Raw genomic sequence first — 72,089 nt, 5'->3', positions numbered from 1 at the left:
GATGGGGAGTGGAGTAGGGAACTGGGAATGAGAATATAAAAATGAGAAAGTGGACCTATAACTACCCAGAGATACAGGTATGGATTTAAATACCACAAACAAAATGATCAGAAAGTGGGATTTAGATAAAATATTGCTTGGACTGAGCTATCTCAGGTAAAACTACCTATGTGATGAATACATCTATAACATTCCCTTAGTAATGTTCAAGCAAGTAAAAAACTGTGTTTGAATACATAAAGAAAATAGTAACTGGATTGTGCAGTAAATCTAGATTGATTAAAGAAAAGTAGTTGATACCCTTTAATGAGAGAGCCAGTTTAGATATTAGGGAATGGCCGCCTATGTTGGATGGGTACACAGCACTATCCCGCATCATGTTATGCCTTTACACCGAAAGGGCACAAATTACATAAAGAGAAACCAAGTGGTCTCACAAAATTATTAAGGAATCCTTCCAAAGGGAGGTTTTAATTTTAAATTATGAGGGTCAATGCAAGATACAGTTTTACAGTCTTTTCAGCCATGTGACACTAATTCAGCTACTACACTCTGGAAGAGTTCGTGAAGCAATGAGGGGTTCAGAAGAGACTGTGGGTAGGACAAGTGGTCAGTCCATGGAGTTTTCTTGATCCAGTGGAAAGGGAGGCTAAACGAATCCTCTTATGAGCATGTTGGTTTTGGTTTCCTATTTGCTTTGGAGATTGAGAAGAGCTGTGTGGGATGAAAGGGGTTGACCTCCTTTGTGATGAGTTAGAGCTGTGTGGATCATCCACAAGGCGTAGATCCTGTAATACTCGTTGTAATTCTTCTGAGGATCCGCAGGTAAACTTTGAGCCCTGGTATGTAAACCAGATGGAAAACTGATATCCCCATTGATAAGTGATACAATGACTTTGTAGCACTGTCAGTTGAGGTTTCATTGAGCGACGTTTAGAGATAGTCAATTGGAATAAGTCAGTAAATAACTGATAATCATGACCTTGGAATGTTAGATTACTTTTATCCCTGGTTGCAGCCAGAAGTTGGTCTTTCGTGCGATAATAGTGGAGTTTTGCGATAATATCGCGTGGAGGGCCATCTGTTTTCCTGGGCATGAGGACACGGTGGACTTTTTCCATTTCCAAGCATTCTATAGGTAGGGCCGGTTGGAATTCTTGGAATAAGGCCGTTATGGTTGAATGAAAATCAATCACAAAATCAGGGATACCTCTGATGTGGAGGTTGGAACGTCTGGCTCTGTTCTCATAGTCTTCCAGCTTAGATTGTAGTATTAAATTTTCCTCATTAAGATTTTCTATTTCTGACATGTTATTTTGTGCTGAAATTTCCAACCCATTCACTCTAATTTCTAATGCTGCTGTACGAGCTCCAATGTCTCTTATTTCTTTTGTAAGGCTACTTGTAATATGCTCTGAAGTTTGTTTCAGTGCTTTTTGCAGCATACGTTCAAATTGCTTTAACGGTACTGGGGAAGCAGCAAGTTCATGTGGAGAGTTTTGTGAGGGAAATAATTCAGTATCTGACTCACTAGAAGATTGTGCTTGTAACCGTTTCTGCTTCTGTGTATGGGGGCTCGCTGAGGTGCTGTGTGAGGCAGGTGTCGGTGCCATTTTAGCTGCAGATAGCACATGTGACTTCTTTGTGGAGGTTTTAAACTTAGTGCGATTACCTCCTAATACCATATTGAGGGTCCCCAATGGAGCTCCGGGTTCACTGGTGGGAGCAGGATAATCTGGAGTACTTTGTGATGGCTGGTATGCTTTAAATTTCATTTTTTTTCTCTGTCACGGGGCAAAGCTCTAGCAGTGTATAACTGCTCTGTCAGACTCCGCAGATGTGCTGTCCTTTGGATGATTTCTCATTCCTTGTCAAAGTAGCAAACAAAGCAGACATTTACCCACAAACAGTGAATGTTATGATTCTTTCTTTATTATTGGCAATATATATATATATATATATATATATATACAGGATGCTGGGACTGTGACACCATAATAGGCGGGGACATCATCCGGGGATGTCCCCATATAAGTCGCAGCGTATCGCGTCGGAGCCATTGTGAGCGAAGGATGCGACGAGTCAACATCTGAAGAGAAGAACAGAAGGCCAGAAGGCGGCGGCGGCGACGACAGCGGTCGACAGAAGACCGGGCCGGACCGGGCCACCTGTAAAAGAGCTATAAGAAGGCACGGTGGCCCGGCAGAAGAACCGAAGAGGGGGACAAGACCCCAGAAGAGGGGGACAAGACCCCCGAAGTCGGAAGAAGAGGCCGACGGCGAGGAAGAAATCCGGGCTCCTCCGCTAGCAAAAGAGCTAGCAGAAGATAGCGGAGGAGTCCGTCGAGAAGACCCCCAAAGACGGAAGACCCCCGGAGCTGTGCAATAAACTATTTTTACCCTGTGTTGTGTTTTTTTTGTACTTTTTTTGTCACAGATGAATGGGTAGGGGTACATTGTACCCCATACTCATTCACATAGGGTGGGGGGCCGGTATCCGGGGGCCCCCTTATTAAAGGGGGCTCCTGGATTCCGATAAGCCCCCCGCCCGCAGACCCCGACAACCAACGGCCAGGGTTGTCGGGAAGAGGCCCTTGTCCTCATCAACATGGGGACAAGGTGCTTTGGGGTGGGGGGGCCGCGAGGCCCCCCTTCCCCAAGGCACCCCCCATGTTGAGGGCCCGTGGCCTGGTATGACTCAGGAGGGGGGGGCGCTCGCTCGTCCCCCCCCTTTCCTTGCTGGCCGGGTAGCGTGCTCTGACAAGGGTCTGATGTGGACCTGGGGGGAACCCCCACGCCGATTTTTTCGGCGTTGAGGTTTCCCTTTAAGTCCATACCAGGTGGCGGGGCCAGCGACGTCTCCTTCGCGGGCCCCGCCTACCTGGAGACCCGCTCAAAATGAGCGGACTTTCCTCCGCGTGTGTGGGTGAGTCCGTTCATTTCAAAAGTAGGGCGGATAGTACGGCGGACTTAGTACGCTGTATTAGTCTGCTGAAAAAGTGACGTGTGTGGGCAAGTAGCTCGTTCGGAAAGTCGGACGGACAGTCTGGCGGGAAGTCCGCCAGACTAAGTCCATCAGATTGGCCGCTACATGTGTACGCGGCATTAGGTAAATATAATTTACAATGTAACTCATGGAGGACTCAATAGAATTCATGAAGGGTGTCATAGACTCTTTATAAAAGTCCGTCACTACTCCATGCAGTGTGGGAGACAGAATAATTTAGACCTCGTTCATGTGGGTGTACTTAACCCCTTCCTGATGGGAATTTTAACTCCAATCATGAAACCAATGTGATTGGCAGTCACAGCAGTCACATGATTGGAAATCTCCCGATCACTGTACTTTTTAGCACCCGCTTGTTACTGACTAGCATTGTGTAGGGAGTTCACTCTCAGCACAAGATAGTGTTTACCTAGGGATACATATATGTGGCTGCTTGGCATTAAAGCCCACCTGCCGAGAGGCCCCATATTTGAACCAGGTGGGCGGGAAGAGGTTTAGTATATACCCCTATGAGGACTGTGTTTTGCCTTGCACGGGATGCATAGATGTTCCATACATCCAAGTGAAGGAAGTCCCATTCATGTCATTTGTGATGTGGCTACATGGACACAACCGCAGCTCCCAATCTGACAGCCTTGTGGGTGCAAGTCTTCAAAGTCATACTGTCTGCGTTCGCCGACATGCACCCACATCCATACGGATGCCAAAGTGTGAGCAGCTGCTGTGTCTCAATTGACATGAATGGGACGGCCTGCATGGTGATGCACAAATCAGGAGCCTCACACATATGTACTGCAGACACTCCTTCCTCAGAACATGTCCAGCCTCCTAATAACTAGGACACTGTTAGCTCTACAGCTGACAGCATCATAGCAACCAGTGATTCATACCTGGCCCCAATTCAGTTTCCGGCTGAGAAATTCCGGCCATGCCAGCAGCTGAAAGTAAAAAAATAGGTGGGGTACTGACTGATACCATGCTCCAAATATTTGGGTAATGACATTAGCCAACTTTATTTACGTTCAGCTGTTGGCAGGGGAATCTCCCAGCTGGCAGCTAAATAGGGCTGAGGATGAATATATATATATAGATATATATATATATATATACAGTGGTATGAAAAAGTGTTTGCCCCCTTCCTCATTTCCTGTTCCTTTGCATGTTTGTCACACTTAAGTGTTTCGGAACATCAAACCAATTTAAACAATAGTCAAGGACAACACAAGTAAACACAAAATGCAATTTGTAAATGAAGGTGTTTATTATTAAAGGTGAAAAAAAATCCAAACCATCATGGCCCTGTGTGAAAAAGTGATTGCCCCCTAAACCTAATAACTGGTTGGGCCACCCTTAGCAGCAACAACTGCAACCAAGCGTTTGCGATAACGTGCAATGAGGCTTTTACAGCGTCCTGGAGGAATTTTGGCCCACTCATCTTTGCAGAATTGTCCTAATTCAGTTACATTAGAGGGTTTTCGAGCATGAACGGCCTTTTTAAGGTCATACCACAACATCTTAATAGGATTCAGGTCAGGACTTTGGCTAGGCCACTCCAAAGTCTTCATTTTGTTTTTCTTCAGCCATTCGGTGGTGGACTTGCTGGTGTGTTTAGGATCATTGTCCTGCTGCAGAACCCAAGTTCGTTTCAGCTTGAGTACACGAACAGATGGTCGGACATTCTCCTTCAGGATCTCTTGGTAGACAGCAGAATTCATAGTTCCTTTTATCACGGCAAGTCTTCCAGGTCCTGAAGCAGCAAAACAGCCCCAGACCATCACACTACCACCACCATATTTTACTGTTGGTATAATGTTCTTTTTATGAAATGCAGTGTTCCTTCTACGCCAGATATACTTGGACACACACCTTCCAAAGAGTTCCACTTTTGTCTCATCGGTCCACAGAATGTTGTCCCAAAAGTCTTGGGGATCATCAAGATGTGTTGTGGAGAAATTGAGACGAGCTTTGATGTTCTTTTTGCTCAGCAGTGGTTTTCTCCTTGGAACTCTGCCATGCAGGCCATTTTTGCCCAGTCTTTTCCTGATGGTGGAGGCATGAACGCTGACCTTAACTGAGGCAAGTGAGGCCTGCAGTTCCTTGGACGTTGTTGTGGGGTCTTTTGTGACCTCTTGGATGAGTCGTCGTTGCGCTCTTGGGGTAATTTTGGGCGGCCGGCCACTCCTGGGAAGGTTCACCACTGTTCCATGTCTTCGCCATTTGTGGATAATGGCTCTCACTGTGGTTCGCTGGATTCCCAAAGCTTTGGAAATGGCTTTATAACCCTTTCCAGACTGATAGATCTCAATTACTTTCTTTCTCAATTGTTCCTGAATTTCTTTGGGTCTCGGCATGATATGTAGCTTTTAAGGATCTTCTGGTGGACCTTACTGTGTCAAGCAGCTCCTATTTAAGTGATGCCTTGATTGTGAACAGGTGTGGCAATAATCAGGCCTGGGTGTGGCTAGAGAAATTGAACTCAGGTGTGGACAACCACAGTTATAGTATGTTTTAACAAGGGGGGCAATCACTTTTTCACACAGGGCCATGATGGTTTGGATTTTTTTTCACCTTTAATAATAAACACCTTCATTTACAAATTGCATTTTGTGTTTACTTTTGTTGTCCTTGACTATTGTTTAAATTGGTTTGATGTTCCGAAACACTTAAGTGTGACAAACATGCAAAGGAACAGGAAATGAGGAAGGGGGCAAACACTTTTTCACACCACTGTATATATATATATATATATATATATATATATATATATATATATATATATATATATATATATATTGCGTGAAGGAGGTAATACCCCCTTTTTTAGTGAGGGAGTAATAATACCCCTATTTTTTTTGTGAAGGAGGAGTGATAATACCCCCTTTTTTTTGGTGAAGGAGGAGTGATAATACCTCTTTTTTATTGGTGGAGGAGGTGTGATAATACCCCTATTTTTTTATTTTATTTTTTTTGATGAAGGGGGAGTGAAAATACCCCTTTTTTTTAGTGAGGGAGTGATAATACCCCCCTTTTTTTAGTGAAGGAGGAGTGATAATACCCCCTTTTTTTGGTGAAGGAGCAGTGATAATACCTCTTTTTTTTTATTTATGGTGAAGGAGGAGTGATAATACCAGTATTTTTTTTTGGGGGGGGGGGGGGGAGGAGCGTAGGAGTAATATACCTTTTTTTTTAGTGAGGGAGTGATAATACCCCTATTTTTTTTTTTGGTGAATGAGGAGTGATAATACCCCTTTTTTATTGGTAAAGAAGATGTGATAATACCCCTATTTTTTTGATGAAGGGGGAGTGATAATACCCCCCCCCTTTAATTTTGAAGGAGGAGGAGGAGTGATAATACCCCTTTTTTATTGGTGAAGGAGATGTGATAATACCCCTATTTTATTTTTATTTTTTTAGTGAAGGAGGAGTGATAATATCCTTTTTTGTTTTGTTTTTTTGTGAAGGAGTAATACTAACCCTTGTTTTTTTTTTTTTTTTTTGAGGATGTGAAGGAGGAGGGATAATACCCATAATAATGCTGCTATCGCAAGAAATTTTATACAGCATGTGGCAGGTGGTACTGCCACCAAATACACTCCTTTCAAGGTAATGGGACTACAGTACAACTTCATTCAATGCATGCAGTTGCTGTGTGGTGGGATTTATCCCAAAAAACAGAAGTCCATGGGGAGGCATATCACCTCCCAGCCACCAGTCAACAATCTCTGAAAAGCGATCTTCTGCAGATTGCTTTTCAGAGCTGTCACATAAACAGCCACTGTTGTGTTGTGTTAATGTGGTGACTGGCGGTTTTCCACACTGAATAAATGCCAGTCAACGCAAGGGACATAGAAATAGTTTTCTTTGTGCCCTGTTCACACCACAGCTAAGATCGCGTGACGCCACTGCGCATGGAGGTCGGCCATTTTGAGGGTTGGAAACATTCTACTTTTATCATTATTGTACATGCAAGTTTTCTTCTCACACATGGTGAGTGTGCATTTTGGATTTGGCTTTTAACCACTTCCCACCCAGCCAATGTACATATACAGCCGGGTGGTAGCTCTCTACTTCTGAGAGGACGTTCAGGAACGTCCTTCAGAAGGAGGGGGATCACGTGACCGCCCTGCGGCGCGATCCCGATGTGCTCGTGTCACCTGGACACGGCGCATCTCGGATCGGCAGGAGGGCTCTGTGATTGGCCCTCCTCATCACATGACAGCCGTGTCCAATCACAGCTGTCATGTGATGTAAACAAACAGCCGGTTACTAGGCAATCGGCTCCTCCTCTCCTCACACAGAAGTCATCACTGAGGAGAGGAGAGCAGATCGCTGCAGCCAGCTGGTGATCAGTGAGTATGAGCTGTTTTTACAGCTTTTTACTAACTGATCACCAGTCTAGTGTAAACACACATGTCACCACAATACACATGTCACCACACATGTCCCCAAATAGTAAAAAGACATGTCGCCAAATAAAAAAACACATGTCTCCCACATATGTCCCACTAAATTCACATGTTCCAATGATTACCTGCACACATATGTACGTGATCACCTGCACACATCTGTACATGATCATTTGCGTACATATGTCCGTGATCACACAAACCAATTATTATACACTTAACGGAATTTTTTTTACCAAAAACATGTAGCAGAATACATTTTGACTTAAATTTATGACAAAATTTGATTTCATTGGATTTCTTTTAAAATAGAAAAAATAAAATATTGTTTTTTTTCCCCAAATTTCCGCTTTTTTTGCGCTTATATCGCAAAAAATAAAAAACGGAGTCGTGAATAAATACCACCAAAATAAAGCTCTATTTGTGTGAACAAAATGATAAAAATTTCATTTGGGTACAGTGTAGCATGACCGCGCAATTGTCATTGAAAGTGCAAGAGCAATGAAAGCTGAAAATTGGGCTGGGAAGGAAGGGGGCGAAAGTGCCCTGTATTGTTGTGGTTAATAAACCCTTTTTTTACTGGATTTACTGTAGCATGAGATGTTTCTCAACTTTGTTGGCATATTATACCTGGCGGAGCCCCTGTAAAGCAGGATCTATCTGATGTGGAAGGGGGGGGAGGGGGGGTTATTTACGAAAGGCAAATCCACTTTGCACTACAAGTGCACTGAAAGTGCACTTGGAAGTGCAGTCACTGTAGATCTGAGGGGAAGATCTGAAATGAGAAGCTTTGCTGATTTTATCATCCAATCATGTGCAAGCTAAAATGCTGTTTTTTATTTTCTTTGCATGTCCCCCTTGGATCTACAGCGACTTTACTTCCTTTACTTGTAGTGCAAAGTGGATTTGCCTTTCGTAAATAACCCCCAATGTGTGTTTATCCGTTGGTGGAAGACTTCTCACAAGATTGCTTTATCAACATCTTCTTTGTTAATACTTGAGGATAGCACTTACATACAAATATGATACCCTCACAAAATGGGCATGTAAAACATCAAAATATAGTAACAAAATACTGATAAGCCATAAGACTCCCAGCTCCAAATAAAAAAATATAAATATAACCATCTCAAATGTGTAACCCCTGTCCATATGTAAATATCACACTTTGAATGTATCATTTAAAAAGTGTTATGATTTTGTTGGATGTATCAAGTGCACTATTATTTTTGTTACTTTTGTTACATTTGATATATTAGTTTGCATTTTGGATGTTTTAACAACATTGCTGTATTTAAGCAGGGTACACTTCTGTATGAATATTCTATTATTTTTATTATACAGAATTTATATAGAATTTTTACAGCTTGTACAGTGCTTTACATAATAAAGGCAGACAGTACAGTTATAACACAACAAGAGTATTAGGAGGGGCCTGCTCCTGAGAGCTTACAATCTAATAGGACGGGACAAGTAGGAGATGGGCTAATAAGAGAAATAAAAGATCCAGTAGCTGGCTAAAAGCAGGATAGGCCTCTCTGAAGAGATGAGTTTTCAGGGATCGTCTAAAAGTGGACATAGTAGGAAATAGGCAGGGAGTTCCAGAGAATGGGAGAGGCTCTGGAGAAGTCCTGGAGACAAGCATGGGAGGAGAAGACAAGGGAGCTAGAGAGCAGAAGGTCTTGGGAGGAGCAGAGATGACAGTTTGTGCATCTTATTGAGACTAGATCAGTGGCGGCTGGTGCTCAAACTGGAAAATTCTGAAAAATACTGAAAAAAAAACATCAATTGCAGCCTCACTGTGCCAACAATTGCAGCCACTGTGCCCATAAAATGCAGCCACTGTGCCCCATAAAATCCAACCACTGTGCCCATCATATGCAGCACCTGTGCCCATCATACGCGGCTACTGTGCACATCATATGCAGCCTCTGTGCTCATCATATGCAGCCTGTGCCCATCATATGTAGCCTCTATGCCCATCATATGCAGCCTATGCCCATCATATGCAGCCTATGCCCATCATATGTAGCCTTTGTGCCCATCATATTCAGCCACTGTGCCCATCATATGCAGCCACTGTGCCCATCATATGCAGCCTGTGCCCATCATACAGCCTCTGTGCCCATCATATGCAGCCTCTGTGCCCATCATATGCAGCCTGTGTGCCCATAATATGCAGCCTGTGTCCATCATATACAGTCTGTGCCCATCATATGTAGCCTTTGTGCCCATCATATGCTGCATCTGTGACACCCCCCACTCTGACTGACACACATTTACCCCATCCTGGTGGCGGGTTAGGCAGAAGCAAGCTTCTGTGTCCCCCATGGTTCTCTGTCATCCCCTGTGTGTCTTCTTCTGTTCCATTAAGCATCCAATCAGGGCACCTGTGCTTTCAGCCAATCAGGTGATGCTATTAGATCCCCTCCTCCTGATTGGCTGAGAGAGTTCAGCGTTAGCAAAGCAAATATTAATTTGCTTTGCTAACACACCTGGGTGGACTGCGAGTGCAATGCTCTGTGCTCGCAGTCCACCTTTTTTTGAGGCCAATTAGAGCCTATGACTCTAATCAGGTGCTTCAAAAAAAGCCCTGACACTGGAATTCAGGTGCCCGGCATCTAAAAAGGGGCCGGGCGCCTGAATATGGGTTGGCTACAGCAGTCATGGATAAATTCATGCTATGCATGAATCTATCCATTCCACATAGAGGGGGGTGGCATGAGAGAGGGTGCGGCGCCCGTGTGCCCTTAATGGACGCACCACCACTGGACTAGATAGGTGATGTAGCATGAGGCAGAATTGTGGATGGCTTTGTATGTTGTAAGTATTTTGAACTGTATTAGTTCGGAGATCAGAAGCCAGTGGAGGAGGATTGGCAGACAGGAGTAGAGGATGCTGAATGGTTGGTAAGGTGGATGAGTCTGACAGCAGCATTCATGATAGACTGAAGAGGGGATAACCTGCGTAGAGGTATGCCTATGAGGAGGACAATATTCAAGGTGATAGATAACAATGAGTAGAATGAATAGCTTAGTGGTTTCATTGGTTAAAAAGGAATGAATTTTAGAGTTGTTATGGAGGTGAAGTCTACAAGATTTGGACAGTGATTGGATTTGGGGCTGAAAGGACAAGTCAGAGTCCAGGGTTACATCTAGTACCTTGGCACAATGGGAGGGACTATGGAATTTTTCCTAGTGATAATAGCACATTAAGCATTTGATACAGGGCACCTAGAGTGATCTAAGCACTCAAAATAGCACGGCCCTTTTTGGGCTTTTCATAAGATATTGTCGGATTTTACAGTGTTTTAAGTTTTATAACTTATAAAACTAGTTCATTATTTACCAGCGTGCTGATCATTTTTTTTACAATTTTTTTATTTTTTTTCACATTTTTTTCACAATTTGTTTCATTTTATTAATATTATTCAATTTAAGGGTATAGCGCCAAATCTATTTCCCCTCCTTTCATGCTGATATGTTCGTTAATAAGTTAGTAATGCGAGAGGAAACTACAAGAGTGAGGTGACTAGTATAGACAGAATTGGGTATAGATGGTATTGAAAGCCATGGGAGGATATCAAGTAACTGAAGGAGGGGGTGTAGATGGAGAAGAGAAGGGGTCTGAGGACAGAACCCTGCGGGACCCAACAGAAAGAGAAAGTGAGGAGGAGAAGACAGAGTTGTAGACAACATTGAAGGAACACTATGACAGGTAGGAGGAGAACCAGGAAAGAGCAAAATCTTAGAGGCCAAGCAAGTGGAGTGTTTTGAGGGGCAGCAGGTGGTCAACAGTATCAAAGGCCACAGAAAGATGAGTAGTATATGTATGGAGTAGTGGCTGTTGTTTTTTTTTTCAGTTAAAGTGGAGTTTCACCCAAAAGTGGAAGCTCTGTGTCACGTACCTGGTGGTTGAGCCCACAGATGCTGGGAGCGGCTTCTCATATTCCTCTGGCTCAAGAACTCCTGGTAGAGCAGACAGATGTTCAGGAGCACAGAAGGGGCACAAGTGCCTGGCAGGTCACAGATGCAAGGGTTGGTCTGGACTCCAAGAAGCAGACGGGTAACCGGATGCAGGCTGGAACTGGGACCAGTGGTGAGCAGCAGCAGCAGGAACACTGGATCAAGAGGAAGGTGTCTTGTAGATCAGGACACTCAGCGGATCTTCAAGCAGGCCGGGTTGGACACTGGTAGGCAGGAACAACACCAAGGCGGCAGGCAAGGCGTAGTCGTAGTCAAGCCGGGTCAAACACGGGCGGGCAGGTGAGGTACCAAGACAGCAGGCAGAAGAATAGTCAGACAAGCCGGGGTCGGAGGCAGGCAGCAAACAGGGAGTAGTCAGAGGCAGGCCGGGTAACAGGGATTGGGTAGCAAACAGGGTAGTAACAGGGGGTCTCTCAGGAACGCTGTAGACCGGACAGCAGGGAGGCAAGGTCCCTTTAAATAACCCCTTTGTCATACTGCGCGTTCGCGCGCACCCGCGCATGCCTGTGCGCACGTGAGCATACTTGTGCGCGTTCGCGCACATACATTAACTTTACCGCGCAAGCATTAGCGTGCACCGCATGCGCCCGACAGCGTCAGCGCGCACCCGACAGCGTCAGCTCGCACCCACGCGCGCCCGACAGCATCAGCGCACACCCGCCCGACAGCGTTAGCGTGCACACGCGTGCGCCCAACAGCGTTAGCGCGCACCCGACAGCGCTAGCGTGCACCCACCTGCGCCGGTTGGCTCTTCTGCTGGGAATTACGCAGGTAAGACTTCCCGGAACAGCCAGGTGATCAGAACGTCCTTCTTGACATTGCCCCCTCCCAAGGGGCAGCCTCCGGATGCCCAATTGAGCCATCTTAGTTGGGTGCGCTCTCTTGAAAGCCAAGATCAGGCTTTCAGCACGAATGTTGGATTCTGGCTCCCATGAATTATCTTCCGGGCCATACCCCTTCCACTTCACCAGGTACTGAACCTGACCACGTCTCTTCCTGCAGTCCAGAATTGATTCCACCTCAAACTCAACCTCTCCATCAATCAGAACAGGCTCGGGCGGACCAGTATTTCTGCCAATGAAGGGATCAGGGACAGTGGACTTGAGTAGAGCCATGTGGAAAACCGGGTGAATTCGGAATGACTCTGGCAACTGCAGTTCATAAGTGACCCTGTTGATCTTCCTCTTCACAGGAAAAGGACCAATGAATTTAGGGCCCAACTTCCTGGAGGGACATGCCAGCTTTAAGTTCAGAGTTGATAACCACACTTGATCTCCAGGCTCCAAGTTAAGTTCCCCTCTCCTCTTCTTGTCAAAGATTTGCTTATAGTATTCCTGGGTCCTGGACATTGTTTCCTGGAGAAGTTTATTGTTGGCACTGAAAAAGGCTAAAGTCTCTTGAGCAGCAGGTACCGAGCATTCCGGAAGGTTATTCGACAGGAACATGGGATGAAATCCATAGTTTGAAAAGAATGGAGTTTGCTTGGTGGCAGAGTGGACAGAATTATTGTACGCAAACTCAGCGAGAGGTAGGAGAGGAACCCAATCATCCTGGGAGAAAGAGGAAAAACATCGTAAGTACTGCTCCAGTGGTTGGTTCGTCCTCTCTGGCCATTAGTCTGCGGATGGTAGGCTGAAGAAAAGGAGAGGTTAATCTCCAGGGAACCACTTAACGCCCTCCAGAATTTTGAGGTAAACTGCACCCATCGATCGGAAACAATATCTACAGGGATCCCATGAAGTCTCACAATCTCCCTGATGAAGACTTTGGCCGTCTCGGCAGCAAAAGGGGTACCCTTCATAGGGAGAAAATGCGCCATCTTCGAGAGTCTGTCCACAACCACAAAGATGGTAGAGTGGTTTTCAGAAGGAGGCAACTCGACGATAAAATCCATGGAGATCATCCTCCATGGTCTTTCAGGAACGGGCAGAGGCTTCAGCAGACCCCAGGCCTTGGATCTGCTGCCCTTGTTCTGAGTGCAGACAGTGCAAGACTCCACGTAATTCTTACAGTCCTTCGCTAACCACGGCCACCAAAATGTACGCTGGAGAAGTTCAGATGTCTTGTGCACCCCGAAATGCCCAGCTAACTTGTGGTCATGGCAGGCACTGAGAACAGCAACTCGTACCTCCTGGGGTACAAAAAATGTATCCTGATGCCACAACGGATCATCCCTCGCTTGCAGTGTGACATCAGATGGAGGAGAGGCACGAACAGAAGCTCGTTTGATCTGGGCCAGCAAATCTTCCTGGAGCAAAGGGAAGTTTCCTGGAGACAGGATGGTGTCTGGAGATGAAGAGGCCTCGGACCCGCTGAACATCCTTGAGAGGGCATCAGGCTTGATGTTCTTTGACCCCGGTCTGTAAGTGATGTGAAAAGAAAATCGAGTAAAGAAGAGTGCCCACCTGGCCTGACGTGGTTTCAATCTCTTTGCGACTTTCAAATACTCGAGATTCTTGTGGTCAGTGTAGATAAGGATTGGATGTGCTGCTCCCTCTAAAAGGTACCTCCACTCCTCAAGTGCTGACTTGATGGCCAATAGTTCCCGTTCTCCCACATCGTAGTTCCTCTCAGCTTCAGATAGTTTACGGGAGAAGAACGCAACTGGGTGTAAGAGAGCCTTGGATCCCTGTCTCTGAGAAAGTACTGCCCCTACTGCAATTTCGGAAGCGTCCACTTCTAGGATGTAAGGTAATGCCGGGTCAGGATGCTTCAGGACTGATGCAGAGGTAAACAGGTTCTTGAGGGTTACAAAAGCTTTCTGGGCTCCAGATGACCAATGGAAATGGCTGCCTTGCTTCGTGAGTTCCGTAATGGGAGAGATGATAGCGGAAAATCCCTTAATAAACTTCCGGTAAAAGTTTGAGAAACCCACGAAACGCTGAATGCCCTTCTTATCTGTAGGGGCAGGCCAGTCCAAAATGGCAGAAACTTTCTGAGAGTCCATCTGGATGCCTTCCACAGAGATGATTAATCCCAGGAACTGAATGCTCTGCTGCTCGAACACACATTTTCTGGGTTTAGCATATAAGCCATGGCATTGCAGTCTTGTTAACACTTTCTTAACGTGTTCACGGTGCTCGGGTAGAGAAGGGGAGAACATCAGAATATCGTCTAGGTAAACGATAACGAACAGATCGAGGTAGTCTCTGAAAATATCGTTCACAAAGTGTTGGAACATAGCAGGGGCGTTGCACACTCCAAAGGGCATGACTAGGTACTCGAAATGCCCGAACCAGGTGCGAAAGGCAGTCTTCCACTCGTCACCACTCCGGATGTGGACTAGGTTGTAGGCCCTGCAAAGATCTAGCTTGGTGAACACTGCTGCCGTCCCCAGTCTTTGGAATAGTTCGGGTGCCAAGGGTAGAGGATACCGATTCTTGATTGTAACTTTGTTAAGCTCCCGATAATCTACACAGGGATGCAGCGAGTGGTCCTTCTTCTCTACAAAGAAGATTCCGGCTCCTGCAGGGGAGGTAGAAGGCCGGATGAAACCCTTCTCTAGGTTTTCATCAATATAGGTCCTTAGGGTCCCTAACTCCAGCTCTGTTAGGGGCAGGGGCGTAACTAGAAATCACAAGGCCCCATAACAAAATGTTGTATGGGCCCCCCCCCCCCCCACAAAAAAATAATTAACTAATGCCATTGAACAACAGACTACCACATCCATGTGGCACAGTACCCAGGCAATGGCTTATATTAATTTTTAACAACAAAGTATGCAGTATACTGTATGCAGCCCCTGAAGGGAACACATTGCTGACCTCCATGCCTTCTAACCAATTTCTTTTCTGTTATATAAAACAAAATAGTTCAACTCACCATAATGCAAAATCAGTGGGATCCCTGAGCGTGTCAGGCCGCGTACACACGCGGGGACTGTTCGTCCAACTTTGTCCGTCAAACAGTTTCGGCAAACAGTCCGCTCAAAATTAGCATGGACGGACATGGCCACACACGACGTACGAACAGTTTGCTGAAACCGTGCGCGATGACGTGAACGGCACGTACGACGGGACGAAAAATACGACGTCCTATACACTGCATTATAACTTTCGGCGTGTAAATCCTTTCTGAGCATGCGCGGAACTTAGTTTGTCGAACAAGCCTACACACGAGGGAACTGTTCGCTGAAACAAGGTTTCAGCGGACAGTTTTTCGGAAATTCCGAAAAACCTTGTTCAGCGGACTGTTCGCTGAAACTGTCCGCTGAACGCCCACACACGGGCGGACTGTCCGCCGAAACACTGTTCAGCGGACAAAGTTGGCCGAACAGTCCCCGCGTGTGTACGCGGCCTCACTTGCCATCATCGCCTGCCACCAGATGCAGATTTTAACTTGTCACACGTTGCAAAATGTCACCTGCCACATGTTGCGGATTGTCCTCTTGCCACATCCCAGATTGTCACTTGCCACGCACTATGGATTGTCACTTGCCACGTCCTGGATTGTCACTTGCCACACATTAAGGATTGTCACTTGTCACATCACCTGCCACATGTTGCGGATTGTCCACTTGCCACGTCGCCTGCCACCAGGTGCAGATTGTCACACGTTGCAGAATGTCACCTGCCACATATTGCGGATTATCCACTTGCCACGTCCTAGATTGCCACTTGCCACACATTACAGATTGTCACTTGCCACGTCCTAGATTGCCACTCGCCACACATTACGGATTGTCACTTGCCACGTCCTAGATTGCCACTCGCCACACATTATGGATTGTCACTTGCCACGTCCTAGATTGTCACTTGCCACACATTATGGATTGTCACTAACCACGTCCTAGATTGTCACTTGCCACACATTATGGATTGTCACTTGCCACATCCAGGTTGTCACTTACCACATCACCTGCCACACATTACGGATTGTCACTTGCCATGTCCCATGTTGTCACTTGCCACGTCACCTGCCACACATTATGGATTGTCACTTGCCACGTCACCTGCCACACATTATGGATTGTCACTTGCCACGTCACGGATTTTCACTTGCCACGTCACCTGCCACACGTTATGGATTGTCACTTGCCACGTTACCTGCCACACATTACAGATTGTCACTTGCCATGTCCCGGTTGTCACTTGCCACATCGCCTGCCACACATTATGGATTGTCACTTGCTCTGTCACTTTCCTGCTGTGTCACAGAGTCAGGCAGCAGATAGTCAGACAGCAGAGAGATAATGTCATCTCTCTGCTTCCTGGCTGCCTGCACAGTGAGGGGGAAACTGCACTGCAGGGATGCAGGGCGGGCGCCGGGCAGTGAGAGATGATGTCATCTCTATGGTCCCCCGCCCGTCAGCTCCCTGATTGGCCAGCCTGCTCACGCCCACTCTCTCACCCGCGGAGCCGCCCGCTCTCGCCCGCGGAGCAGCGGGCTGCCTGCTATCACCCACAGACCCGCCCGCTCTCGCCCGCAGAGCCGCGGGCCGCCCGCTATCACCCACGGAGCCGCGCCGCCTGTCCTCACCGGGCCCCACTTGACTGCGGGCCCCATAACGCCCGCATGTGTTGCTATGGCGGTAGTTCCGCCACTGGTTAGGGGGAAAATTCTCCCAAAGGGAATTTCGGCTCCAGGGAGGAGCTCAATCGGGCAGTCGTATGGCCTGTGAGGAGGGAGCGTATCCGCACCCTTCTTGTTGAAAACATCCAGGAAACCGTGATAAACTTCGGGAACAGATTGGCGGATCTTCTTGTCTGCTTCCAAGCACAACAAAGACGGGGGGCCTTCAGCAGTCTTTAACAGGCAGTGTTGATTACAGTAGGGGGAAGGGAAGCTAATTCTCCCAGTAGACCAGTCAATCTGAGGGTTATGGGCCCTTAGCCAGGGCATGCCAAGGATGATGGGAAATAAAGGGAATTCAATAATGTCCAGGCATAACAGCTCCTGATGGTTCTTGGAGATGGTGGTTAGCAGAGGCATCACTTCCTGCGTGACTGGCCCGGATTTAAGAGCAGAACCGTCGGCCAAGTGAACTGAAAGTCCCTTCGCTCTGGTGGCAAAAAGTCAAGTCCATAAAACCGCTGCAGGCTCCGGAGTCAATAATTGCGGTGACCTGGATATTCCCTCCTGGGAGCTGTAAGAGAGCGGAGACAGCCAGGTGAGAAGCATTGTCAGACAAAGCGGTAACAGGAACAGAGGTAGTGGCAAGGCACTTATGGAGCTTGGCGGGGCAGGTCCTCACATAGGGCCCGGGTTCTCCACAGTAAAGGCAAAGATTGATAGTTCTCCTGCGTTGCCACTCCTCTGGTGTGAGAGAAGGACGCAGAAGGCCTAGCTGCATAGGCTCGGAAGAGTCAGGAGTTTAAGTCACTGGAGCAGGAGAAGCCAACTGAGGGTAACTGGGTACACGGGGGAAGCATCCAGACTGGGCGAGAGGGTCCAGCGGAACGTTCTGATCTTCGTTCCCTTAGTCGCCTATCTATCTGGATGGATAGATTAATGAGGGCATCTAAAGTCTCTGGAATACCCACTCAGGCTAGCTCGTCCTTCAGGGATTCAGAAAGACCCATGCAAAATTGGTAGCGCAGGGCGCATTGTTCCAGTTGGTATCGGAACTCCAGCGTCTAAATTCTGATACATAGTCCTCCACTGGTCTGCAACCCTGCTGTAAAGAGTGCAGAGCCGCCTCCGCAGTGGCTGTCAGTTGTGGGTCTTCATAGAGCTGAGACATAGCTTGTAAAAAGAAGTCCAGATAGTTAAGTGAAGCCTGCTTCTGCTCCAGAAGGCGGTGGGCCCAAGACTGTGGTTCCCCCAGCAACAACGAGATGACAAATCCCACTTTAGTAGATTCAAGTGAAAAAGTCCGGGGCTGCAGAGCAAAGAATAGTTCACAGGCATTACTAAAAAGTCCTGAATTTACTTCGGTCCCTTGTAAACCTCTCGGGTGTGGGGACCCTTGGCTCGGGTGGTAGCATTACTACTGAGGTAGCGGTGGCAGTTCCTGATGAAGAAGGTGAAGGTACAGACAGGGCCTGAACTTGCTCCTCCAGTCGGTTGTAACCTTCTTGCAGGCTTTTCACAGCTTAGGTAAGTCCGGCAAGATGGCGGCAAAGTTCGTCCATTGGAGAGGCTCCCTGCGTGGGCTCGGACATGTGCTGTCCGGTACAGTCACGTACCTGGTGGTTGAGCCCACAAATGCTGGGAGCAGCTTCTCGTATTCCTCTGGCTCAAGAACTCCTGGTAGAGCAGACAGATGTTCAGGAGCACAGAAGGGGCACAAGTGCCTGGCAGGTCACAGATGCAAGGGTTGGTCTGGACTCCAAGAAGCAGACGGGTAACCGGATGCAGGCTGGAACTGGGACCAGTGGTGAGCAGGAGAGGAAGGAACACTGAATCAAGAGGAAGGTGTCTTGTAGATCAGGACACTCAACGCATCTTCAAGCAGGCCGGGTTGGACACTGGTAGACAGGAACAACACCAAGGCGGCAGGCAAGGCGTAGTTGTAGTCAAGCCGGATCAAACACGGGCGGGCAGGTAAGGTATCAAGACAGCAGGCAGAAGAATAGTCAGACAAGCCGGGGTCAGAGGCAGGCAGCAAACAGGGAGTTGTCAGAAGCAAGCCGGGTAACAGGAATCGGGTAGCAAACAGGGTAGTAACAAGGGGTCTCTCAGGAACGCTGTAGACCGGACAGCAGGGAGGCAAGGTGTCAGGTCCCTTTAAATAACCCCTTTGGCGCCAAGATTTGTCATACTGCGCGTTCCGCGATCTGACTTGTTTACAAGGCTCTCTGCCTAATGATCGGCAGGTGCCGACAGACACAGAGCTTGTGGTACCCGCATATCAGCTCCCGCTGTGTCTAATCACAGTGGGAGCGGGTCACCAATGGCACACCCCAGACCCAGAAGTGTAGGATCACCTACTAGGTAAGTAATCCTGCACACCAAAGCCGCCTTGCGACTATATGTGAGTTATAGCGTCAGCATGCTGATAAGCACACAACAAATTGGTAAAAAAAAATGAAAATAATGCGTCAAAACGTGTGTGCAAAATCGCAAAATGCACCATAAAAAACACTGCAGAAACAGACCAAAACTGCATAGGTGTGAACGGGTCTAATGGGGACTAGATATGGTGATTGCCATGGCAGAACCTTCTATCCCTGACATGTTGGGTTCCTGACTTTCATCTCTGACTCCATTGCCCCAGAAGATGTACCCCATGTGAGGGGGTGTGAGCTCGTACTGCCCCTTCCAGGACCAGGAGAAAAGATTCCCTATATTAAGATAAGGTCTCCGGTCAGCACACCTGTCACCTCGCAGGCGCCGTACAGAGGACGGGCAGTGCCGGGCTCCTCCTCCTCCCCCGGGCTCCTCCCCTCCTCTCCCGGGCTCCTCCCCGCTCCCTTATCCCAGCTCTGGGGGAAGTTTGTGAATAGTTCGGAGCTCCTCTCCTGTCGTCCGGGTCTCCTCTCCTGTCCTTAGGCTCTCCTCTCCGGCTCTCATGGCAGAGAACGAGTTGGCCCAGAAGCTGAACCGGCGCTTAGTGCTGGAAGACGCCGACCCCCCGGAGGAGTGCGGAGGGGTGCAGGACACCGGCGGGGAGGAGGACAAGCCGGCCACCGCCAGCGCCGACTCCGAACTCAGTGCAAAGCTCAACCGGAGGAATGACATCAATGCCGGCTCCGCTGTGCCAACCAACCGGGCCAACATCTTCAACCCCTACACCGAGTTCAAGGAGTTCTCCCGAAAGCAGATCAAGGACATGGAGAGCATGTTCAAACAGTGAGTGCCAGCAAGGGCATGACTGGCTGCATGGGGTACCCGGGCTTCTGGGGAGGGGATGTTATATACATGGGGTACCCGGGCTTCTGGGAAGGGTATCTTAACATAAACATGGGGCACCCGGGCTTCTGGGGAGGGGATGTTGTCATATACACTGGGTACCTGGGCTTCTGGGGAGGGGATGTTGTCATATACATGGGGCACCTGGGCTTCTGGGGAGGGGCTCTTGTCATGTACACGGGGCACCTGGCCTTCTGGCGAGGGGCTCTTGCCAGAAGCACGTGTATATAATAAGCCCCCCCTCGCCAGAAGCCTGGGAACCCCAAGTGTATATGATGAGGGGGGGCTTATCATATATATGGGGTACCCAGGCTTCTGGCAAGGGGAGCTTATCATATACATGGGGCACCCAGCTTCTGGAAAGGAAAGGTCCCATTCCTGATCACTAGCCCAGCCTTTAAAGGGGCACAGAGGGCAGCTGGAATGGTTGGGGCTCTTGGCAGTGGCGGCCCATCCACAGGCCCCCTATCTGTGCATCCGACCCTCTGATCTACATACAGGGTGCCAGACTATGGATTCCAACGGGGGGGGGGGGGGGGGGGGGTTTGCAGCATGTAATTGGAGCCTGAGGCTTAAAACACTGTTCTTCCTCCCAGCCAATCAGGAAGCGGGTTGTGGGACCCGTTTCCCAATTGGCAGAAAGGAAAATCGCTGTTTTTGACTAAGGGGGAGGAGATGCGCGGATGGGGGAGAATCATAAGACCAATGGACCTGCCAGTTGCCAATCTGGGGATGGCTCGCCATCCAGCACTCGTCAGCTCAGGGAGGGGATGGGCAGGACAGAGGTAAGGAGGCCGCCCGTCTCCTGCGGCAGCAGGGAGGGTTGTATATGATTGTCCCGGTGTTCATATCCTGAATTTTTGAGCACCAGCCACCACTGGTTCCTAGCACAGGCGCATTGGCTGGGGTGCAGGGCACATGTGTGATCACTGGTCTGGGCATAGGTGTGCACCCCAAATCTCAAACGTGTATGTATGTGTGTGTGTGTGTGTGTGTGTGTTGCATGGGATGATTAGTATGTACATGCCTATGGGTCTGATGATCTACAGGGGGCAACTGAAATGGTTGGGGATCCTGGCATACACGGAGTGATATACATGGGGCACAGATGACAGCTGGCTCTGGAAATGGTTGGGGACCCTGGTGGTAGGGCATGGCATACATGGGGCACCTAGACTGCCTTGGTGGGGTGACATTCCAGGTCACTGGTCTTGTGTATACAGAGGGCACCCAGACTGGCAGGGGGTAAAGGTGTGGTCTCTGGCCCCAGGATTTACATGGGACACAGATGGCAGCTGAAATGGTTGGGGACCCTGACATACGGACAGGGCACATGTGTGATCACTGGTCTTATCATATATAGGGTCACAGAGGGCAACTGACATGATTTTGAACCCTGGCATACTCTTCTATGATATAGATGGGGTACAGATGACAGCTGGATTTCAATATGTTTGGGGATCCTGGCAGCAGAGCATGGCACCTATATACATAGGGCACCAAGACTAGCGGGGTGCACAGGGCATGTCTGGTCTCTGGCCCCAGGATTTACATGGGACACAAATTGTAGCTGAAATGTTTGGCGTTCCTGACCAGAGCAAGGCATGCTGCCTGGGGTGGGGGACATTCCTGGTTACTGGTCTTCTCATGTTCATAGGTCGCTTATACTAACTGGGATGACAAGGCACCTTCCTGATAACTAGACCCAGGATTTATTTGGGACACAGAGGTCAACTGAAATGATTGGGGGACTTGGCACAGGAGCATGGCATGGGATGCCCAGACTGTCTAGGGGGGCAGGGCACATGTGTGAACACTAGTCTTATCATATACAGGAGGCACAGAGGGCAACTGAAATTATGACATTACAGTATATGGGGCACAGATGACACATGGCTCTAGAAATGATTGGGGATCGTGGCAGTAGGGCATGGCATATGTGGGTCGCCTAGATTAGGGTGTACAGGGCACCCATGCTGCTCTTGGGGCTGCCATCAAAGTGAACCTGTTGATTTGGCTCACATAGTTAAAACACTGGTTCTCTTTAAAGTAAACACATACGCCTACAATTAATTCTGTTGTATTGACATAAAAAAACCTTAAGGCAAAAGTCACCTTTTTCACTTGGACATATAAATTCCGTGCATTACGGAATAAGTGATCGGGAGTATTACTCTCCCCACATGTGCAATCTTTTTCTGTATACAAACTCTGTAGATGGGTTGAGCTCACAGGTCTGCACTTGTCTGCATATCTTAGACAGAAATGTGATTTATGTGGTCCATTAATGGTAGCCTGGAGGGGGGTCTTCAGGGTCCATCAGTAGACTAGCAGGAGGTTACTTGTGCTTTTAAGATCTCCTAAAAACTGGTTGCCAAACCCCCTTCAGAATGTGGGTTATTCTCTAACTCCTGCACTTAGATCTGTCAGACCTGCACTTTCCTCCTTTATCCGGGGTGAGCGTGGATTTCGTCACCGTCCCCTCTGGCTGATTCATAGTTCCTCTTCCTACCCCTCCTTACTTCTCCTTATGATTCACTCTGTGCTGTTTTCTGTAACTCACCTTCTGTATCACCAACCCTATTGCACTACTTATATACACACTAGATAGAGCGTTCCTCATTCCTCTACTACAAATGTATTTATTATCGGAAATGGCAGACTTTATCTTTTAAGTAGAAGAAATGTGCAAGCCCCCCCCCCCCCCCCCCTTTTTTTTTATTTTTTATTTTTTTGTCTCTTTTTAAGAAATTTGTCCTGTTTCAGCCTATTGAACATTTTATAAAACATGATCTCTACTTAACATGTGGTGAAGGTGGCATGGGTTTTTCAGCAACTTTCTGATAAAGGGGTAGTCGTAAGAGGCAGCTGCCTTGGACAGGTGGGGGGTGAAAAGGGTAGGACCTGCAACTCATGCTGCTGAAGTAGTTCACAGCTCTTGTAGTGAGGGGTGCATGTTGGAGTTCTTATCTTGGGTGCTAAAAGACCCTTGTCACTGCACTAACTGCATGTGACATCTGATCAACTATTTATGCCGATCTGACCTCTTTTGAATGAATGCATGACTTGTATAGCACTGCAAATGCAAACTGAATCTCCTCAAGGTGCTTGATCCAACCTGCGTTGACTTCCTTCTTAAAATAAGTGGGTCTTGAGTTTTTTTCCTGAAGGCCCGATGGTTTCCTTCTAGGCGGAAGTTCGTGTGTAGGGCGTTCCATAGCCGTGGTCCTTGGACTGTGAATCTTCGTACTCCCCTTGATTTGTACCGGGATTTGGGGATGAGGTGGAGGTCTTGGTTAGTTGATCGGAGGTTGCAATTGGGAGTGTAGTGTTTTATTTTTCGCATAAGTATCGGGGAGCGTTTCCTTGTGTGCATTTGTGGGTCAGGCAGAGGGTCTTGAATGTGATCCAATCCTTTACGATTAGCCAGTGTAGGATCCTCAGGGAAGGGGAGATGGATTGCCAGGTTTTTTTTTTTTTTTTTTTTTCCCCGTGACTAGCCTCATTGCCAAGTCACCTGCTTGTTACATTTGCTAGTTTGCCCTTTTTTCAACAGGGTTTCCCCAGAGGTTGCTAGAGGTTTCTTGAGAAGAGAACCATGACAGATTAATCACCTGTCTACACTGGCCACCAATGTAAGGTTGATCTCCTGGCCACACTGACCACCAATGCAAGGGGTCGCTACAATTGTCACTGTTTGTTTTCTAGCCATTATTATTTCTAATGATTAAGTAAATCCCATGTACCATCAATTGTAAACCTAATGCTTTTAAAGAAGTTAACTGAGACCTAAAACTATTTGAAGGGTTCCTCCATGGTAGAAAGGCTGTTGTAATCTATGTACAGTGCACTGTGTGTGTGTGTGTGTGTGTGTGTGTGTGTGTGTGTGTGATGGAGGCAGCGCTCTGTGTATAGGAGCTGGGTGTGTGTGGTTAAAGCTGCCAAGACTTGTCTCTAGAGTAGTTTTGTAATGACCATTCGTCAGTGGGCCTGGCACTGCTGTAGCTTTATTTTTCTGCATGTGACCTCCGCCCTGAAATGCTGGCGAGCCTAGTTTGGGGACCGCTTGCCATACTTCTGAGGCTTGACGTGCAGCTGTGTCACTGACAATCCTAGCTCTGTGCAGCTGAAGTGCTGCCGCCGGGGTCCTGAACAGCTGCTTTCACTGTCTGCTTCCTCAAATTCCCTCCCTGAACTCATGTAGTCGCTTACCAATGAACTTCTCGATCCGTCACCAATTTTATGTTTTTCCGGAGAAACGTAAATGTGAGATGGAGGTGTGTGTGTTTTTTTTTTTTTTTTTTTTTTGTTTTTTTTTTTTCCTGGTACAGAGGATGACCCAGTGATATTTAACAATTTCAATGCCGACCACTTTTATTCCTATCCTACCCAGGACAATTTTCAGCTTTTAGTGCTGCCGCACTTTGACAATTGCATGGTCGTGCAAGAATTTTTTTTCACACAACTAGAGCTTTCTTTTGGTGGTATTTAATCGCTGCTTTGTTTTATTTTTTGTTAAACAAAAAAAGACAGAACAGTTTGGAAAAACAGCACGTTTATTTTAGTCTTATTTTTCAGGATTTTATTTCTTCATAAATCTAGGTCAAAATGTATTCTGCTACATTTCTTTGGTGACAATAACCCAAATCGGTGTATCAGTTTAGTCTTTAGGAAAGTTGTAGAGTCCACAAACTATGGTTATATATCTAAAAATCTATTAATCCTGATGTACTGGCAGCCTAGCTTATTTCTTAAAGCGGGAGTCTGCCGGGAGTTCCGCCGTTTAAAAAAAATAAATTGAAAAAACCCAGCAGCTACAAATACTGCAGCTGCTGACTTTTAAAATAGTGACACTTACCCGCCCGCGATGTCGGCACCCGAAGCCGATCTCTCGATCGTCTCTCGGGTGCTGCAGCCTCCATCTTGGGTATGGGAATCAGGAAGTGGAGCCTTTCGGCTTAATTTCCCGGTTCCCTACTGCGCATGCATGAGTCGCGCTGCGCAATAAGGATGGTCCCCGCTGTCTCTGGGATCTGTGTATTTCCCAGCAGGCAGTGTGGGACTTTAGGAAAGGGGCGTACCTTCTGCAGAATCTACGCCGGAAGTGGGTGCAGATACCTGTACTGTACAGGTACCTGCACCCCCCTCCCCCCCTGAAAGGTGCCAATTGTGGCGCCGGAGGGGGGGAGGATTCCAATGAGCGGAAGGTCCACTTTAGGGTGGACCTCCGCTTTAAGGCCCGCAAATGCTAGGAAAGTACAAATAACACTCAAATGACCTCTTTTTAGAAAGTTGACAGTCCAAGGTATTTAGTGGCATGACGAGTTTAACTTACATTTTCTTTTTTTTGTCACAATTTTTTTTAATTTTTGCTGTCATTGGTCACAGCGATTACATGACAATTTTTTTTATTCAATCAAGATAAAACCCATTTTTTTTATTTATTTATTTTAAGTGGGAACATGTACAAAAATCTCCCATTCCTTCTTGAAGCAGCTTTATGCAAAATGCATCGACCTTGTGGATGTGATTGATGCAATCTTGTATAATATGACACACTTTGAGGCCCCTTTCACACAACACCGCCCATAGTGTGGGTGGTAAAACGCCGCTATTTTTAGCAGCATTTTGCCTCTGGATTTGCGGCGCGTTTTGCCCGCTAGCGGGGCGCTTCCCCCCCCCCCCCCCCCCCCCCAGCTAGCGACCGAGAAAGGGTTTAAAAAAAACTGCCGGCAATACGCCGCAATAGCGGCATTTTGCCGGCGGTATTACAGCGCTGCCCCATTGACTTCAATGGGGAGCAGCGGTGGAGGAGCGGTAAACGCACCGCTCCTTCACCGCTCCAAAGAAGCTGCTGCCAGGACTTTTCCCTGATGTCCTGCCAGCGCACTGCTGTAGTGTGAAAGACCTCGGGCTTTCACACTACAAACAATGGTGCAGCTTTTTTAGGGCGGATTGCAGGTGCTATTTCTAACGCTATAGTGCCAGCAAAACGCCCTGGTGTGAAAGGGGTCTTAGAGATGCATATTTATGGGGGATATTTGTACATAATTCCTCTTTCTCTTATAAATATGGTTTAAAGTTGATCGAATAAAAAAATGTGCATTAATATCATTGTCATCCTCTGTACCAGTAAAGCCTATTGTTGTTCGTTGGGTTTTTTTTTTTTTTTTTTTTTTTTTTTTTTTCCTTTTTTCCTTAAACTCAGAGAAGCAACGAACCATTGAAAGCTGAAGTAAACATTCATTTTACTTACTGTAAAGAATACATCATATTGTTCACATGAGTATCTGCTCCACAAGGTGCTTACAGTCCAAATATAGCGACAAACAAGTTATGGTAGTAACCTTATCCTCTTCATGATCACTGTGGTTAAACTGGTTAGCACACCTTGTTTAGTTGCTGTTGTCTTTCTTGATGAGCCGCTGCTTGAGATGCCTGGAAAGCAAAGGTAATCATTCACATTTTGGACCCCTCTGAGCTATAGACGTGTCTGTTGGTGGTCAGATTGGTCCTGCCCTGTCTAGTGTCTATTCCCACTGAAACTGAAGTCTGGGAGCTGTTTCCACTAAAGTCAGTGGGCATAGGGCTAATCATCAGTTTTGCCTAGTGTCTCCATGCAGCTGCACCTGCGATGCCTTGTTCTGCATTGTCTCTGTGTGGAGGCAGCCATCTTAATAGAGACAGGACTTTCCTTCCTCACATTGGAGCCTACAGTAAGCAGCACAGTAGTTGCATGACAAGTTCTCCTGTGACTAGCATTAAGAGGCAGCAGGGCCTTAGATCTCACTCTGCAGATATACAGCTATGAGGCTGTAGGCACAGGAGTGGCTAGGCACACTCGCATACCAGGAATGTGCTGCTATTTCTCAGGAACGATTCAAGACATACAGCAGATAGTTCAGGCTACTGCTTGGACCCAGTTACCAATTTTACATGTTCTGCAGACTTTAATTTTTGAGTTCATGTCCTCTCTTGTACAAAGAATAGTGCAGCGCTAAATATAACAATTAATACAACTCCTAATCCAATAAATCAATACATGAAAGATCTAGTTATTGGAAAGGAAAAATCATAAAAAGTTCATATAGAAATCAGGATTCCGAAAAGTAACTTCAATGTGCATCAATGAAGACTGAAAATCGGTGCCAGAAGTGTGACCTGCACCATAAGGCACTCTTTGCCGCTCCCCTCAATGATGGGACCTCTGAGTCAACAAAGAGTCAAAAAGGCTTTCCCTTGTGGGCAAAATCCTGGAGAGTGCAATAAACCTCTTCAGAGTGTAAAAGCACATGGATCACCATATCAGCTCATATACAGGGGATCGCAGCATAAGGTCATCGGTGTCCCGATATCCTAATATATGCAAATAAAACAGGAAGTATCTAGTGCTCTCTGCTGACATCTAATATGATAAAAAGAGAGAATCACACTTGCATACAAGGCACTTCCATTAAGTGTCAGCAAAAAAGCATTCTGTCACATAAAACCACATGGAGTCAGCATGGGGAGACTGCCACGAGTGATGTCAATCGGTGTGCGCTGATGAAGTCCTGCTCCTTGGGATGATACGTATGTAAGAGGAATTTACTTGATCTCCAGGTAAAAATGAAAGAAAGATTAAAAACAAATGCAACTATCACATTTAACCTCCCTGGCAGTATCGTTATTTCAGATTTTTGGTGCTGAAAGCGGTACAATTATTTTGCATGGAAATTTGGCGTTTTATATTGTAGTCCTGTAATTCTTAGGAATAACTCACTTAAATCTGTCCAAACCAGAGTCTAGTAGACATCCCGGGTATGATCTAGTTTGAAAAATGAAATCATAAATTATAATATAATAAATACACCAAATAACAATATAATAAAAATTATTCAATAATGTAATCAAATCAAAAACACAGAAATTTGCTCAGTTGCGGAATTGTCACTGTCATTACTTTTCAGTATTTAACGGATTTCGCAGGGAACAGAGCCTGGCTCCGTGGTGATTCGAGCGGAGGACGAGCCGCTCACACTGCGGGGAGACATCGCAGGATCCAGGGGACAAGGTAAGTAACTCAATACCTGGGGCAAGCTCTGTTTTCCCCTATCGAATAAAAAAGCCCAACTCCAGCTAAAACCTATTATTTTTATTTATTTTTTAAGTATTTGGATAGTTTCTAGCATGTGAAGGTTTAGAGGCCCTCTTTAGATATTTGTCCCCATATGGGAGAAGTCTTGGGCCTGGTTCACATTATTATTATTATTTTATATAAGTGCCAACAGTTTACGCAGCGCTTTACAATGTAGAAGGGGGACAGCACAATTACAGTACAATACAGATGGGCCCTGCTCGTAGAGCTTACATTCTAAAGGGAGGGGGTGGTGGTACAAAAGGTAATGGATGCGGGGAATGATTTGATGGGTTTAAGTGGGTGTGCTTCCCTAAATAAGTGAGTTTTCAGGGATCTCCTAAAGGTGGACAGGTTAGGAGTAGGGGTGCACCGAATGGGTTTTTTTGGTGCCGAAAACCGATACCGAAAATGAAAAATACACTAGGCCGATACCGAAATGGCACCGATACCGAAAATGACTGTTTTTTAAAAAATATTTTCATACAGCAGATGGTCAGAGACTGGGGACATATTACAGGAGATGGTCAGAGACTGGGGACATATTACAGGAGATGGTCAGAGACTGGGGACATATTACAGGAGATGGTCAGAGACTGGGGACATATTACAGGAGATGGTCAGAGACTGGGGACATATTACAGGAGATGGTCAGAGACTGGGGACATATTACAGGAGATGGTCAGAGACTGGGGACATATTACAGGAGATGGTCAGAGACTGGGGACATATTACAGGAGATGGTCAGAGACTGGGGACATATTACAGGAGATGGTCAGAGACTGGGGACATATTACAGGAGATGGTCAGAGACTGCGGACATATTACAGGAGCTGGTCAGAGACTGCAGGCATGGTACAGGAGCTGGTCAGAGACTGCAGGCATGGTACAGGAGATCAAAGCAGCCTCACCAGTTCCCCCTCAGATGCAGCCTGCCTGATAAAAATACATGCACAGTGTTTTCCATGTATTCCAATGGCTTTAGTTCACACCATGCAGTCAGTTTCCGGTGTGGAAACTGACTGCATGGTGTGAACTAGAGCCATTGGAATACATGGAAAACACTGTGCATGCATTTTGTGCAAAAAAAAAAAACACATGGAACTGCATCTGGTGTGAACTGGCCCCAAGCAAGCTACCTGGTTCCGTTCCAACAGACTTCTATTGGAAATGATCATATCGTTACCTTTACTAGCAATAACTTAACCCTTCCCCATTCTATCACATGGCGATAAACTAGCTGGGTCAAAATCAAGATTATTTTTTTTTTTTTTTATATGGTCAATAAAAGGAGCACAGCCTTTGTCCTGTGACCTGGTTTATATAGCATGGCTCCATTCACACAAGTGGCCAGAGGTAGATAGTCTCAGAGGCAAACAAATGACTTTTGGATGCAGCAGCACTGTGGGCACAAAAAACTTGATTTAGCTGCGGACAAAACTCTGCAATGCTTGCCCTGGGCACACTCTTTCCCCCTTATGCAGTGTCTAAATGCAGCCTCACCCATGCCCGGATCTGTGCGGTGATCTCCGTGTCACGGAGCTGTGCATTGAATTTCCTGGGCGGCTGCAGTAACAATGTCCCGCCTCCTGTAATCGCGTCACGCTGATTCAATGTCCCGCCATTGGATCAGTGTACCGTCTGTCACAGGAGGCGGGGCATTGTTACTGCAGCCGCCCGGGCAATTCAATGCACAGCTCCGTGACACACGGAGATCACCGCACTGTCGGGCGGGAGGAAAGGAGGAGGGAGGACGGAGGACAGAGGACTGGGGACGAGCCAGGAAAACACCTGTGCAATGGGCGGCACCAGGGGGCAGAGCCCTGCACAGGCCCCGCCCCCATTTTCGGCCCCATTATCGGCAAGATTTTCCTTTCGGCATTTTGCCGAAAACACAATTTTCGGCCGATATGTTTCGGCGGCCGAAATTTCGGTGCATCCCTAGTTAGGAGCTGTTCGGATATACCGGGGCAGGGAATTCCAGAGGATGGGAGAGGCTCTGGAGAAGTGCTCAACACAAGCATTAGAGGAGGTAACAAGGGAGCTAGAGAGTAGGAGGTCCTGGGTGACCTCTGCAGATGAGGTTGGTGATGTAGCTCGGGGCAATGTTGTGGATGGCCTTGTATGTTGTGGTTAGCATTCAGAATTTTATACGGTGGGTTAGGGGAAGCCAGTGAAGGGATTGGCAGAGAGGTGCGATATATATATTTTTTTTTTTATGTGACTTGAGTTGGACAAAACCGCATGACTAAGGAAATCACATTCTTTTTAATGGTGCGAGTAATGGAGTAATTTAAAAAAAGTTTCCTGTACTACTTTGGTGCAATTTTTCAGCCCATAGAAAATACAAACCTTACTAAAGTTGCATCCAAGTAGCACTACATAATTGCACTGAAAGATGGATCAAAATGATTGCAGCAGTGTGAGTTTCTAATCGGGTCCTGGCTGCACAGAATTCTATTTCCTCTACAGTGAGCTGAACTCGCCACTTCTAAATGCAGATTCTCCTCAGTGAGAATGGCACCATTGAGACATTATGAGATGCATTAATGTGTGTTCAGGAATGTCCACTAAAAAAAACCCATAGATTTGACTGAGGCTTAAGATTTCTATGCAGAATGTATCATTGAGACCTCTGTAGCTTTAATTTCTGCTATTAGTTCTCTTTTCTTTGCCTGTCTAGCTTTGCCCTTCCCCTGCAATTTCCTTATCTTGATCGAAATTTCTTGACAAGTTCCAACAGTTGCTCATACTGGGGGGAGGGCCTGGTTGTGTCATTGTCGGTGACATTCCTCTGTAGCTGTCAGACTCTGCACTGTACTAGTTTTCTGTAGAGAGACATCCATATTGTACATTTTATGTTCAGCTATTTTTATTCTATAAAACCCCACACAACTTTTTTTTTTTTTTTTCCCCCCATTGCAGGCTGGATGTTTTTTACAGCATTTCTCTTTTTAGCGGGTGTGTTTGCACATGTAGGGCACATACTTGGCTGGTGTGATTTGGATTTTCATTTTTACTTTTGTGTCTTGATGAGTTATATATGTATTCCTGACATGCTTCCACATACCATGACAGCAAAGTTTTCAGAGTGAATAGGCTTGGTGGGGTGGGTGTGACAAATTTTAAACTAATTAAAGCAAGCTAAACTTTAAGCGCTCGTTCATACATACGTTAGCCCATTCAAAAGCATTCCACTGTGGATCACTTTTCAAAGGGCAGTCAATGGACATGTTTTAACCCTGAAAAGGCCAAACCACTGCGTGACAACCAGGGGCAATGCACACAGTTTCACTGGGGTCCCATTCACTTTAATGGGTTAGGTTTGGCGGCGGTACTGTCCACTGAATGTTATGGGAGATTTGATTTTGGCTGAGAAGCAATGCATCAGGGCTGCAGAATGTGTACTGCCCTAAGCAGCTGCATGTCCCTGATTAGGTGGGTGGTAAAACTGCAGCTCATCTGTCTGCTTTTACTGCCTCCACCTGTCACAGCAGTCACATGATCGGGAGCCAGTGGGCTTCCATTCATTGGCTAAGACAACAGCTGTCTTTCATAGTCTCTGTGCTGGGAGCGCACGGTGAGCGCAGTCTCAGCACAGAAACATGCCCAGTGTCACGTATGTGCACAATGTGGGTGTTAAAGCCCACCATTTTGCTACTGCATATATGTGTTGGGCAATTGTAAGGGGGGCTTAAACGCACGTGAAAATACTGCAATGCAGTAAACTAGGCTTTCATTTTAGGAGACACAAGTGGAAAGGAGAGTATAAAAGCTCCTATTGCAGAAACCTTCCTTCTTCCCTTTACACCATACAAAAGTTTAAAACCTGAGCTCCAGTTTACATAATACAAGACAACTTGGATTGGATAGCAGATTGAACAGTAAATGGTAAAGTTTTTGTTACAGGGAATATGCATCAAGATATGCTACCCACAAAATTGGTTATGGTTATACTGCCCGATGCTGGGGAAAAAACCCCTATGAAAAAAACCCCATGGGGAAACCTCAATGTTTGTTTTTGTTTTTTATTTATTTATTTATTTATTTTTTTTGCAAGAACTGATATAACATGGATCCTAGGGAGCTCTTTGTCATTTTGTCTCACTTTTTTTTTTTTTTTTTTTTCCGGTGTTTAGAAATGTCATGCAGCCTCAGCATAATATTTTTAGCACATTCTGCAAAACATGACCACAAAATCTGTCACCCTGGAAGGGGCAGGGGGGCAAGCATAAGAATTGCAGATGTAGGTATTACATGTTGTGTTGCAGTGAAAGGCTTGATATATTATGTCAATTAAGCCTTAAGAGCTGTTTTAAGAATATAAAATTTTTATTTTCATTGTGGATTAATGAGCTTTTGCGTTGCAAATATTTCATATTTACCAATGGTAGCCAGAAGGAGGAGCACTTAGAAAATTTTATGTTTTTTTTTTTTTTTTTTTTTTGCAACTTTTGCTAACAATAGACCTTGATAAGACAACCCGCCTCCCCCCTCTTCTAGCAGAGATATTGGCCCTCAGAGCCCTCCGATTTATTGTTGTTTTTTTTTTTTTTTTTTGTCATCTGCATTTCTGTCCTGGGGTTACCAGTTACTGGAGTGGGGACTCGGACAGCAATAAAAGGGTGCTAACCCTCACACACTTTACTATGAATGTGTTCTTATTGCTGTTTGTGTCCCCTTTGGAAAGATTTTCCTCCCTTGCTGTTTTGATGGCACCTGTTATTTCAACAGGAAGTAAGGAAGCACAGTTGGCAGCACAAACCTGACAGTTCTGACCCTGTGCACACTGTTCAGGTTCTAAAGAGTCAGCCAGAAAGAAAACGCAGCTTGATAATATCTTCATAGAAATCAAGCAAACTATGCAATGAAAACCACCTGTAATACACTTTTTTTAATTCTATTATATTTTAATGGAATCTTTGTTTTATAACATTTTAATCTTTTAAAAAAAAATAAATGCTGAAATTAAATAGACCAAAGGCCATGATAGTTTCCCTTTTTTTTTTTTTAAATGCACCTTTTCATATGAGTACGTGGACTGCCATTGCGGGCCTCTTTCTGTAAATGCTAGTTCCCTGGCATAAGCTACTTAAAGTGAATCTGTGCTTTAACTTTAGTAACAAGTGCACTTTAATGCAGACCACCATAGGCCCACACTACCCACTCTCTCTGGGAGTGAATTGAAAGCCCCGTGTAAACGGCAGCAGAGTCATGGCTTACACAGGACTATGAACCCCCTTGCAATATTGCCGATTGGCCAGTGCTGTCACGTGGGCCAGTCGGCCATAGGCCGCTTAATAGACAAAGCACAGGTTTTCTTTTCAGTGCTATGTAAACACTAACCATGCACTTTTCCTATTGGGTTCTTTTTCAATATTCTGCTGAAAGCATTTTTTATATTCATTTAATAAGCACAAAAAAAAAATACTTGTTGATCCGGCCAAAAATATTGGCTGCTAACCTACTATGCTCTGTACCTGTCCTCACACCCACCCTTTATTATAGAGCAAAGAGGCTGTTCCATAGTCCTGTTCTAGGATGACAACACTACCTTGCCATAGATGCAGTATGGTGAGAAAGAGTTGTCACCCTAGGACAGGGGTGGGTTTCTGGCAGGATCAGCAAGTGACAAAAGGGGGGAAAAAAGAGGGCCACTTCCAAGGACCCTTATTTTATGTAAAAAAAAAAAAATAAAAAAAAAAAATCTGTTGCTGGCGGCACTCTTGGGCCCCTTTCATACAACTGTTCTGATCGCCTGTCCATTTTTCAGGCAGACCTGATTGGAAGGTTTATTCACCCCTATGGACAGGCAGGTGTAAACCGACATGTGTCCATTTTTTACATCCACCCACCTCCATTCGAATCCAGTCCGCTAAAAACAAACTGAAGGAGATCTGTTGTCCTCTGTGCGGTCAGATCAGATTGGAGGGTAGTCGAGGTAAACTGACAGCTTAGTTTACACCTGGCCCGCAGGCTCTATCCATGTCCGCTCTGTATAAATTGAGTGGAAGCAGACCTGTCATCCGCCTGCTCTACTTGGAACACCAGAGGATCCTTGAGCAGACCCACCATGTGAATGGGGCCTTAGACTGGCCATAGAAGGTTCCCACATCCATTCCTGCAAGGGGAATGGAGAAATCTTCCCCACTGTGCTACTGTATTCTGATAGCGGGATTCCTCCGCTGTCAATATACACTAATCAGCATTTGCACAATCGACTTCTGTCGAATGGGAATGGCCGTAGATGAATCAAAATTTGGCTAGTCCCTTCTGAACCGGCCAAATTTTGATCCACTTACAGGCAGCCTTAGTTGACATCTTCTATCCTCTGCCCCTGGTGGGATCTGCTTTCAGAATACAATGTCCTGGCCGTGGGATTCCTCCATCCATCTCATTTTCATGGAGGAATCTGTTTCTTTTTTATGTTTAATGTTACTTTTTATGATTTAGTTGCACAATAACATGACAAGAAAGATCTATGTAAAGCGCTAGAGTATACGTCTGCAAACGCTGAAGTGTACATTACCAGATATAGTGTAAAAAAAGAAAATAAAGAAAAAAGCTGGTCAACATCTAAACAAGAAATTTACATCAAGATAAATTGTGGCACTATCCTATGTAAGCTGTGCTGACTTAAAAGAGAAGTGTTTGTGTGGGGGGGGGGGGGGGGGGTTTCTTCTTCTTCTTTTTTTTTTTTTTTTTTTTTTTTTCTTATTAATCATACTGGCCCAAGTGGATGCAGAATCTGGCGCCTCTAAGACTGAGACCAATCAAATGCCACAGATCGCTTGGTTCTCAGAGCTCCCTGAGCAGAGAGTTGGTGACTGTCAGTCTTTAGCTGTCTGCTATGCCATCCCAACACCCTGCACTCATTGGAGCACTTGACTGTGGAGGGGGCGGGAGCGGCCAGCCAGTCGTTCGCTGAGAGCCTGAGCTGGGTGCTGGTCCAGGCAAGTGGGCGGATCCTGACTACATTGTTGCGATTTTGCTTGAGCCTGGACTAGCTCTGTGACATCAGCCAGCTTTAGTCCACTGTCTGCTGAAAACGGGTCACAGGAGCGCAGAACGAACTGCCCTCCTGTGATCCACAGAAGTCCAGCAAAACGAGCTGTAGTTATCCTGTAGATCGAAGGGGGGCAGGCTGGGGGTGACTCCAGTAAACCATCACGTGGACTCCATCTAAGGCAGCTCAATGACCTTTAATTCGAGGAGACCTTTTTTTTTTTTTTTTTTTATTTCTCATGAGAAAATGAGTGACCATGGAGTCCTAGACTGGTTGAAATGTCGTCATGTTGATCAATATCCATTGTTGGGTTTTTTTTTTTTTGTTTCCTAAGGCTTCTTGCACACTGCAGCTTGGAAAGAAAGCTCAGTACACCTTTTTTTTTTTTTCCCCCTTACAGAGCTAAAATACAGCCAATTAATTGTAATGTGCCTAAGCACACAGACGCATAAACAAGCGTCGTGCATTGCTCAGTGTAAAAAAAACAAAAAAAAATGCGCTTGCGCACTGTGTGCAAATGACCATTTTACATATTGTGCAGAACAAAAAACGCAAGAATGTTTTTGCATGAAAATTTTGCAAATGTATGTGTGTAAATGCATACCAAAAAAAAAAAAACGGCTGAAAAGTAGATGCTCATACAGACCGTGTGCCAGAGGCCTAAGATGGGGGAAAAAATAAATAAATCTATGCTCGGCTTTAATACCGTCCCTTGTGCTGATTTATAAACAAAAATGAACAAAACTCAGACTTTACGCATGCTCAAGACACTGTTCTGCTACAGTACTAAATTCCTGTGTGCAAGTACAGGCAGTCCCCTAGTTACTAATATCAGACTTGCAAACAACTCCTACTTACAAACGGAGGGAGACAACAGGAAGTGAGAGGAAATCTACCCCTAGGAAGGGAAATTCTCTCCTGTAAGAATTATTATGGGGAAAGGGTGTCTCCTCCACTGATGCTTTATCACCAATCCTTGTTTCTCTGACAACCCAAAATTTTCAAAATCCAATTGTCACAGGGACAGAAAGTGAGGTGAAATCTTCTGAACAGGGGCACAGACAGCAAAACAATGCCCGTTACCTACTGTGCACTAGTCGCGCAGCGCTTTTTTGTATGGCCCCGTTATGTTCTGGGACACACATGCCCCAGAAGGCAACGAGGCCGCTCGCCGAAGAGAAAGCGGTGCCGCAGAATAGGAAGGGGCAGATTAGGAAGACTGCCATAGCAACAGGGGTTTCTGGTAAGTTTAAAAAATAAAAATTTTTATATATATATATTTTTTTTTTTTAGGGTGGTCCTCCACTTTTTAAGAACAAACCTACAGTCCCTATCTTGTTTGTAACCTGGGGATTGCCTGTATGGGTTAAACAGCATGATAGAGCCCATTGCGTTTTTTAACTGGTGCCCTTTATTGTGATACAGTCACTAAGCATGTGGTTATGATATAATTGAGTTTCCAGACCTTTGTCACTGAAACTTAATTATTAACCGTAGTAATGCTATCCTTGTTGCAGCTCTCCAATACCTAACCAGGCCTGGTTATTATACACACATTGTGTTTATCCCTCCTTCCTTATTTGGCTCACTTCTGTTAGTGTTGGAGTTCTCTTCCTCGATGTGTAGTTTTTATATGACTGATCAAACAGTCTGGAAGTATAACATGACTGTGTGCTGCTGGATGACGCAGACACAGAGCGCTCTATACGTTTCAGCATGCTACGACTCTTGTCTATAAATGGACTGTGTGTGTTCCTCTGATACCAAGCCCTCCTCCTATCACATTGCTTAATCTTCCCCTTTCTACTTCCACCCTAACACACAACCATCAGCCCATCCACAATCCATGTGAACCAAAACTGTTTCCCTTTTTCTGCTCCGTGCTATTTTTAGCTCTGTTCCCAGAGTACTCTGTTTCATAGTTTTAACTCTGGAAGTTTAGCAACCAGGGGATTCAAATATGTAAAAAATGCAAAGCAGAGAAATGCAGAGGAAAATGCTAGCCAAACGTGATCTTCTAGGCCTCGTTCATACTGGATTTTATCGCTAGCTGCAGCAGATTTCTGTGGCTGGATTTACATGTCAATGCGGCTGTTGCTCCCTGCGTGTATTTGCATGTAATCACACATGCAGTTTGGGACAGTTGATCGCCCTTGGATGTAAACAGATTACATCTGTCCCTAACCTCAGGTAATCACTTTATATGGTATTACAAGTGGACACCTGTGGCTGTTGTCAGCCTGTCATTTCTTCAGGCCGAGCGGTCGTAATGCTCTGTATCTACCTATGAATCCAGCCACAAGATTGCACTGCTGTTTTCTTGCTACAGCTGGTAATAAAATTCCATATGAATGAGGCGTTAAAGTGGTTGTAAACCTCAGTCGTGGAACCTGAGCAAAGCACATATCTGTATTGTTTACTTGTCTCTCTCCAAAGCTCTAAGTGTCTCTTCTCTCTGGTGCTTTGTTCCTCTGTTTATGAGTCTCTTCTGACAAGTGTTCCAGACGCATTTGTGCTCGGGGGGGGGGGGGGGGGTGGCGGGAGAGCTCAGAACGGAGCTGGTCTATTCAGAGCACAGTTCTTATGCTGTGTGGATGGTGAAGGGGGGGGGGGGGGTGTCCCTTTCCTACAATCGGCTCTCATACTAACTGCAGCCTCTCCACCCCCTTCTCTGTGCACCCTACAAATGAACAAAGATTTTTACCATGATCTGCCTTTTTTGAAGGCATGTAAAGCAAGTAAAACCTATGTAGGAGGATTTGTTTAATCTCTGTGGATTATTTTAGGCTGTTCACTTTACTGGGAATATGTCGGAATTCACAACCACTTTAATCTGGTGATACACTAGTGGAATTGATGTAATGGTGGTTCACTTTTCTAATCTTTAATGGGGGGGTTAAATCATCAAATGTATGTAATATATAATCTAAAATCACAGTTGTGCTCAAAAGTTTGCATACCATGGCAGAAATTATGCAATTTTGACATTGATGGTAAAAATATGACTGATCATGCAAAAAACTGTCTTTTAAGGATAGTGATCATAGGAAGCCATCTATTATCGCATAGTATTTGGCTCCTTTTTAAGATTATAATTATAACAGAAATTACCCACATGGCCCTGATCAGAAGTTTCCATGCCCTAGAATGCTTGTCCTTGGTACAGACACACAGGTTAGAATGGCACTTAAAGGTAAATTTCCCACATCTGTGGCTTTTTAAATTGCAACTTGTGTCTGTGTGTAAATAATCAATGAATTTGTTGGCTCTAACGTAGATGCACTGCAGGCTTGATCTGAGCCATGGGGAGCAGAAAAGAACTGTCAAAAGACCTGCGTAACAAGGTTGTGAAATTTTATATAGATGGTGGGGATATAAAAAGATATCCAGAGACTTGAATATGCCAGACAGTAGTGTCCAATCACTTCTTATTAGGAAGTGGAAATTTAAGGATGTCTTGCTAAAAAGCCATGGTCAGGTAGACCAAGACATTTTGAAGCAACAACTGCCAGAAGAATTGTTGGGAATACAAAGAAAAACTTACCGGTAACCTCAGAGGATATACCTCCTGGAAAAAAAATGGTGTGTTTTTTTTCAAGGAGTACAATACAACGTTACTTGAATAAATGAGCTGCATGGTTGAGTTGCCAGAAAGAAGCCTTTACTGCACCAATGCCACAAAAAAGTCTTACAATATGCCCAACAAGATCTTGGCACGCCTCACAGCTCCTGGCACACTGTAATCTGGAGTAACGAGACGAAAATAGAGCTTTATGGTCACAACTACAAGTGCTGTGTTTTGGAGAGGGGTCAACAAGGCCTATAGTGACAAGAATGCTATCCCTACTGTGAAGCATGGTGGTGGCTCATCAAAATTGATGGCAAGATGAATGCAGCATGTTATCGGAAAAGGTTTTTTACCTTCATTCCTTTTATGTGCATGAGAGCCTCCCTCCTCTTTGGCTGAGACAACAGCCATTGGCTCCCGCTGCTGTTGGTCAAAGCCAGTGAGGGGAGAGCAGGGGGTAGGGCCGAGCCATGGCTGTGTGTGAATGGCCATGCAAAGCAGCAGCTTTGGAGCAAGCATGCTTGTTGGCAGGAGGGAGGGGCCAGGAGCGCCAGCGAGGGACCTGCGAAGAGGAGGATCTGGGCTATTCTGTGCAAAATCACTGCACAGAGCTGGTAAGTATGAAATATTAAAAGTTTTTTTTTTTTTTTTTTTTTTTTTATCACTTTAATCTGTAAGTAAAATATTGAGACATTGACATGGTACTTCGACAAAATTAGTCGAGTACATGAAGGCACCATCAAATATACAAGCGAGTGATTTTTATACTTTCTCAATCAAACAAAATTCTACAGTTTTAAGGCTAGCTTAACTCAACAAGGCTAACCTATAGACAGGTGGTTATGCCATTGTTCTCAGAAGAGAAGAGATCTGGCTGTCCTCACCCCCTGAATACTGGAGCCTCTGCAAATCTGTGACCCGCTGGTGCACGGTGAGGAAATTGTGTAATCAAAATCCATCAGATTGCAGAAATATTTTTACCTGCTAGATAATGTGAAACTGACCATATGCTAACAAATTTGTTAATCTCCCACTGAGGCTATTGTATTCTTAAAGCCAGTGCTGGCAGCTGCCAGAATACAGTTGGCACTGCCAAATGGTGATTCTAGCTGATCGCTGTTCAACCAAAAAAATATTTTCTTGACTCCTTCCTTTATTCAACCAAAAAAAAAAGAAAGTCAGATGGTAGGGTGACACCGAAACCACCCACTGCTTGGATTTCAGCCGGTTCATCGGATATGGCCGAAATTCAATCAGTGTATGGTAGGCTTAACTTGTACCGGTGCTTCTGACATTCTCACATGCTCATTTGAGCATGCAAGTTGTCAGTCACAGGAGTTGCTGGTTTTGGTGGACACCATAGACATTTTCCATCTCTAATTTGTTTCGGGAGTCCATTATCGCCTTCAGGTTGCTCAGATTATGCATGTTGGTGCACCTCCTCTTTCTGTTATAAAAACACAGCTTTGTACAGTAACTAAGTCATGCACACCTAGGCATAATAAAAGTGCTTGGAGTTGTGATTCTTATTTTTCCTTCAGATACTAGTAGCTCCTTATTTTATAGGTCTTCTGAAGTTCAGTGTCTAAAATTGTGGCATACCATATTCCAAGCATCTCTTATCTGGAACACTCAGAACTGGCGGTTCACTCATGTATAGATTGCATAGATGCCTGGGAGACGTTGAATTGTCTGACAGCCCTGTGTTTTCTATGTCCATATTTTATCCTGCAAAGCCCTACATTTTAGAGTTTTCATACTGGTGGCTGGAGGGCTGTAAAAAAACGGCTGGCTAAGCTGTAGTTTAACTGCCCTTGGTAGCCCACCATAATTCTGACATTTCCGCCTGACAAGGCTCTACACATTCCGCAACTGCAATGCTTTGCTTTTACGGCTTTTGCATTTTCAACTTGGGTTGCCGAATTTTACAGGTGGCATTGCCTGTCAAACTGGACCAGATCAATTGGACTGCTCCTCAACCACAAGTCCAATGCTTGGCTCAAAGTTGCAGCCCAGTCTCTCAATGTATCATTTCCATTTGGTAAAAAACACATCGGGAGGCAGCAGTAAGGCCTCCTGAATGCCTGCCAAATGCTGCTATACCACTATCTAAAACTCATGTTTATTGCTTTTCAGAGGGCAGTAAACTTGCCGCCTGTCTGAAATTGCTCAGACTGTCACTACTGAGGGAAAACTAGTTTGGAGTGCCATATAAAGCATAGAATGCCTAACTTTGAGATTTTAACATACACAACCTTCCATTAGGGGCAAACGGGCACCATCCATGCTTCTGGCTGTCCCTCTGATCTACATGCAGGGAGCCAGATGCATGGATTCTAATGGGGCTCTAATAGGCTTCAGAAAAGAGTGGGCTCAGGGCAGAGCACTGTGCCCGCAGCCCACCAGTTGTGTGACCATAGCGAATGTACATTCGCTATTGTCACAATGATTCTACCTCTCAGCCAACCAGGAAGCGGGTCCTGAGACCACTGGCTGCCACTGCTACACAAGGGTGACAATGTCAGACTTTTTAGTGGGGTTTTGAGATGCCTTCTGTCTTTGCTTCAAGTGTGTGACCTTTAATGCTTCCTCTGCAGGTATGATACAGGACGCGATAACTTCATAGACTTAATGGAGCTGAAGCTGATGATGGAGAAGCTGGGAGCTCCACAGACACATATAGGGTTGAAGAACATGATCAAGGAAGTGGATGAAGACCTTGATAACAAACTAAACTTTCGAGAGGTAACCCTTTTTCTTTTATTTACACTTCATTTAAATCAGTTAATTACATGCTAAAGCAAGTTTGATTCTTACACATGGGCATCTTCTGTGCAAAGAACTGTAGGCTCTGCTGCTTTTACATTTTGTCTGGAACGTTTAACGGTTTGAATGGTTAAGGTTGAAATTCGATATTAAAATGGTTTTAAAGCCTAAACATATTTTACCTATTAGGTTGAGGTCAGGACTCTGTACAGGCCAGTCAAGTTCCTCCACTCCAAACTCGCTCACCCACGTCTTTATAGACCTTGCTTTGTGCTCTGGTGCAAATCATTTGGTGGAAGGGGAATTATGTTGTGGGGAGGTTTTTTCGAGGGTTGGCCTTGCCCCCTTAGTTCCAGTGAAGGGAATTCCTTAAGGCGTCAGCATACCAAGACATTTTGGACAATTTCATGCTTCCAACTTTTGGGGATTACCCCCTTCCTGTTCCAACATGCCTGCGTACCAGTGCACAAAGCAAGGTCCATAAATACGTGGATAAGCGAGTTTTGATGTGGAGAAACTTGACTGTCCTAAACTCAACCCGATGGAACACTTTTGGGATGAATTCAAACAAAGACTGCGAACCAGGCCTTCTCGTCCAACATCAATTCCTGACCTTAAATGCGCTTCTGGAAGAATGGCCAAACCTTATCATAGTCGCACCCCTAAACCTTGTGGACAACCTTCCCAGAAGAATCAAACCTGTTATAGCTGCAAATGGTGGGCCATCTCCATATTGAACCCTACGGACTAAGACTGGGATGACAATAAAGTTCATGTAAAGGCAGGCGTCACAATACTTTTGATAATGGTGTGTGTATATTGCCAACCAAACCATCCTCTTTGCTTCCTCCCAAGACCCCCTCTGCTCCCTAGCTCTCTCATGGCCTCCTCCAATGCTTGCGTTCAATTTTATTGACGTCTAATGCCCGGATGGGGAATCTTTTTTTTTTTTTTTTTTTTTTTTTCCTTTTACATTTGCCCTGTTTTATAACCTTGACACCCTACACCAGTGATGGCGAACCTTGGCACCCCAGATGTTTTGGAACTACATTTTCCATGATGCTCCACTGCACTGCAGAGTGCATGAGCATCATGGGAAATGTAGTTCCAAAACATCTGGGGTGCCAAGGTTTGCCATCACTGCCCTATACAGAAAAGCAAGGTTAAATCTCCAATGATGGCAGCCATCAGCATCAATAAAACCAAAATTTGATGGGGGAGTATAACCCTTCCGTTTTTCTTATGATGCGTGTTTCTGCACTCCTTTCTGTCCAGCATTGGCAGGGAGAGCAGTGAAAACTGACAGAGCTCAGAGATATGCAGTACCTTCAATTATAATGTGACCCTGTACATTGAGGCTGCATTCACACCTCAGTGTTTTCAGCTCATAAAATGCCTAACAAGCAAAATCCCGTTCAATTCAATGGCATCTGTTCACATCTGAGCATTTTGTCACCTGAAGCAAAACGCCTGAAAAATGCCCTCGGCTCAAAAAAAAAAACATGAGCTTCTTTGGGCCAGATTACAGGCTTTTTTTTTTTTCTGCCTTTTACATTGGTGACCTGAACCAAAACTCTGCAAAATCGCGTGACTTTGAAACGCTCAAGTGGGAATGCAGCCTTAGGCTCCATACACACTATTAGATTTTCTGCAGATTTTTGTCTTCAGATTTACTAAAACCATATAATATGAGGTCAAACCTTTTTAGAGTTTCAAATTGTATACAATCAGGCAGGCCCTTCAACTACATGGATTTGGTAAATCTGAAGACAAAAATCTAATAGTGTGTGTGTGTGTGTGTGTGTGTGGGACCTTGGACAGGTAAGGCAGTAGATGGCCCTTAGATCAACTAGACAGTTTGTGTTGTAGTCTGTTGTAGTTGTCGTTCTATGGTAATAGGTGCTGGCTCTATTTTAGGTATAGTGATGTCACAATTTCTAATCACACCATTTATGTGCTGTGACTGAAATGCCTCTGGTTGGTGGAGATCTCCTACTTTCATAATGACTCATGTCACTAGATATTCAGTAAATATAGAGGAAATGCTCTGGGCCATTCCTCCTCCATACCAGACGTCTTAAATCTTTTGAAGAGAAGAAGAAATTTTCTTTTCATCTTATGTCCAGTCTCGTGTTACTTTTTTTTTCTTTTTTACTTCTGGTTAGTTTTCTTTTCACCAACATTATTTTCTAGCATTTCCTGCTGTCATAGATCCCCAGTGGCTACTGGCACAGTGTATAAACTGGACACTATACAAATTAGAATTAAACAATATTGGGTGTTTATATTGAAGTATATGTCAGTTTAGTTTTATGAGGATTGGATATAGTATGTGTGAAACAATATATATGTAGCACTGACCCCCGAAGGAGCTGCTGGTTTGATTGGGCTTACCGTTACCTTCTTCTCCTCCTCGATTTTGTGTCTAGATGGCCCAGTAACTTTAGAGACTGACGACAGATCCACATTAAGGGATTTTTCTATTTGCAAAAAACATAGACAACGAACAGTCTCTTGAAATAGGATCAGAGGGTTAGGAATAAAGTTCAGGTACTCTTGGTGTCAAAGTCAATAACGAAGGACTTTCTTACTTTGACTAAATCCAGAGAATAGCCATTCACAACTAGATGTTCACTCAAGTTAGATAGTCCCTCTCTCACAAGGCCTAGCAGCCAACAAGGTACTTACTCAGGAACAAGTCTCTGCCACAGACGTTGTTGTAGAACATACAGGAATATGTCTCTGCCACAGACGTTGTAGAACATTCAGGAAACAAACACTTTTGTAGAACACTCGTGTGACACTTGGATCTTTCAGCCAGCTTGGTGATACCCATGATACTGGATTCACTTAGGTACTTCAGCCTTACCAGGCTCTTGCTAAGAAGCCAACCTGTACATAGCCTTCTTCTCAAGAGTCCTCCCCTGGATAGCTACAAAGTTACTAGGCCTCTCCAACTACCGGAGATGGCACCGGACCACCTCGGAATCCTTCTTTAGTTTCCTTGCCTCGGGCTAGCCAGCCCCAAGACAATAAGTCTGGTGGATCCGCACCCCAGGCCATAGCCTTCCTGGGGGCTGGTCAGGAGGACCAGGACCATGAAGTCAGAACATACTTCTGGACCGGAACCCCGAACCACGTGACATCCACATCTTAACTACCCTGTCCCAGAAAGCACAGCAAGAGTGACCCTCCCACTGGGTGGGCTTCCGACAGAAGGTAACCTTAAAGCACCCAGCCAGACTGTGGTTCCATGCCTGCCAGAAGAGACGGTGCCCCCTGTGGCCAGGCTGAACATCCAATAGTCCAGTCAGACTGATGCTGAGGTCCAAATTTTAAACAATTGTACCCAAACAATACTACAGTTCAGGTGTAACCTTAACTTTCAAAACGTATAGCGCATGCTCTTCAGGAGCCGGTGCTACATATACTATTGTGCCAAATTGGTGTTTGTTTGTTTTTTTTGTTTTGTTTTTTTTAAGGGAATTTTATTTTTATTTTTTTTAGGTTTTGAAGTGTGGTGTATCTAACATTTTGGGGTAGCACAGTTAACTTTATTTTATATTTCCTGCTGTCATAGTAGCACAGAAAAGTGCTCTTGCATTGTCCCCGTGCTGCAAGGGCTAAATGCTGGTTTAGGTCTAGGGGGGACATAAAAAGCAGTTTTACGTTTCCAGTTCCCCGCAGCCTCGCTTTAGGATGTAACGCTTGGCCGTGCAGCCTCTTCTCCCCTATGCTCTGGTGGTTGCACATCATCAAGTCCAATGCAAAGACCATAGACCTGCGTTGAACATGAGGATGCCAAAGCAGAGTCCACTGCTGGAATGTAGGGGATTAGAGGAGAGTGCCGCTAGTCCAGGAAGCAGAGGATTAGGTAAGTAATATGGCTTTTTGACAGCGGCTAGAGTCCTAATCCCTTCACATTGGAAATCTTCAGTGGTGCCTACTTTGGTTGAATGTGTACTGGAAATAGATTCGCTCATGGATCTGGAATATTTTCTAGCGGTGGAACACCATAGCCTGGAGAAACATGCTGGGCTACCTGGATTACTTGGCTGGCAAAACATCTTATTTTATTTTTTAATTTCTTTGTTTCCGGTTAGGTTTCAACTTGAAGCTAAGTTTGTTTCATTGTTAGTAGATTTGGGGATCTGTATGGCTACCATGGGGTGCCTGGGTACCCCACTATTTATAAGTATAAATCTAGAGATTAAGTGGCTATTTTGTATATGTCAGGTTATTGGAGTTTTCCCAAATCTTTATATGTTACTATGAAAAAAGTTTTTTACTCATATTTATTTGAATTTCCCTGGCTTTTAAATATTAAAATAAGATTTAGGATTTGTAAAGGCAGAAGCGGTGACATTGGCTGCTGTCAAAGTCAGTTAACCAATCGGAAGAGAGGGGTGGAGCCGAACAGCAGATCCGTGTCTGAATGGACACAAGGAGCTGCTTGCTGTGGGGCACTCAACAGGAAGGAGGGGCTAGAAGCGGCAAAGAGGGATCCGAGAGGAGGAGGATCTGGGCTGCTCTGCAAATCCACTGCAACAGAGCAGGTATGTTTAACATGATTTTTTTTTTTTTTTCCTCTTAAACTCTTAAGCCATTAAAAAGAGAAAAAAAAAGCTTATTGCAGCCCCCTTTATTTGTATTTAACCCTTGTAGTGCAGGGACCGCTCCACTGCAAGAAAACATTTTTCCTTTCTCTGATGATCAGCTTTAAAGTGGAGCTCCACCCAAAAGGGGACGTTCTGCTTGTTTGCCTCCACCACTGCCACGTTTCTGCACCTTTTGGGGGGGGAGGGGAAAGCAGGTAGCTTGTTTTGACAGGTACCTGCTCCCACTTCCGGCTGATCTCAGCCAGAAGTTCGCCGCCCCCCCCCCCCCCCTTCCCTGCTGCTGGGCCAATCACAAAGCGCAGCGTGCACAGTAGGAAATTGGCTGTGAAGCCACAAGGCTTCGCTGCTGGTTTCCATTAGCAGAGGTGGCGCAGGTAGCACCCAAGAGCTGATTGAAAAATCGTCTTGGCTGCATTCCCCGCAGAGGTGAATGTCCTAATATTACAGTATTTGTAGCTGCTGACTTAAATTTTTTTTTCTGAAGGCACCTGAAGCTCCTTTTTTAAAGTAGAACCACTTTGCTACGATTGCTGGGGAGAGAGAGGACCTTGTCCCACCACTGATTGAAGTGAATTTTCACAATTTATCGTGTGAACGTTCTCAGCTCCTCTATGAACTCGACCTCATCTTCAGGAAACCCAGTTCTGCTCAAAAGCCCCAGCTATTGCAAACCCAAAGGGATAATCGTATCCACAAAGGATGGAGACACAAAGGACTGCATCGAAATATAACGCCAAAATTCTAACAGATAAAAAGCTGAGCTATGGCTCGGGTAATTTATGCACACCTGATGCAGACATGACCGTTTTTCACTGCATTTAGATTGTAAAGTGGCACTAAAGCAAGATTGACTTCACTTTCCTTGCTGATTGCTTCCAAAATATTAAAGTAACATCCCCAAAACACTTATATAAAACTGTCTACTCCCCCCTGAAATATAGTTACTTATGCCAGAGAGAATTCAGATTTTTACTTCTTTAGGCTCAGACACGGTGTACATTGTATACTATATATAACCCTCGCTGCCCAAGGCTCTGCGTGGGGATGAAGGCTGCTACTGTGCCATCCTCCCACATTGAGCCTGAAAGAGGTTTTGTTAATCATTTGTACAGGGCTGAACCCTAACCTACAAAAATATTTTCTAAATTCCAGTATCCGGTCAGTGAAAATTATCTCAAAATATGCTAGTCTGTTTTATTACAGTATACAACTGCTCTAGTATGTCATATTAGGAATCTAGCATGCTCCCAGCTTGCACACAATACAAAACCTTATGTATTTTGTAAGTAGTATGTTAGTAACCCAAGAACTGTGGAAAAACATAACACCGTAATAAAAGAAGGAAAAAATCTTTCAGGGCTTGTTCACACTTGCTAAATTACTGATGCTCAGCAAACGCTCCTATTGCACTTGTAAAGCGTTAATATGGGCGTCAGACATGCGTCAATGAGCTTTAGCATGGGGCATTTTGTAAGCATTAAAACTATCCCTATGCACGGTTTCGTAGCATTTGATGAGCGTTAAAACTGCTCCACAATGGAAAGTGACAGATTTTAATGTTCCGCAAACGCCCCAAAACCACGGCAAAAACGCCTGTCAAGCGTTTGCAGAACGTTACCATAGACTTGAATGGGATGCGTTGAGAAGCTTCAATTTTGAAGCTATGCTAACTATTCATGCATTTGTAATATGAACAGCAAAATGTGCTCTCTATTGATTCTTGTGCATAGGTGTTTGAGGGGCATTTTTAACACGTCAAACATCTGTTCTTACGCCATTGTGATCTCAGCCTTATTTGTCTGCGTTTATCAAATGTTAATTTTAAGAGAAATGGGGTATACAGAATGTATAAATAAAGGGAAGGGGGTACATTACAAGCGCCATTTATCTAGGCTTGGGATTCCAGGTCACAACAGGACCAGTTAAGAATACAGTAGTTACTTGACCATGTAACTCACAAGGTGCATGACAGATCTCCAGGGTAGTGGGACTGATGCAGGGGGAGAACTATTTCTACCACATATTCATCAAGAGCGTTGATGTTGCTGCTGTTCTTTGTACAAAAGGACCCTGGGGGTTACAAAGCATGATGAAGAATGTTTTTGAGGCTGTAGGAATGTGAGAATATAGTTTTTGTCGAAGGGTAATACAATCTGGTGGTGAAGAGATGTTTCCAAAGACCAGCCACGTTTATTGCTATAATTTCTGTAAGCCTGTTAATATAGGTGAAGTAGAGAAGGTCTTGCACTAGAGATCTCTGCAATGGTATATTGCGAGTGAGACTGTTTGTGTGGGCTTTGGAGATGTCTCCTACACATTCTTTACTTGGGGTGGGCTCCACTTTGATTGAAAACCTTCCTGAAAACTGCTTTCAGTACTTCCCATTGAAATGGGAGAAGTCACCTTGGTCAGCTAGGAGTTTGGTAACTGGTCACTACTGCCAAACCAACTCCCCCCTTTTTTATTTATTTATTTTTTCTTGCATATATTCTCTAAACGTCATAACAAGTATTTAGCCACAAATAACCTATTAAAAAAACAAACGAAAGACAAACAAAGAGAAAAAAAAACACCTCAAGCAAATCGAATGACTGACTGTTCCATATCCTGCCCACTGTAGTATTCTATGTATCTGTACCTATATAAAAAGTTACCTCTGCCACCTGTAGTTTCTTCTCCACCCACTGATTAAACCCTCTACCTCCATTTTCTGTCTGGTAAATTTTACTATCCATAGCTACTCTTGCCCACCCTTCTAAAGATCAGCGAAAGCCAATGAGGATGGGGCTAACCGTGGAACCGAAATCCATGGTTTCCACAGTTTGTACAGGTAATTGGGTATGCCTGTTACAATAGATCAGTTGTTCCATCAAAATGTAGTCGTGTACCTGAAAGCGCCATTCCTCAAAATAAGGTGCACTCAGAGATATCCACCTAAAGGGCAATTGGCTTTTGTGCTATAAACGGTAATCTGCTAACTGGTATCAGAATCTCATGGAGCATAAGTTCCTCATCAAGGTAGCCCAACAGGCAAATTTTAGGGTCCTTATGTATATATGTATTAAAGGTTTCATTAATTGTATTCACTACCTCTCGCCAATATCTAGCCAGCTTAGGACAATTCCACATCATATGTATTAAATCACCCACTTAAATAATTTTGATTGATGTTCTATATACCCTGTATGTTATAAATAATTGTGTCAAACATTGTGCTGGTGATGGTGAAATTAGGGGTACCCTTTCTAATATTTGCCATGTATCACCTGAAATATCCCCTATATCTCGCTCCCACCCTCTTCAGTAGTAATGGAAGCAAAACCTCCCCATGATGTTTATATACTTCTGAAGGTAGGCCATCCGTACCCCCTGCCTTATCGTTAGGGCTTTCTGATACTGCCCTGACCAGTTCCTCTAAGGTCAGGGGGGCATCAAGTTCCGCTTTAGGATTTATCGACCAAAGAGGGGAGTTTTAGTGGATCTAGAAATTCTTCAAATCTTGTGTTGGAATGTTTTAATTTTTAACATGGGTTACGATATAAAGAAACAAAAGATCATAGGATTTCATTCTGATCTTGAGAAATATCTCCCCCTGCTGTACGAATAGCTGAAAATGTATTTTAGTATTTTCCTGAGACTTTGCAAGTACGGATAGCATTTTGGCCTGTTTTTTCACCTTCCTCAAAACTGACATCTGGACAAAAAGCCAGACCACGCGGCCTTGTTCATAAAGACCTGTCTGTATAATGATTGTGCAGCCTTCCAAGCCCCATGATTAGTGACAGTGGGGTCCTGAATATACTGAGCTTCTTTCTGCTGCGCCTTAGCTGCTAACAGGGATTCCCGTTCCCAGCTGGCTCTTTTTATAAACACTTATGGTTTTGAGCAAAAGTCCCCTCAAAAAAGGCCTTCATGGTATCCCATACCACCTGTGGCGAAGCCGAGTTGTCATTAATATGAAAAAATTCCGCTAGGGCCCGATTAGTTGAATCCCCCTGATGTTGAATTCTAATCCAAAAAGCAGGGACCCGCCAGTTAGTCCTAATTTTAGGCTTAGTCACTGTCTAGTGTTAGAAATGGTAACAGAGCGAGAGGTTCAGAAAGGGTTCTGATGATGGTGGGGAAGCTAAAAAAAGATAGGGAAGGGGGTGTTGGTGGAAAAGTTGGGGAGTACAAAAAGGAATGTGAAGTAATGGGGAGTGAAAAAGGGCATTGGAATAGGGCAGGAGAAGCTGGGTTGTAGCAGGGAGGGGAGGATATTTAGAATAAAGGTCTAAGTTGCCTGAAGTGCCAATATTTTACAAATGGGCTTTTTACTGTTGGAAGAAGGTCTGTATCTCCTTGAGCATTCTCCTGGATTCAGATATAATTCTGTTGCTTTTTCCATTTTCAAGATCATCACATAGCAGGAACAGTATGGTTATGCATCCTGTATGCGATTAACTGTTGCTGCAGAGATTGTATTGTGGCAGAGAGGGATGAACAAGAGCAATCCAAGTCAGTAGTTTCCAATGTATAGATTAGACAACAGATCGTAGAGACTACGACTTTGATTTGCAGCTAGCTTCTACCTGTAGGACAAAGTTCTCTATTTTTGAGCGACTTGATATGGCTTGATATAGCCCTTCCAATCCCCAAATCCTCAGGAGTCTGTCGAGGATTGATATCCAGAGGAGAAAGCGGAGGCTGCCAACTCTAGAGCTGTGCTCATGGCAGGGATCATCAGCTGGAAATTGGTGAGCAAGAATTCTGTCACTCAGTCGCAGTAGCGGATATAGCAGGCAGTGGAGGGTCTGCCTTCTTGGGTATGTCAGGTTTGTGGCCAGACTGTCCTGAAGGACACAGGTATGCTAGGGCACAGTGTTCCTGCTGAGGCATGAGTAGTGTAAAAGGAGATGCTTCTACCTCTGCAGCCCATGGGAGTTGGTGTGTCGGAGATTAGGGGCTGCTGGATTGAGCGTTATCACAGGCTGCAGCAGAAGCTCAGCAACTATGCATCCATCTATGCCATGTGCTAGGCAGGTTCCCATAGTCATCTTTTAATGCATGACAATCGGAGCAGAAAAAGATTGGCTGCCATGGGTACCTTAGCCTTGGAGAAAAAGGGAGTTTCCAGGTTGCTGCAGACTCAAAGCTACAGAAATATTTCTATCTGTCTTATGTAGCAGGTGTGTGTAGCAGTCAGAACTATGATGGGAAGTGCACTTTGATCTGTTTGTCTGACTTCTGGGGGGTGGCAGGCCAAATCCTGAGATAAAGCAACAGACACACAACTGTACCCCTAATTTACACCCTATCCTTTTTAACCACACCTTTTTATATTTTTCCAATATAAAGGTGTGGTTCCAAAGGTGCATGCATATATTTGAATAGTCCAGCTGCTTTCTCCTATAAGAGCAAAACCGGGTAATTGTTATCACTCTGGGTCAACACTGACCTCTATTGAAGAACCTCCTTTTTATATTCAGTTTGCTTTCAACATCTTAGTCACAAGATTTGGACCACATATAGTCTAATTAGGGCTGACATTTTAAAAATAAAAAGTGGGCAAATCGCATTCTTTATTCCTACTGACCACATAAATGTCAGTGATGCAGACTGAGCAAGGTGAGCTGTGTGGGAAGCTGTGTGTACACAATAGAGCCTCAGTACTAGGCACACAGGAGTGCCTGATAGCCTGATGATAATAGACACAAGCTGCCAATGTACCAATGTGGAGAGTCTACTTACCAGTGTGCCCAGCAATACACATAGGACTACTGTGATGTGTGTAATAAGATCGTGGGACTGAGAAGGAATAAAATCTGTTGGTTGAACAATGGGAAATGATTGATGTTTGTAGTGTAAATAGGAGACGGGGCTAGTTAATTTTAATGCAATATAATATTTTTTTTTTTTTTTTTTTTTTACAGAAGGAATTTTAAAATTGGATGGAGGAATGCTTTGAAATAATTTTAGGTTGACATTCTAAAGAGATTTTAAAGTTATAGTTAGGTGTGGCCAATGAGCAATGCATTAAGTAGCACTACCCACTGTGAAGTATGGGGAAACCTGTGTCTGTTGGGCTTTCTGCCAGCTGTTTTCCAATGCAGGGTTGTTCTTGCCCAGCTGGCAATATAAATGCATACAAGTTGTTGGTGGATTATGTGCACTTGATAGTCTCAGGGAAAAGTAGACTTCAATTTTAGGTGGAAACTGACATATAAATGATTTGGTCAGAATGAAACCACATGATTGTGGTCACCTTCATAAGTTCTGTATGTTGCTATGGACCTATCTAAATATTTCAGAGCTCTTTTTTTTTTTATTTTTTTTATTTTTTTTTTATTTTTATTTTTTTAACATAATATACTTATGGTATGCTTAAATGTATTGCGCATGTGGTCTGCCTGACATTTTGGAGATTCTGAATTCAAATTATATTTTTTTTTTTCCCCAGTTTCTGCTAATATTCCGCAAAGCTGCAGCTGGGGAGCTGGAAGAGGACAGCGGGCTAATGTCGCTAGCCAAGCTCTCTGAAATTGACGTATCCACGGAAGGTGTTAAGGGTGCCAAGCACTTTTTTGAAGCGAAGGTAGGCTTAAATAACAGAATTGAAAGGGCAGGGCATAGATGGAACTATGACTGAGATAAACCACTGTTCTCAGTAGTTATTGGAAATAAACCAGCACAAAATAAGCTACAGTATTTATATTGCAGATAAGGTTGTTCATATTGGGGTGGGGGGTGAGAGGGGAGCGGACATCATGTTTCATATATTAACTGTGTTTTAAAATGTTCCCTGTACATTTAATACTCCCCCAAGATATCAGACAGTTGGCTCAGTGTAGTTGCTTGTTTAATGTAGAAATCATAGCAAATAAATATCCTGTCATACTATAAGGCAGAAGCCATACAAAATTAGCAAAGTCTTTTGCAGATACTGTGCCCAAAGGCAATCCTTCACAATGAGACTAGATACCCTGCTTAGGTAGAATCTCACAGAGTTGGAGAATTTCATTCTACAAATTGGAGTTTGGGGGTAAAGGGTAGATTCTTGGTGGTACAGTGACAGACATGGGCTCCTTAATCCTTACACGGCTACCTTTTTTAGGTGTTTGGACATTGGCAAAAAAGTACGCCTGTAGGGACATCAACACATCTAGTGTGCAAGGTGATTTCTACAGAGAGAGGCTTACCTTTTTAACTATGGTGGGTTCTTTCTCATGACACGTTGTTTATTCAAGGCTCCTGCTGCACCATAGCCATAATGGCTCAGAATGCAGCTTTGCTGTCCATTGACTCCTTGGCAGATCCTTTGGGGGACAGTTCTCAGACCCCACTGGATAAAAGAACTAGGGTTGGTCTGTAATGTTGCTGCCATGCACTGGATTCTGCTGTAGGTGCTCCTGTTGGCAAATGGTGCAATGTGTGGAGTTAGCCGCAGGGTGTTTTACAGGTCCAGATCTGCAGTCTGCCTCCTAAAGGGTATAAAGCCATGGGAGAAGCCATGATGGGATTTATCCTGTTAATCCTGCCTATAGGATAGTCATTGGCGAGTAAAGGGTAGAAGCCCTTTAAACATTAAGATCAGGGTGCCCCTTTTGTTGCTCTGGATATTTTTTGAGGTGTATGGGAGTCGCTGACCACCCTTCTGGTGGTGGCAGCTAAAAGCCACCAGGGGTGGGTTACCTTTTTAAAATTGACACACTTTTTCACGGTTTGTTTGCTGCCCCTATGTGGCGCCAGGCACTACCTGTGCAACCTTGATGCCTGCTGCGCCTTCACTGCCTCCCTTTGCAGTTGAATTACTATGGTGGAAAACTCTGCCTCTTTGTGGGCTAGATATTGGACTGGCAGTACCTCTGGGCTCCCTCTTGATGGCAGATTATAGCTGCTAATGCATTACCTGGGTTTTAATGTGTGGCCTACAAGCGCTTGGTATTGAGGCATTCCCCTCTTTCCATAGCTGTAGAAATCTTGAGTTCCCCTCTGGGGACAATATTCACAAGCATGGCAGATCTAAATGGCATAAGCATTGCTAGCTCAGCTCTTGGCTCTAGTGGTAAATGTAGTTTGTCCACTCGAGGTCCTAGTACCCTCTACTCTGACAGTTGCCCCTTGCCTTCTTATGACCATTCTGCTGGGCCATCTGCTACACCAACTTCATCTTTTCTTGCCTAAATAGGAATTGTCTGCCACAATGTCCGATTTTTTATTGGCAGATTTTGTGGTAGTATCAAAGCCATGTGCCCCTTCAACCTGCCTTTCTTAATCGGTCTTTGATTTTTGCCCTTGAGCCTGACATGTTTACCTGAGGTAAACCTCAGCATAAGAATACCATAGCTAACCTGAATGTACTCACCCTATGGTATCCAGCATGGAGTCCTGTGAAATGCCTAATCCAGCTAACTTTCCTGGTCCACTCGCTGGTAGAGCCAGTCCTGTATGGGGACTGGCCTTACCCAAAGAAGATTTTTACTCTGAATCGCTTTCCTGTTGGGGAAGGTTTTCTGCAACATTGGGTAGTCCTAGTGGAAAGCTTGGTTAGTTGAAGCTGCCTGTAAAAGCCACCTCGCTCCTCTGCTGAGGCACTGTTCATAAAGGATGTCACAGAAGGAAAGCTCCTCTTCAGTGGCTTTCACTTCTTCAAAACGCAGCACACTTGATGGCTATCCTCCCAGCTTTTTCTATAAAGCCAAAATTGAGCCCTATCTTATGGCAAAACACCTGGACCAAAAAGCCTATCAAGTTAACCCCCAAGCCATCTTTACAGTTAAGGCGTGCCCCCACTCTTAAGAGCAAGGGGCATGTCGGTTGTTATTTGCATTCCTCTGGGTCAGAGGTTTCCCTATGGATTCAATCCAGTGGTTTCATAGGGATACAAAATAAAGTCTAACACCTGATAATTCCCTCAAACAACCAAAATTTGCCCAAGGACAGTCAGATTAGCAGACTGCCCTGAACCATCTCTTGTGCCAGAGTGTTTTTTCTGGTCACTCAGGGGGACAGCTTCTAAAGACTTTATTCAAAATGGTGGATGGTACCAACACCCAGTGGGAGTATATCTACTGTCCTGGACCTAGAATCCTTAAAAAAAAAAAAAAAAAAAGTAGTACCCTGTGCATGGAATCTGCAAGATCAATTATTGCCTCTCTGAGACAAGGGGAAAACTTGGCATCAGTAGAACTTGAAGATGCCTAGCTCCATATTCCCATTTACCCACCTTTATCATTGCTTTACGAGACGAACACTTTCGGTTTTAGCCTATCCTGCCCCCAAAGTATTCACAAAGGTGCTTGCACCCCTACTCTCCCTCTCAGAGCATCCAGGTTAGTGTACCTAGACAACCTTTTTCTGAAAGCGGATTACCCAACTGAAAGCCTGAAAAATCTGAATAGTCCTTTTGGATGTTTGAAGATCATTTTTATAGAGATTAATTTTTCTAAAAGATTCATCTCCATAAAAATGATCTTCAAACATCCAAAGGACTATTCAGATTTTACAGGCTTTCAGTTGAGAAATCCGCTACCAAAAGTGTGCCTTCCAGCCTTCCTTTCTGTTAGAATACTTAAGCCCTATGCTAGACACAGCCCAGGTAAAATTTTTCCTTCTGGGAAAACTGCTTCTTTCTCCTAAGATCAGGCTCAAACCTTGAGGTCCAAAAGCTGTCCCTCGGTGAGATGCTCCATGAGTCCCTAAGGCCACATGGTTGTTCCCTTCACTCAGTTTGACTCAATGCCTTGCCAACACAGCACTCCGCTGGTCTGGAAGAAACATATTCCATCTCTCAACTTGCCTATGCTGTTCAGTTAAGCATCGAACTCTAAAGCTTGATGGATTGCCAACCCAGGCTAGGAAATGGGAAAGTTGTTTTTCCCACATGTGTGGAAGTTTGGAACAGATGTCAGCATCACAGGCTTGGGAGTATTGTTCCAATCTCTTATAGTTCATGTAACCAGGGAACCAAATCTCCTTTGCAACATTTAGGCGCTCAGAACAATAAATCTGTCTCTACGCCATAAGGGACCCTCCCTCCTCAGGATATCCCTATCTGGGTACAATCGGACAGTGCCACGGCAGTGGCCTATATCAATCACTAGGGGCATTCCAGTTGTTAGGAATTAAGTCTAATCATCTCCTGGAAGGAAAGGGACTGTCCAGCAATCTCTGCTGTTCGCATCATGGGATTGGACAATTGAAAGGCAGGTTTGCTCTGTCATCATTCTGGACCTAGAGGAATGGTCCCTTCATTCCAATATCTTCAACTGCCAATATCAGAAATGGGGGAATCTAGATGTGAACATCCTGGCCTCTCTATTCAACAAGTTAGCCCTGTTTGTGGCCAGGACCAAGGATCCTGTAGCACTAGTATCAGTTTCTCTGGTAGGCCCATGGAATTCTATTCGGCTTAATATATGCCTTCCCTTCAGTGCAGAGAATCCTTAACTGTTTTGCCACATAAAGGAGGGGAAGGAATCAAATTCTCTGTACCTCAGACTGGCCCAGAAGGAGATGAGCCCTGATCTCTTCCAAACAGGTCAGACCAGCGGTCTCAAAGGCACATGATCCATCTTGCTTCTCAATTACTGGCTCTGATGGCATTCATGTTGAAACGGTGGTTTTGAAGGATATCTGTCATATTGACATTACGAATTGCCGAAAAAATCTACTGTATTTGGAAATACTTTTTTACCCGGAGGGAGCACCGGCATTTAAACCCTAGAGGCTATCCTGTACTTCACATTACAGCCAACCTTTGGCTTCAATTTTACTAAAACATTTTTATTCAGGGTGTTTACTTAATCAGCATGTGTCAGAGTTTGTTGCTTTTTCATATAAGGAACCCTTGCTAATTCTTCACAAGGACAAATCAGTCTCGTGTGCAGCACCTTTCTTTCTACCTAGAGTATCTGCCTTCCACCTTAATGAAAACATTGTCCTTCTTCATTGGGCCCTGTTACTAAACATCCCAAGAAAATTACTTTCCATTGTTTGGACTTAGAACTATCTGAAGGCCACAGCCTGTAACTGGAAAATGGACCCTTGCCAACAGGTCCTTGAAAAGGATACTCTGCTTACAAGTCCCCCATTTCTAAATGGACAAGGCTAATCGTAATAACTTGCTCTCTAAAGGATGAGATACTTTCATTACCCTTACCAGCAGACTGGTGGGTGTTTGCTATGCAGTCTGAAATCAAGTCTTTTTCTTTTTTCTTTTCTCCTTTTTCTCTCTCCCTCCCTCCCTATTGGTTGCTACAAAACTGAGGCTATCTGGGGAATGTCCCTGCAGCCTTTTTTTTTATTTTATTTTTCTGCCCAGGGTCTAATTACCTCAAGGTAGCTGTGTATATAACCTAGTTGTGATGATTTAAAGATCTGTCCTGAGTGCTGTGTACACCTAGAAACAGATTTTTCTGATAAGTCGAAAGCCTTATTTCCCTTCTATATACAGTAGTACCTTTTTTTTGTTTTTGTCCTTGTGCTACTGCAAGGGTTAAAATACCTTGCTTGAACCACTGTTCTTGCACACAAGAAGCAGCCTGTGTCTCCATCTGTCTGACACACCTCTTGCACCATGCTACTCTGGGAGCTATAGTGCTATTAAAGCTTAACTCTAAGATTACTAAATTTTAGAAAAAAAATCCAATTGGGTTAAGCACTGGTCATTCATTCACAGGAAGTCTTGTAGTTTACTGAATAGGTGGTTTCCTCTGATGTGGAGAGCATGACTTCATCTGCCCACCTCTCCACCTTCAATCGGAGGAAGCTTTGTATTCTTTAATAAAAATACAGGCCTTCCTATGAATGGCTCAGTATCACTCCACTAGACTCTATCTTTGTTCTGGGAACAGGACAGGAAGTAGTTGTACTACTGCCATAACCCAGAGCTCTATGTTGTATGTAGCTAAAGCTTGTATAGTTCTATAAAGCATCAACAGTCGCTGCATCAATTAGTAACAAAAATAATTTGATTAGTGGAGTCTTAGTATTGGAGTTGGGCTTTAATTGGAGCACAAGTGAGGGTTGTTGGACTACTTGACCCTGGTTGCTATTTATGTGTGAGCAATGGTCCAGCTCTTCAAACTCTACAAGATATTTTAGCCCTTGCTGTAGCAGTTAAATAAAAGGACCTAAAGTAGCACATTTAGTACAACATTATTATTTTTTTTTGTTAAACTAAACCTCAAGTGAACACACGTGCCTATGAACACACACAAAAAACATGCACTTGGGGTAGGTCTTATAATCCCTGTGCCTGACCAGACAAAGTAGGACAGTCAAATCGGGAGGCACCAGTTTCTGTTCCAATGAGGAGATCCCTCAGGACCCCCTCATACCAGCAGGGGTACTCAAGCCAGAATGATGGTGGAGCTACTAGACCCTGATAAGAACATATACTACACTTGATCTTAGCCAAAGGGCTAAGCAAACGGGGTTCAGTTGGACTTTAAGAACATGATCTTTGGTACCATTGCTGTAAACAGTAAGCATTTTGTTAAACTTGTCTGACACTTCTCTGCACTTTAGTAATGGAGATCTTGGTAATGATGGATAGAAACCCTTTATTTTTTCATTGTCTAGAGCTCATTGTACATTATTGCATTATGCCCACAGGTCCAGGCCCTGAATTCATCAAGCAAGTTTGAAGCTGAGATTCGGGCAGAGCAGGATGAGAGGAAGCGACTGGAGGAAGAAAAGAAAAACCGCAGAGCTGCCTTCAAAGAGCTGAAGTCTGCATTTAATTAGTTTCTGACCATTCCCTAATTCTCATGTCCGGTCTTGGTCTTAAGTTGTTTTAAACAAAGCACAGCCCAAGGCTCTGGCACCTTGGTTATTCTTTACAGTCAGGCCTAGTCTCATACATGCAAGTCCTGCTGAGGCAGAGAGCTTAGTCCCTTGTAATACTTTACTGCAAGGAAATCTTGACATGGGCCAAGTCAAGAAGCTGAGAAAGACCTTTTAACTCTTAAATAGCAATTTGAGCTTGCATATATCCTTCATCCCTAGTTCAAGTTGCCCATTCAAAATGTGCCTTAGGTAATTGCTGCTAGCTGGTTAACGCGCTGCCTTTAATTTACCCGTTTCTGAAATTTTTCACTTCAAAAATATTTGTACATTCTATAAATTATATATTTTTAACCATTCCTTTTAATGATGTCCATTGTTAAAAAAAAAAAAAAAAAAAAAAAAAAAAATAGGTGAACTTATCCCTGACCCTGCCTCACTTAAACCTGTATTAATAAAACCCCAAAATTACAGAATGCTAAATGTTTAAACATTCCCTGTTAAAGATCAGCATTTCATTCTCACCATATTACTCTATCTGCTGATGAAATGAAATCTGCAAGGTGAGAAAAGCAGGTTCCAGACTACATGGGCCAAATTTTTGCAGGCATCTAAACTTCTTAAATATTGCCTTGCATTGCTCTTACTGATGATCTCATGTTGCCATATATGTCTGTAGATTCCTCTTCGTGGTTATTTGCAGTCAGCGTAGTGGGACAATCCTGGCAGTATGCTGTCAGAGGGCTTAGCAGGGCAGGTGTGAAAAAAGTTTGTGCCAGATAATACAGCAGTCCAAGCCTATCAAGGGTACTTTTTTAGCAAGTGTGTGGCTGAAAACTTTACAACAATCTTCCATGTTTATCATATTTTGTGTATTATATGCTGCCTCTGGAATACATCTCATTTACAAGCATGAACCAGTTCTACAGGATGTCGTATGAACACAGTCCTCTGGGTGGTCGATACTAAAAATAGTGATATGTCCGTAGTATTTAAACGAAAGCCTCAGACACGCGGTTCGATTGTTGGCTGGGGATTGTCTGTTGACAGACTGTCCTAAAATTCTTACTGTTGGTATGCTCCTTTTGACAGTTGTCCAATTTTCGACCAACAAATGTTGGATGGCAGGATAGTAAATTTTTGGCAGACAATGGCTCCATGTCTGATTTTTGTATGGTCCGTACACAAATCCGTCACTCAAGTCTAAAATATAAACACGCATGCTCGGAATTGATCCTCACCAAACACGAAAAACAAAGCAGAAGAGGCCCAAAGTGCGCTCACGAGCTGAAATTCCTCGTAGTACATCACTGCGTTCGTGTTTGTGGCATGACAATTGTGTACCGTTAGTATGCAAGACAAGATCCTGGCACACGCCCTTTTGCCAAAAATTAGATGCTCAGTTGGCCAACAATCGTACTGCATGTACGAGGCTTAAGGCTATGTTTGGCCAGAGCAATATGTACTCTGACAGGTGCAATCTGTTGGACTAAGGTGTACTGTTTCTCTAGCTTTGTAGAGCTTCAGGTCTAATGGGGCTTTAACAGTTCTTGCAGTTCATATGAGCTGGAGAGCCTCAGCTTGCCTGACACTATATTATACTTGTGCAAGGGTAAGCAGTTCCTTGCAGTGTTAGCTGCTGAAGGATAATGGCTTTTAATTTCTAAACCATGTGTATGTCACCCTCTAGAATGACAGGAAAACTGCATAAAATGTGGTCAGTCTCCTCTCTACTGATTTATATAGGGACCTTATCAGTCTGTATAGGAGAGAATCGTTCAAATGTGAAATGTTGATTGAAGATTAGAATCTACAGCTGCCCCGCCCTTCTTGTGTGCTGATCATGATTTTGGCAGACCTGGTACTTTTTTAGCTGTTAATAATTGTTCCTTGTATCAGGGCCTGGTGTTACTAGTGGTAGCATACCTGACCCCATCCTGGGACCGTGTGATGTACACTTGGGGAAAGCTTTCCGATGTTCAGTCATACCTGTTTTGGCTACTATTGTATACTCATTTTATATAAAAATAAATATGTTTTACTAATAAAAAAAATGTGTATATGGTGATGTGATTCAGCAATATGATTAATTTTTCTGTCATTTTGCCCTGTGTGCTTAAGTTTAGCTACTAGTTGGTTGCACACCAAACATCGCCTTAAAGGAGAAGTATGGCCAAAGCTATTTTGGCTACACTTCTCCTATGGATCACATGAGTGCAGTTTGTTCTCCATTCCTGTAACTCCTTTTCAACCAACAGCAAGCTTAACCACTTCAATACAGGGCACTTAAACACCTTCCTGCCCAGACCAATTTTGAGCTTTCAGCGCTGTCGCACTTTGAATGACAATTGCGCGGTCATGCTACACTGTACCCAAATGAAATTTTTATCATTTTTTTCCCACAAATAGAGCTTTCTTTTGGTGGTATTTGATCACCTCTACGGTTTTTATTTTTTGCGCTACAAATAAAAAAATTACCGAAAATTTAGAAAAAAAAAGTTTTTTTTTTTTTTTTTGTTTCAGTTTCAAAACTTTGTAAAGAAGTACGTTTTCTCCTTCACTGATGGGCACTGATGGTGCTACACTGATGGGCACTGATAAGGTGGCACTGATGGGCACCAATGTGGCACCAATGAAGTGGCACTGATAGGCGACACGGATGGGTGACACGGATGGGCGACACGGACGGACACTGATAGGTGGCACAAATTGGCACTGATAGCTGGCACGGATAGGCGGCACAGGTGGGCACTCATAGGCGGCACAGGTGGGCACTCATAGGCGGCACAGGTGGGCACTCATAGGCGGCATCGGTGTTATAGTAATGGATGCCAATCGGTGCCAAACAATAATGCATGCCAATCAGTGATGCCCATTGTGGCCACTGATTGGCATCCATTATAGGCACTGATTGGCACCCATTGTGCTGACTGGCACCCTGGTGGTCTAGGGAGGATTATGGATTTTTATTACCTTTTCCCTGGTGGTCTAGTGGTGTCCCTGGTGGTCCAGTGTGGGCATCCTCGGGGGGGCTGTGCTGATAATCGATCAGCACAGACCCCCCCTGTCAGAGGAGCAGCCGATCGGCTCTCCTCTACTCGCGTCTGACAGACGCGAGTGAGGGAAAGCCGATCACCGGCTCTTCCCATTTACACTGTGATCAGCCGTGATTGGACACGGCTGATCACATGGTAAAGAGTCTCCGTCGGAGACTCTTTACCGAGATCGTAGTTGCCGGGTGTCAGACTGACACCCCGCAACAACGATCGCCGCGATGCGCGCCCCCGGGGGCGCACAGCGGCTCATAATCCTAATCACGTCATATGACGTCCGGTTAGGATTATGAAACCACTTTGCCGCCGTCAATTTGTAATAGGGCGGGCGGCAAGTGGTTAAGCAAGCTGTCGGCTGCTGTCAATTAGCTGGTCCAGGCTCAGGAAGGATCTACTGATTCCACCCAGATGCCTGGACCAGCAGCTGGCTTGGCCTCTAACCATGCCACTGATAAGCTGAACCAGCTCCTCCTGCACCCTTCACAGCCCAGCGCTCCAGTTAGCACTGGAGGGGCAGAGCAGAGAGTTGGTGACTGACGGTCAATGCTCTCTGCTTAGTTTCAGTTCTCCTCACTGCTCTATCAGCGATGTTTGTTTGCATTCTCGAGGTAGAGCCAGTGGGGGGGGGGCAGCTGGGATCAGTGCTGCAGCCATCTAAGTGAGGTATAATTTATTTATTTTGAGGATCTTTTTACGTGGGACTAAACTCTCATGCATGAATTTTACCTATAGGTAAGCCTTATTATAGACTTAACTATAGGTACTAATATCTTCTAAACATGCACCGTATTGGAGATATTTACGGTAGATGCAGCCAGTGATGTCACCGTTGTATGCGCTCTAAAGGAAGGGCTGTCCTGTGCTGTAAATGGCAGCTCCCGTGTGCAAGAGTAACGTTGTGGCTGACTACTCACACCGCCGAAGTCCGCAAACCCGAAAGAAAGACCGGGTGAAGATTGAAGCACCTTCAGTGGTGACAGCGTGCCCCTGGAGGGCTTCATTCCAAGGTAGGTTTCACATAATGTGCTGGTATGCAATGCATACCAGCACATTATGACATTGCCTTGCAGGTTTTAAGAAAAAATGCCAGCAGTTTACTACCTCTTTATAAGCTAGAATACAATGTGGGATTTGCACACTGCATGCAAACATGCTGCCCTTGCTATACGGGTGTGGGTGGCATTCATATTTTTTATTTTTTTGGCACCCCAAACACATCTAACAAATGCAACGCGGCCACCAAACTGCCTGTTACATCAGTGGTTTGCTGCGATACGATTTTAAAAAAGGGCATGCACTACTTTTTGTGCATTCCTATGTGATTGCAAGCTCATTGAAATGAATTGGCTGTCAAAATGGGGGTGTACAATAAATGTGCCTGTTCAAGTGTGATCTGGCCCTAAAGGTGGGAGCGTACAATGAAAATATGGTAATACACTATATCCATTATTTGATTCATTTTATGAAGTAGTGAGATACAAGATGAATGTACCACTGAAATACACAGACAGGGAATTTCAAAAGCTGACATATGCCACTCTGTGGTTGCCACATAAACTGCATGATAACATAGACTGATACACCATCCACAGTTCAATAAGCATATTGGATTGACCAACAGTAGAAACTAAACCCAATCATCCCAACCTTACCTCCTGCATAGCATGGTTGGCACTGTTCTGATGTTATGGAAAGGGTGTGTCTGTGATTGTGAACTATACATAACTGAGACACCATGTTCTCTTACACATTCCCAATTGCAATAGCGGTGAGACCCAACTCTGCATAAACATCAGATGAATCATCAAACTGCACATAAGGAAAGTAAGGCACGGCTAAGGTTGGGTTCACACTATTGCAAATTGGAACCAATTAGCATGTCAGGAGATTGACTGGCTTTCTATGGAACTGGCTCACACATCTCCCGATCTGCTCCAGTGCAAATTGCACAGAAGTCCTGTTTGTCTTCTGGTCCATATCAGCTCCGAATTCAGCCAAAAATTGGGACTGAAATGGTGAACAGGGATGCATCGGACCCCTGCTGTGAGCCGCACCGTGCTTCAGTGTGAACCTGACCTAAAAGCGGTGTTCCACCCAAAAATGGGAGTGGATATCCTATTATTTATTTTTTGAGGCATCCAGCTCCCACTTCCTCTTGGAGTTCTGTGGCACCAGACGGAAGTGCGCCTCTCCCTGGAATCTTTTCTGACACGCCCCAGGTCCCAGAAGACTGTCTGTCCAATTGTAGCGCAGCTTGCGCATGCCCTGCTATGAAGCTACAGCCGGGCGCCCACAGTACTTCGTAAGCCAGCATCACTGGTCCGTAGGACAGGTAAGTGTCCGATTTATTTAAAACTCAGCAGGTACGCTTTTTGTAGCTGCTGACTTTTAATTTTTTTTTTTTTTGTGGAACTCCGCTTTAATATTGAATTTTGGTAGAATGTCCTCCAAAATGAAGTGGGCAAAATTTGTTGAACATCCGTAAGGCTGGGTTCACACTGCTGCGGGGGGAGATCCGGATGTGATTCGCACCGCAAATCACATCCGATCTCCGTAGCGATGCGAGTTCAGCCATACAGATAGTATGGCTGAATTCGCATCGCTCCCGCAGCAAACTCGCACAGGACCCTTTTTTTGGTCCGCAACAGAATCGGATCGCATGGGGGTTCACACCATGCGATCCGACTCCTGTGCGAGTCGGCAGATCGCACTGCGATATGCGGACGGATCTGGGGGTGTCATTAACATATCTTTGACACTCCCAGCCGTCCGCATAGGGCAGTGTGAACTGCCGGCGGGAGTAATGCGATGCGGGAAAACACCGCGGATTTGCGGCGTTCCCGCATCGCAGTGGTGTGAACCCGGCCTAAGACAGCAAACTTTTTTACTGTTTGCATACATGGCTGAAACAACCACCAGACAGAGGGAGGTTCTACCTGACACAGAATAGGTTGGTGCCTCCTTTCCCCACCACTCTCTTGCTGCAATTTCTATATATAATTGGTCCAACTTGGTCTGGACCACATACAGTATTCATACCCCTTGAAATTTCCACATTTTTTTCATGTTACAAACAAAAATTTAAATTTTTATTGGGATTTTATGTGATTAGACCAACACAAAGTGGCACATAATTGTGAAGTGTAAAGAAAATGATAAATGGTTTTCAAAATATTTTACAAATATCTCAAAAGTGTGGGGTGCATTTGTATTCAGCCCCCTTTACTCTGATACCCCTAACTAAAATCTAGTGGCTCCAATTGACTTCAGAAGTCGCCTAATTTAGTAAATAGAGTTCATCTGTGTGTAATTTTAATCTAAGTATAAAGACAGTTGTACTGTGAAGCCCTTAGAGCAGTGATGGTGAACCTTGGCACCCCAGATGTTTTGGAACTACATTTCCCATGATGCTCATCTACACTGAAGAGTGCATGAGGATCATGGGAAATGTAGTTCCAAAACATCTGGGGTGCCAAGGTTCGCCACCACTGCCTTAGAGGTTAGCATCATGAAGGCCAATGGACACACCAGACAGGTCTGAGGTAAAGTTGTGGAGAAGTTTAAAGCAGGGTTAGGTTATTTAAAAAAAAAAAAAAAAAAAAAAAAAAAAAATTCCCAGGTTTTGAACATCTCACAGTGCACTGTTCAATCCATCATCGGAAAATGGAAAGTGTATGGCAGAACAGAAAACCTACCAAGACAGACGTCCACCTAAACTGACACGTTGGGCAAGGAGAGCAAGAAGCAGCCAAGAGAGTCATGGTAACTCAGGAGGAGCTGCAGAGATTTACAGCTCAGCTGGGAGAATCTGTCCACAGGACGATTAGTCGTGCACTCCACAAATCTGGCCTTTATGGAAAAGTGGCTAGAAAAAGAAAGCCATAAGAAGTCCCTTTTGCAGTTTGTGAGAAGCCATGTGGGGGACACAGCAAATGTGGAAAAAGGTGCTCTGGTCAGATGAGACCAAAATTTAACTTTTTGGCATAAAAGAAAAATGCTGTGTGGTGCAAAACTAACACTGCACATCACCCTGAACACACCAACCCCACCATGAAACAAGGTGGTGGCAGCATGTTGTGGGGATGCTTTTCTTCAGCAGGGACAGAGAAGCTGGATGGGGTTCAAACCTTAACAGCCCGTTCACACCTGAACGTTTTGTAGCCCTACGCCTGAAGCTACAAAACGCTGGAGGGGAAAAAATCCATTATTCTCAATGGAGATGGTTCACATCTCCACTCCATGTCGCCTGAAGCCCTACGCCTGAAGCTCAAACAAGTTCCGGACCCTTTTTTGTCGCGCGAATTGGGCTGATTTGGGCGTTTTCATTCCCATAGAAACTAATGGAAACGCTCGATTCGATGAGAATAATGGATTTTTTCCCCTCCAGCGTTTTGTAGCTTCAGGCGTAGGGCTACAAAACATTCAGGTGTGAACGGGCTGTTAAGGTTTGAACCCCATATTATATGATTTTGGTAAATTTGAAGGAAAAAATATACTGAAAATTGTATAGTGTGTATCCAGCTTTAGAAAGAAGTATGGGCAAAAATGTCACTCTTTTTACATGTGCAAATTTGGTAGAGACCTACCCAAAAAACTGTAATTGCAGCGAAAGGTGGTTCTACAAAGTATTAACTCGGGGGGCTGAATACAAATGCACATCACACTTTTCAGATATTTATTTGTAAAAAAAATTGAAAACCATTTATCATTTTACTTCATAATTGTGTGCCACTTTGTGTTGGTCTATCACTTAAAATCCCAATAAAATACATTTAAGTTTTTGGTTGTAATATGCAAAAATGTGGAAAACTTCAAGGGGTATGAATACTTTTGTAAATAACTGTTGTATATGCGGGAACTCTTCCACTACTGTGGCCGTTATTGCTCTCTAATCTGAGAAACTGCGGTGGTATCTTTGTTAGTGATTTTGTAAGCAGAATTAGTATATTAATAAAATTGTCCTTTACAATAGGCTCATACAAAGTGTTGACTCTACATTCTGTGCAAAAAATGATTTTAATAGAGTTTGTTCTAACAAACGATCCTGCTTTGAAATTTATGGTTTGTTTTTTTGTGATCCCTTGCTTGTGGCACAGTAATTAAATCATATTTTGTAGGTACAAAGACTATACAGTGAATAGGCTCGGGCTCTATTTTTGAATCCACATATATTGTATAGAATAATATGGCCACTCTCTTTAGTGTACTTCAAGAGGAACGCCACCCAAAAAGGCAAGTTCTGCTTTAAGGCCTCCTCCCCGCTACTGTATGTGAAATGGAGCTTTTGGGGAGCTCCTATTTCTGCTTTGACCACCTAGGCGATTGAAAGCGAAAGTTCTCCTTGCTCACCCCCCCCCCCCCCCCCCCACAGTCATCTGGGACATGTGACCGTTCCCAGAAGACTGAGGGACAATTTACAACATGCAGCTCACATATGCTCTAAAAAGCTGCAAGCTGTCACAGCCAGGTGCGCACTGTTAAAGTGCCAACACTGGGGACAAACGACAGGAGGTGAATCCAGGTGAGGTGAGACCATCGCTGGATCGTGGGACAGATGAATGACTGTTTATTAACCACTTCCCGTCTGGTCAATAAAAGATTGATGTCCAAGAAGTGGTTCTGTTATCCTGACTGGGCGTCATATGACGTCCAGCAGGATAACATGCCGGCGTGCGCCTGCGAGGTCTGACACACCGCATCTCCAATTGTGATAAGAAGCCTCTGTCAGAGGCTTCTCACCACATTATCAGCTGTGACCAATCACAGCTGATCAGCACGTGAACCAGGAAGTGCCGGTAAATTGCATTCCTCAGTTCACGCTGACGGGGAGAGACGATCGGAGTCGATTGGCGGCTCTCCCTGTCAGGGGGGTGTCTGTGCTGATAATCAGCACGTTGATTATCAGCACAGCCCCAACAGATGTGCCAAAAGGTATGCAGTCAGTGCCCAATAAAGTGCCAATCAGCGCCATATAGTGCCCACCACATTGCCAATCAGTGCCTTACAGTAACACCTGTCAAAACCTTATCATACCTCATCATCAGTAGTGCCCATCAGTACCACCTATAAATGCCTATCAGTGCTGCATATCTGGCCGCCTGTCAGTGCTCATCGATTCTACATATCAGTGCTGCCTCATTTGTACCCGTCGGTGAAAGAGAAAACAAAATGTTATAACCGAAAAGAAGGAAAACCTTTTTTTTTTTTTTTGTCGGGCTTTTTTAGCTGGTTTAGCAAAAAATAAAAATCCCAGAGGTGATCAAATACCACCAAAAGAAAGCTCTATTTGTGGGAAGAAAATGCAAAAAATGTACTTTGGGTACAGCTTTGAATGTCTGTGGAATTGTCATTCAAACTGCAAAAGCGCTGAAAGCTGAAAATTGTCCTGGGCAGGAAGGGGCGAAAGTGGCTGGTACTGAAGATGTTAAAAGTCAGCAGGTACAATTTTTGTAGCTGCTGACTTTTAATTTTATACAGGAGACTGGAGCTCCTCTATAAGGGTGCCTCAGGTATTCTGCAATTCTGACAAAGCCCCTGCTTATGTCTAACAAGTAACTCCTATGTCTGTACACGCTTTCTGCATTGAGGGGAGGTGTAAAGCGTTGAAAGGTCAGTCCCTACACCAATCTTCCAGCACTGAAAGCTACTGATCTCTGCTGTAACGGGCAGAAGAGCGAGTGAAGAAAGGCTCTTTTCTTTATGGTGAAGAATTATTCCAGAACTTTACAAAGCTAAGTTAAACAATGATCAAAGTAGAGAGTAAGTTATTCTAGGGTCTTTAAAAAGTTTTCTTTTCAAATGGAAAGTACAGGAAGCAGGGAGTAATGCCAAGTGTTTCCTGTCCAGAAAGTATTGCGACGGCAACTTAAACCTTCAAGCTAACCTTTGCTTTGCTGAAGACCTGTTTGTGACTTTTTAGAACTTGTTCCATAAATCTCTTTAATTGAATGAGAACCTTGATATAGGCTCTATTATATAGGTAAAATGTGAATCATTTTCAAGTTGATTTACAAGATTTACAAAATGGTACATTTTTACACAGAATATGCCAATTTTATCCATTGTTACTAGTAGGTGTAGCAAGGTCCCAGGCCTTCTTTGATCTAATGAGAACGAACCTCCAGAGCCAGGAATAGCTGACATCCTTCTGTATGTGGTGGGTTGTGAGCCGTGGTGGATGCAGAGTAGTTAAAGTTATTGGGTGCCAAACAGATCCTGAATGCAAAAGAAAGTTTATTTCTCTTAATCTTTTTGGGGGAAAGAGGGTTAGGGCCAGACTCCGAAACTTCAATAGGAGGGCAGCCATGTAGGGAAAGGCATCCAGCAAGACGCCACATCTGCATGTGCAGGAATGCTGTCTCCTATGGCAACAGTCTTTAACAGTTCCTAACACAAATGTTCCTTTATTTTTCACTTCAATCACTCTTTGCAGTTCTTCAGCACACTGAGCTACCGGTCTCTCACTTGACCCACTGATTCACTGCCACTGAATCCCTTGAGCTCCTCTAATCTTCACGGTAGTATCTTCCTCAAGTGTCACCCCGCTTCCTCGCCGGGTCCCTAGCTTGGCACTCTAGATCCCTCTTAAGCTTCACCCACACTGGCCTGCTCGGTCCCTGGCTTCACACACAAGGCTGCTCTGCAAGTCTCACCTCTGCTGGCTGGGTCCCTGCCTTGATTCCCACTAAAGTTTTTCCGATTCTTCACCATCCCCGGTTGGTGAGAATACTGCTCCGGTACTTGCTTCAGTTACTCACTGTGGTCCCTGGTGCTAAGGCGGATAGTTCCTTACTGGCGACAGCTTCCCCTCTACTGCCGACCACGACAGGTTCTCCGGTCGACAGAACCGTCACTTTTGGTTACACTCCCGCACTGCTCTCTTGCTTCTGCATAGGCCCTCAGACAACCTAGCAGCCAGATGTGCCCGGGATAGGTCTAGTCTCTGGCCTAGTAGCCCTGCCAGTACAACACACATTCCCCCAGACAGCCGTCCAGGTGGCACAGAACACAGATCACCTGACCTTACCTGAATATAGGCTCTCCCAGCAGGCTGAGGGATTCAAGAAAACCCCTGCGCATTGGCCCTCTGCCCTAGTTGAATATAAATCTTAATTTGATATAGCCAGAATGGTATTTTAAAATTATGCATATTTACTTATGACCACTATAGGGGGGGATTTACAATGAATCTACACGTGAATAGTAAATTAATTTGTTTTAAATGTACTGCATTTTATTCTGCACTCACCTTTCTACATTTTCCCCCTCAAATTGTTGAGCGTAAACTCTGCTTCTTCCTTATCCTCTACACCAGTGATGGCGAACCTTGGCACCCCAGATGTTTTGGAACTACATTTCCCATGATGCTCCACTGCACTGCAGAGTGCATGAGCATCATGGGAAATGTAGTTCCAAAACATCTGGGGTGCCAATGTTCGCCATCACTGCTCTACACACTACTGCAGCTATTTTGTGGCTGTATGGTTTTGAAGGCTTATACAATTTTAGTAAACAGGCCTTGCATCAAAATGCAAGGTCTGCTTATTTTTTAGACCCCCATGTTAAAACATGTTGCAAATAAAATAAAAAAATATCAGACTTTAGGAGAAAAATTTAAAAATACTTTTTCTAAAACGCTTTTACATACGAACAATCTCTGACAGTCTGATGTTACAGCTGAGCAACCTCTGACAGTATTTTGTTACAAACAATCTAAACAAATCTTTTGTTACATGTGGGAAATCTCTTTTCTGAGAGTCTTTTGTTAAATGTAATAAATATCGGTATTTATTTAGCGCCAACAATTTATGCAACGCTTTACATACAGAGATCAGTTATAACATTATGACCACCCACCATAATGTGTCGAAGCATGAACTCCACTATACCTCTGAAGGTATGCTGTGGTATCTGGCACAAAGTGGCTTTAAGTTCTGAAGGTTGTGAGGTGGGACCTCCATGGATTGGACTTGATTTTCCAGCATGTACCACAGATGCTAGATTGGAATGACATCTGAAGAAATGGAGGCCAAGCCAACGCTTCAAAATCGTAATCCTCAAACCATTCTTGAATTCATCAGACTTGGCCACTTTCTTCCATTCCTCCGTGATCCAGTTCTGATTCCTACATGTCCTTTGTAGGTGCTTCTGGTTGTGGACATAGATCAGCATTGGCACCCTGACCAGTCTGTGGCTAAGCAGCCCCATAAACTGCTATACACTGTGTGTTCAGACACCTTTTTATTGGAACCAGCGATAATTTGTTCAGAAATGTGAGCTACAGTTGCTCTTCAATTAGGTCAGACTGCAGGGGCAAACCTTCGCTCCCCACGTGTATCAATGACTCTGTTGCCGATTTTCCTTCCTTCAGCCACTTTTGGTAGGTCCTGACCACTGCAGACCAGGAGCATCCCCCTAAGGGCCGATTCACACAGCGAGGCGATGCGAGGCGACACGGCTCGCCTCGCCTCGCTCCCGCAAGTCGCCCCCGTTCTGTACAATGGAACCGTTCTGAGAGGAGCGACTCGAGTCGCTCCGACTCAGAAAAAAGGTTCCTGTACTACTTCTGGGCGACTTCGGGGGCGACTTGCATTGACTTCTATACAGAAGTCCTCTGCAAGTCGCCGCTGAGGTCCCCGCAGGTCACGGCGAGGCAAGTCGGAGACGCCTCGCCGCGCCTCGCTGTGTGAACCGGCCCTAAGAGCTGCAGCTTTGGATATGTTACTGACTCTGTCTAACCAATATTATTTGTCCCTTGTCAAAGTTGCTAAAATCCTTTACAGTTGTTTTTTTTTTTTTGAACAAATCAACTTTAGGGATATGTTCATTTGCTGCCTAATATATCCCACCTACTTTCAGATGCCATTGTAATGAGATAATCAAAGCCTGTCAGTGGTTATAATGTTGTGACTGATCAGTGTATATTGTATATTCACATCAGTCCCTGCTTTGAAGGGGCTTACAATCTAAAGTCCCTAGCTCAAATTCATACAGGACCCGAGG

At 44.7% G+C, this 72,089-nt stretch overlaps 1 protein-coding gene across 1 annotated transcript; it reads left to right on the top strand.

Moving 5' to 3' along the window:
• The first annotated feature begins 19,752 nt into the window (after positions 1-19,752).
• EFHD1 (EF-hand domain family member D1) lies at positions 19,753-61,088 on the top strand. The gene is made up of 4 exons (XM_077488492.1): positions 19,753-20,131; positions 41,479-41,626; positions 52,706-52,840; positions 58,864-61,088. The coding sequence occupies exons 1-4, from the start codon at positions 19,851-19,853 to the stop codon at positions 58,993-58,995; spliced, it is 696 nt and encodes a 231-aa protein (XP_077344618.1). The 5' UTR covers positions 19,753-19,850; the 3' UTR covers positions 58,996-61,088.
• The last annotated feature ends 11,001 nt before the right edge of the window (positions 61,089-72,089 follow it).

The sequence above is a fragment of the Lithobates pipiens genome, unplaced genomic scaffold (assembly GCF_037356315.1).
Source record: "Lithobates pipiens isolate NorthernLeopardFrog02 unplaced genomic scaffold, aLitPip1_a1.2 Scaffold_18, whole genome shotgun sequence".
NCBI classification, from domain to species: domain Eukaryota; kingdom Metazoa; phylum Chordata; class Amphibia; order Anura; family Ranidae; genus Lithobates; species Lithobates pipiens.
Note: the sequence above shows the minus strand (reverse complement) of the source record. Positions and strands in the feature narration are given on the sequence as shown.

Coding starts and splice junctions, on each gene's coding strand:
- EFHD1 (XM_077488492.1), top strand. CDS start 19,851: ATGGCAGAGAACGAGTTGGCCCAGAAGCTGAACCGGCGCTTAGTGCTG. Junction 41,627..52,705: donor ACAAACTAAACTTTCGAGAG/GTAACCCTTTTT, acceptor TTTTTTCCCCAG/TTTCTGCTAATATTCCGCAA. Junction 52,841..58,863: donor AGCACTTTTTTGAAGCGAAG/GTAGGCTTAAAT, acceptor TTATGCCCACAG/GTCCAGGCCCTGAATTCATC.